The sequence below is a fragment of the Mercurialis annua genome, linkage group LG2 (genome assembly GCF_937616625.2).
Source record: "Mercurialis annua linkage group LG2, ddMerAnnu1.2, whole genome shotgun sequence".
In the NCBI taxonomy this organism is placed as follows: domain Eukaryota; kingdom Viridiplantae; phylum Streptophyta; class Magnoliopsida; order Malpighiales; family Euphorbiaceae; genus Mercurialis; species Mercurialis annua.
This window is the reverse complement of record NC_065571.1, coordinates 41613898-41685986: the sequence shown is the minus strand read 5'-3', so window position 1 is coordinate 41685986 and position 72089 is coordinate 41613898. Positions and strand designations below refer to the sequence as shown.

Genomic DNA, 72089 nt, shown 5'->3' with positions numbered 1-72089 from the left:
ACTAAACTATAAGAAATACCTATTCTATTAAACAAGTGATCCTAGTTTTTTCATACTATAAGCACTAGGATTGAAAAATCCAGATATTTTATGGTTTTCACCATTAATATTATAATTTTTTAGCTGATTGACATGAAAAAATAGTTATAATTACTCATATAATATTCAGTTTTTTTGTCATTTTCTCTCATTGTCAAAGTATGAACAAAGAAAAAGAAAGAAATATTAATTGTTTTTGAATTTTGTTTTCATTCTTCATTTGTATAGAAAGCATGAAATTTTTTTAATATAAATTTTTAATTTTAGTGATGGTTTAGATGTATTTTGAGCAATATTTGAAAAGGAAATTCTTTTTTCCTGCCAGTTGATTATATAGGTTTTTGAGTTATATAGAGGAATGGTAACCATCAAGCAGTTAGTTATGGTACTAGAAAAACAGTTGATCCGATCACTAATCTTACTTACGGTTTTCAATCAATGATATACTGTGTGTTTTTGTAATCTTTTGATTTTCGTATTTGTTTAACAATGGTATGCATTTAAATAACTCCAGGATGTTTTGCGATTCCAATAAAGTCTGTTTTATTATATATTCCGAAGTAGGTCAATTTATATAATAAAAATATTTTTTTCTAAGTTAATGTAGGAAACCATTATATTATGTTGTGCTGTGCTGTGCATAATGTGGAACAGAAGATCAAATTCATGCACGATAGGTATAACTTACTATTTGTATAACTTTTGTAGCCATGAGATTTGTGTTTCCATTTTTTTAAATTATATTTTATTTTAGTGAGTGTTATAATCTCCACGCATCATTTTTTTAAATTATATATATATATATATATATATATATATATATATATATATATATATATATATATATATATATTAACTTCTAATCTCTACAAATTATTTATTCCAATAGAATATTAATTTTTTAAAATAAAGTTAATTTAAAATTTTAAAAAGTTCATATTTTATATAAAATATTTATATAATTTTTAATATTTTAATTCTATAATTTATTTGATATTTACCTAATATATAATTTACTATTAAAAAAATATTAGTATCAAAGACAATTAATAATTTTTAAACCACTTATTTAAATTATATTTATTTTAATAAGTGTTGTAATATATATTAACTTTTAATCTCTAGATATTATAGTGTTTAATTTATGTTGACGTCATCTAATCTCTACACATCATAGTATTCTAATATTTAACTTCTAATTTCTATAAATTATTTATTTAATTGTATATTTTTTTAAAAAATAAAATTAATCTAAAATTTTGACAAACTCATATTTTATTTAAATTTTTATTTAATATTCATTATTTTAATAATACAGTTTATTTGATTTTTATATTATATAAAGATTATCAATCTTAGAGATAGTCAATACTATCAAATTATTACTAACATTAAAATATTTTTTTAATTGTTTTAATTTACATATAATGTTTTTTACATTTTTTATATTTTTTAATAAAGTTATCATATTAATAAAGGTAAATTTAAATTTGATTCCGCGTAAATACGCGGACTTCCGACTAGTTATTTATAATTTAAAACAAAATTAAAAATAATATCAATCAATATGAGATTAATTAGGGCCAAACACATATAGAGATCTCTGTATTTTATACTTTTTTTTCTGTAGGTTCTTATACTTTATTTTTGTATTATCTGGTCCCTCTACTTACCTATTTTTGATTTTCAGGTCCTTTGTGATTTTTTTTCAGTCCCTCTACTTACAATTTTTGTTTCCTCCAGTCCCTTTGCTTAGAATTTTTTTTTCCTCCAGCCACACAAAAGGACCGGAAAAAACTCATAAAAAACTTGAAAATTAAAAATAGGTAAATAGAGATCAAATAATACGAAAATTAAGTATAAGAACCTACGGAAAAAAATGTATAAAATACAGGGACCTCTATATGAGTTAAGCATAAAAGTAATAAACTTTGGTATATCCATGAAGATGGGATCAATAGTTGAGCATAGGTTCATGGAATGTCCAAGTGGCAATTTGTGATTTGAGAAACATGTTTTGTTCCACTTAGCATTGTCGCTGATCTTCAACAGTGTGATGACATGAAAAAAAGAAAATGTTATCTGATCAAACATCAAGTGATCCACGTATTGCATAAAACAATTTTGCTTTTTGTGGAAAGCAATCATGTCTTTGGGGTTATGGACGGTGCAGCCGCTATCTATGGAAACTTCCAAACGTAGGCGACTGCTCCTTCTTCGATATTTATGCTTGTAATGTAGATAGTACAAACCACAAACATTACATTCCGTTGATATGTCCTGTTTTAAAATGTGTTCGAAATTTGACATTGCGGATTAGGGGTGAGTAAAAACCGAGTCTAACTAAAAATCGAGTTAAACCGAACCGAAATAGACAACGGACTGGTTAAAATAGAATAAATAGAGTGGTTTTTTTTTTAGATATAAAAAAATCACGGCTTGTGGCGTTGGTTTGGTTTTTGCCTTTGGTGACCGAACCGAAAAATCGAAGAGTAAAACGACGTCGTTTTACATATTTTTTAACCTATACAGTATAAACAAGGGTTAATGTCATAAAAATTCACCAACTTTATACATTTTTTCATTTTAATCACGTAGTTTAAATTTTCTCATTTTCATGCACAAACTACCATTTTTTCTCAAATTCATGCACGGTACTGAGGTGTCAGTTTCACGGCTTCATTGGTATAATTCGATGAGGTGTATGTCATTTTACACCAATACATGAGTGCTACCTCAGCACCGTGCATGAATTTCACAAAAAGTGGTAGTTCGTGCATGAAAATGAGAAAATTTAAACTGCGTGATTAAAATGAGAAAACATGTAAATTTCGTGATTTTTTTTTAACATTAACCCTAAAAAAAAATTGATAACCCTTTTAACCATAATTTCAGTCTTCCCTCACTTCATTTCCAGCACCTCTACCACTACTAGAGCATAGCGCATTACTGACAGAAAAATTATGATTTAGGACGGATTTCAACCTTTTACCGACAGAAAACTGATTTAGCGACGAATTTCAGCCTTTTAGCGACGGAAAAATCTATTGCTAAAAGGCTATTTTTTAGTAGTGTACCCTCTCTCTAAAAACCCTATCTGAAACACTCTAACCTCTCCCTACAAACCCTAAAACTCCAGTCCATTCTTATACTTCTCCACTCGTTTTTTATGAAATATAAACTCTCCTTCATGGTTGTCTGGCATCAATTCTTAGTTTAACCTCCTCCGTTACTCTGTTCTAGTGAAGTAAAGCCTTATTCTCTTTTGCATGCTAAGTTTTTGGCACGCAAAGCACGAATTAATGATAGATCATGGGTTTCGTGAAGAAAAGCATGAATATCAAGGTAACAGGATTTTATAAATTGTTTTTCTTTGTTTTTTATTTTCAGAAATCTAACTCTTATCTTTTAATTTTGTGTCTATTCTTGCAAATTTAGTTTCTTTTATATCAAAAGATTGGATTTTAAGGTAAAACCCATCTTTGTTACTGTAAGCTCTTCAATTTTAAAAATTATGGTGTTTTAAACCCTAATTTTCTGGCTTTGTGTTAGTTTGTTTCATGAAATATTTAAGGGCTAAAGACTTTCGTGGAAGCTTTGTGACTGTTTCTGTGATAGGTAAAATCCATCTATGTTACTATTATATGACTTTATCTCTTTGATTTTAAAATGTATTGTGCTTTCAAACCCTAATTTGTGTCCTCTAGCTTTTTGTTTGTTTGTTTCATGTGATTTGATGAAATATATCGGGCTAAAGGCTTTGGTGGAAGCTTTGAAACTTTAATAGAAAGGTAATGCTTCCATTTACATTTGAAATTTTATTCTATTTAGTTGATTTAATTTGTGTTATTAAGTAAGCTAACCCTTTCTTTCTTTTTCTGTTTGTTTGTTGATGTAGATGGACCCTGACCCTGACCCTAGCCCTGTAAATGGACAAGAAGCCATTGCTTGCCAACTTCCTGTGGAAGCAAATACTAACACAGACCCAAATCATGCTGGCAACATTGGTGGACAAAATAATCCAGTGGAAGCAAATACCAAAAAGAGAAAGGAAGTCCACCAGAGATCAGTGGTATGAGACCATTTCAATGCTATTAAAGATGTTGATAGGGTAATCATACAAGCTAAGTGTTCCTACTGTGCCCGTATTTGTAACTGTCATGATAAGAAAAATGGCACATTCACTTTAATAGGTCACTTGCTTATACGCACTAAACACCCACATACTTTAGAAATTAGGCAAGCCCTGTTATCCTTGCAGCCTATTGTGAATGTGGGTCTAGTCCTAAATAGTGGTCCTGCTATGTGTAATGTTGCTAATTAGAAATTTGATTAGGAAGCTATTAGGAAAGTTGTGTCTTATATGATTGTTGTTGATAAATTGCATCCGAAATTTGTTGAGAAACAAGGCTTTAAAAAAGATGAGTATAGCTTGTCCTAAGTTTAAAATGTCATCTAGATGAACTGTAAATAGAGATTGTTATGCCATGTTTGTGAAAGAGAAGCTAAAAATGAAACAATTTATGAAAACAAATACTCAAAAAGTGAGTCAAACTAGTGATGCATGGACTTTTAATCAAAGAATTAATTACATGTGTGTCACTGCCCATTCATTGACAATGACTGGAAGCTCCATAAAAAAGATAATTTCTTTTGTCCCTTGTTCAATACATAAGGGTGAATACTTGTCAAAAACTTTAGAGTCATGTTTGAATGAGTGGGGTCTTAAGAATATCTTTATTGTGACTCTTGATAATGTTGAAAACAATACTGCTGCCATGGGTTTTTTTTATGAAAAAAATGTTGAGTTGGGTACCTACTCCTGCTAGATGTAAATATGCCCATATGAGATGCATTGCTCATATCCTTAACCTTGTTGTGTCTGATGGTTCAAAAGAGTCTAGGGCTTCTTTTGAAAAGGTTAGAGGGGTTGTTAGATACATAAAAAAACTCACCTCTAAGGGTAAGTAAGTTTAATATATGTAAGAAGTCAATTGAGATTGATTGTAAACGTTCTTTGTGCTTAAATGTCCCTACTAGATGGAATTCAACTTTTCTCATGTTGAATATCGCTTGTATGTATCAAAAAGTTTTTTAGGAGTATAAGGAAATAGAGTTTAGCTTTAAGAATGATTTGGGTGATAGTGTTCCTGGTTCTAATGATTGGGAAAGTGTTAGGGAGTTATGTGGTATGTTAGAATGTTTTTATAAAATGACATTGAGAATATATGGCTCTCTATTTATGACTTCTAACAATCATTTGAATGAAATTTCTGATTGTGTACAATCTTGCAAGACTGGATGGGGTCTAGTGATGTATCATTGAGGTTTATGGGCATTAAAATGAAACAAAAATTTGATAAATACTGGGGTGATCCAACAGTAATGAACAAGTTAATATTCTTTTACAATATCTTAGATCCTAGGGATAGAATTCTGTATTTGGAATATACCTTGACTCACATGTATGGTGCTCATGAAGGAAAATTTATGTATTCTTTTCTGATTGATGATTTTCTTGAATTATTAAATGATTATGAATTGCAATATAAGAAAAAAACGTCTGGTGGTGGCCAGACTAGAGTGTCAGCTGAATCTGTTTGTCACTTATCCCAAGCCAATTATGTGTTTGAAAAAGAGGTACCTACAGCAAATGATGAAGATTGGTGGACTGGTAGGAACAAAGAAAATTGAATTGGATATCTACCTAAGTGAGGGAGTAGTTGGAAATGAAGAGAACTTTGACATTCTCGGATCGTGGAAGATAAACTTAGAGAGGTTTCATGTCCTCTCTAGAATGGCTAGTAATGTTCTTGCAATACCAGTCTGCATAGTTGCTTCTGAGTTAGCATTTATCACTATTAGAAGAGTGCTTGATGACTTTAGGAGTAGTTTGACTCCTGCACTTGTGAAAGCCTAATCTGCATTTAGGATTGGCTAAAAGATCTAGCACAACTAGTTTCTGTTGAAGAGACTTTCGATGAGTTGGAACAGTTTGAAGATGGTAATTTTTTGTCCTGTTTTTGTTTTGTTTTATTACTTTATATTTTGATTACTTACTTTGTACTAACCCTTTACTTTCATTTCTGTGCAGGTTTACAAGAACCTGCCAATACTAACACTAATGAAGCTAATTCTATAGTTTGTCTTTGCTTGATTTACTTTATCTTTGTTTGCTTTTATGACTTACTGGAAGCTAGTTTGCTTATTTGATGGTCTTATTTGAGCTAGTTGCCTTTCTGTCCCATATAAAATATATGATAATGATAACTTAGCATAGACATTTAAGAGATATGGTTCACATGTTCAATATGCTGCTGGCTTTGCATTGATTTCTGTCTTTATGCTTAATAATGGCCATGATGATGCTACCACCATCCAAGTGCGGATACAAATGACTGTAAATGATGAGGCACTTAACTTGTGCCACCATTTTATGGTCTTTGTGTTTGTGCTTGACGTTTATATAATATGAGCCTTTAAAGCATTTAACATTGCAGATGCCCGATGGAATCTGTTTTTGCATTTCTAATTCTGATGTCTCTCTTATATCATGTACTGATTTATCATTCAACATTAGGGCTATAATGAAAGCTTCCACTTAAAGTCTGAAATTAGTTTGACCATTAACTATGTGACATACATTTTTACCGTTTAAGATAGTTGAGCTATTTTGACTTAAAATATTTGAAGTCTGGGTCTTTCTTGTTATTTTGTATACTAATGTATATGTAATTACAATTGCATATTGAGTGTCTAAATGTCTTGTTTAATTTGTTTTGCAGGTTTGACTTGTAAAGACATTTTTGAAGCAGTTTTGTGTATAGATAGATTTTTGAAGCAGCTGTATAGAGGCTTTTTTTAAGCAAATTTGTGCAAAGGGTTTATATCTTACTAATTTTTTGGGTTAATTTTTTTGTTAATCCTTACCAAATGTATTACCTATTAAGCTTAGTTGTAATTTTTATAAAGTTAAACATATTGCGAATTGCTTGGCTTGCCTTTTAAATGCAGGCTATAATTTTATGGGTCCCAGAGTTAAAATTTGTAACTTCGGCTTAATTTTGTAAACAAAGTTTTATTTAGGGTTAATTTCATAAAAATTCACCAACTTTAAACGTTTTTTCAATTTAATCACGTCCTCTAAAACTTCTCATAAAAATACACCAACTTTCATTTTGTTTCCAAATTCATACACGGTGTTAACGTGTCACTCATTCATTGGTTAAAAATGACTTACATCTCAGCAAATTGCACCAGTGAATGAGTGTCACATCAGCACCGTGTATGAATTTGGAAAAAAATGAAAGTTATTGTATTTTTATGAGAAGTTTTAAAGAACTTGATTAAATTGAGAAAACGTGTAAAGTTGGTGAATTTTTATGACATTGCCCCTTTTATTTATAGAATGTTTTGTAAGTTAACTTTTAAAATTTTAAATTTGTTAAAAAATTTGGTTTAATGACCGGATCGGACGGTTAAAACCAAAATATCAGTGTACGAACCGATAAAACCACTCGTTTGCTTTTCATTAATTAGGGATGGTTTAGTTCGGTTTTGGCAAGTTCAACTCCACATTGAACCGAACTGAACCGTGCACACCCCTATTGCGATATTTTATATTTTATATAAAAAATCTAAAAATAATAATGTTTTACTGTAGCCGTTGTCAAATATCTGAATAAAAATGAAATAAAATTATTAATTTGAGTTGTATTAAATTAATTTTTTTTTATTTTAATTAAATTTATTAAAAAATATTGATAAGATATGAACAAGGCTGTCTTAAGTGTAGGCCAATAAAACCTGCATGTATGACATCAAATTTTAACAGGTTATATTTACATGCGGTTATATATATTAATTTAAAAAAAACATTTATATGTATTAAGCATTTTAAGCAGTGATAGTGTTGTAATTTTTATTTTAAAAATTCATTAGATATTAGAGCCCTAAATTTTAAAGAATACATTTATATGAAGTTCTTTAATATATACTAGTTTCGCATTACGTGCTATGCACGTGGCTCGTAATGTAACTCCTCAATGAACATATTAGTAAATTTATTATAATTATATCAATTTTTTATTTATAATTAATATTAAATTAGTTAAGAATTTTTGTAAAAGTAAATATAATAAATTCGGTTATTAAATTTTCTTCTTTTGGTTTTATAATAATCATAATTAAATAATTAATTTAATTTTATTAATAATATTTTTAAAAATAAATAAAATGGAAATTTAAATAATAATATATTGACCAAATACAGTATTTTAATTTTGTAGTTCAATCAAACTAAAAGATAGGTATTCCTACTAATTTTGAGACAATTTAGCTATTTTTTACATACTAAAAATTAAATTGGAGATAATTTAGCTACCTATTCTAATTAGGACTTTAATTACTATAGTGATTAATTAAATAACTAATTAGTTAATGACTATAAAACCTTTATTTAGTAGTAAACTGAAAAGGATTATTCAGTAAATTTGTCTGTCTCCCCCCCCCATCCGTGCTTTTATATATACGTATATATATATATATATATATATATATATATATATATATATATATATATGTATACAACATATATATATATACATATATGTATACATACATACATATATGTATACATGTATACATACATATAGTATACATACATACATATAGTATACATACATATAGTATACATACATACATATGTATACATACATACATATAGTATACACATATACATATGTATATATATATATATATATATATATATATATATATATATATATATATATATATATATATATTCAGTCTTTTAGAAATAAGTGTTGTAATTTATATTTTAGAGATTTAAATTAACCCATTAATAATATATATGTAGTTTATTTCTAATACCAACAAAAATAAGATATAATTTATATGTTTTTAGTAGTTTATCCTCCAACTCGCTCACTATTTATCTATTTAATTAGAATAAGTAAAATACACAATGTGAGCGGAGCGGGTTTTGGGGACTTTCGCCTAAATTTATGGCTGAGCTCGAATCTGATTATTTTTAAAAAAAATTGAAATTGCCAGCTAACTTAGTTAGGAAATACCTTTTATACCGAGTAGATTGACTTCACACGCCTATGAATGAGAAATCATGCATTGGACCAAAGATCGGGTTCGTGGACACCCCTTTACTCTTGACTTGCGTTTTATTGATTAAATCGATTTAAAAGACATATTCTGAATATTTTATTTTAATAAGCATGGCAGTCCAAAAGATATATTACTGGAAAGTAAACAATGTAAAAAATATAAAAGCTGAAAAATAGAAGACTGAAAATAGGCATGCATGACGCGCATATAACTCGGCTTGGACTGACATGTAGCAAATACTCCTAAAAGAACATCTAATCATGACGTTTCTAACATGTAATAGACAGAGATGGATTTTATTCAGTTTTTCTGTACAACCATAAATTATATTTTCAAGGCAGTTCTAAAATTTCTATGTGATTTGATTGATTTAAAGATAATTAAGGTGAATATCTGATTAAGCCTGTTAATATGGATCTGAAAATATATTCAAAGCGTTTAAACATTATTTACATCCCCATGTACAATTTATATACATACAAGGTAACCTTAACTTTAGAGTGTTTGGAAGTTATCTCTCGTCTATTTGTCTGTACATTCAAATTCGGGATTCGGGCAGAACAAGGAAGATATTTCTCTAGTCGATATAAATTTGCAGGAACAAACTGGAGTTGATTCCGAGTTTAAATAAATTAGGAATCTGGTCTAGAAGTTTGGTCTGACGGGCTTGGGTTTCAAAACCCATGATGACATGACAGTCTACTAGTTTTGATCAGACTAAGATGGGTCTGAGAAATTATAGAAATTATAGAAATTATAGAAATTTAAGCCTGTTAATATGGATCAGACTAAGATGGGTCTGAGAAATTATAGAAATTTAACCTATAACTAATTACAAATTTGTGGGTTCAAACAGGGGCTAATTTTGAGCTCAAACGAGCCTATAAACACAAAAACACTAAACGAAACTAGAATCAAAGATCTTAAGAGGTCTGGAGACAAAGAACAACAGCGCCCGCCAAAAGGAATGATGTTGGCGTTAAACGAAGCGAGAGTGGAACCACCTGAACTGGCGGCGGCTCCACAAAGAAGTGGTGATGGCGCCACTAAACTCAGGGACCGGAACTGTTTAGGATTTGTCCGAAAAACATTGCAAAAAACAGTCGAAACACGCAAATTAAAGTCTAAAATGAAAATTATGACAATATGGCAGTTTGAACAGTTTATTGCAATTTCATGACAAAATAGTGAAAATAGCTAACCATACATTATAATCTTTTATTTTAATAAGATGAGGGATAAAAAAAGGTAAAAAGGATCCCTAATTTGTATTTAAAATTGATTTGATTTTCAAAATTTTAAATATAAGAGTTAAACGTGATATTTAAAAAATCATTAAATGTTAATTTGAAAAATGAAATAAATATTAGGAGTTATTTTATACTTTTTAACATTTAAAACTGGATAGTGTGTTCACTTTCAGAGGTGAGAGTAGAGGAGAGGAACTTGATACTCTTTGACTAAATTAAGGGTAAAAGTGATCCACTTTTGCGAATTTGGACCTTTTTTTATATTTGACGCCATATTAAAAGGTTCAAAGATCCTTTATTCATTTTTCAATACAGCTTAAAAAGTTGAAATAAGTCAATGTGTCAAGAATAAGTGACATCTATCAACTCTCTAGCCGGGAAAGATAGGGTCGAGTCTGATGTATCAACCGTCTACTCAATATCCTTGTACGAGGATTTTTTTTTAAAATTATTAAGGAGTGAAATAGACTTTTATCCCAAAAAAAACCAATTCTAACACTTTTGTAATTTTTTTGCTTTCTTTAATGAAATAAACACTCAGTGTTCTATTATTGGACAAAAATGCTTTCTAACTCTCTAATACTCGAATATCAAATTATAAATTGTTAGAAAAGACACTAACATATTCCTTACAATTCTTCATCAGTCTAATAATTTCTACTTCTAAATATTAGTAAGATTATCAAATAGAAAAAACACCTAAAAGTCACTAATAACTGACCTAAATGTCTATAAATAGGGGTGGCTATATCAGTTGACATGAAATAAGAGAAAACAATCAACCATCGTGAGTGGTGAGTGTGTAAGTGGTGTCTTGTAAATGCAAGAGTGTGTGTTATATAAGTTTCTTTTAATATTTAATAAAAATAGTTTATTTCAATTTAGTCCTCCTAATTTTCTATAAATAGGGGTGGCTATATCAGTTGACATGAAATAAGAGAAAACAATCAACCATCGTGAGTGGTGAGTGTGTAAGTGGTGTCTTGTAAATGCAAGAGTGTGTGTTATATAAGTTTCTTTTAATATTTAATAAAAATAGTTTATTTCAATTTAGTCCTCCTAATTTTCTAACAAATGGTATCAACCGTCTACTCAATATCCTTGTACGAGGATTTTTTTAAAAAATTATTAAGGAGTGAAATAGACTTTTATCCCAAAAAAACCAATTCTAACACTTTTGTAATTTTTTTGCTTTCTTTAATGAAATAAACACTCAGTGTTCTATTATTGGACAAAAATGCTTTCTAACTCTCTAATACTCGAATATCAAATTATAAATTGTTAGAAAAGACACTAACATATTCCTTACAATTCTTCATCAGTCTAATAATTTCTACTTCTAAATATTAGTAAGATTATCAAATAGAAAAAACACCTAAAAGTCACTAATAACTGACCTAAATGTCTATAAATAGGGGTGGCTATATTAGTTGACATGAAATAAGAGAAAACAATCAACCATCGTGAGTGGTGAGTGTGTAAGTGGTGTCTTGTAAATACAAGAGTGTGTGTTATATAAGTTTCTTTTAATATTTAATAAAAATAGTTTATTTCAATTTAGTCCTCCTAATTTTCTAACAAATGGTATCAGAGCGGGACAGTTAAGGACTCGTTCAAGTAAAGGTTGAGCAAGCGAGCTGGGATCGTGTTACGTTAAAACGCTGCTAGCATACGACAGGGATTGTACGTAGTATTGGTCCGGGACCAAATCCTTTTGGTTATGATGGTTTCGGCGATGTTGGATCCGGTCTTTTTGACCTTCTTGGTTCGACTTGCAAAATAGAATAAGTCAGAATAATTCGGATCGGTAGTGGTCCGAACACACTCTGATGCCTAAGTCAGATTTGGGTATAGAATAATGATGATTTTAGATGAAAATAATGAATTAGGTTTATACCTAACTAAGTCTCCTATTTATATAGGTATTTTAGTGTTGTCGTTGTATTCGATCACTTGGGGTGAGTATTTATATTCGTACTCTACATCCTTGTGTAGATATGATCCTTATCTTATCTTTATCCCTACATTCATGGGATTTGATATGATCTGATACGTCTGGTACACTACACTGTGTCTGTGCACTGCATCGAGTATACTGAGTTTGGTACATCAAGTCTGGTACAGTACACTGCGTATGGTACAATACACTATGTCTGTTTGAGTAAGAATCTGTTTGGTCTCGGGTGCTTCTCGTACGGTTGAGCCACTCATATATTTATACGATTTGGTCTGGTTTTTGTTACTTCTGGTAACATTGACCCATATCATCAGGTTAATTGAAGAAATAACCAGATAAATGACGGATATTTTAACTTCGGTGAGTACCCTTGAAAAACTCAATGCTAGTAATTAGAGCACGTAGAGTACTTATATGCACTTATATTTTCTCAGTCAAGATTTATGGGAGATCTTCGGAGGGAGCAAAATAACACCTCTGACAAGTCAAGATGACCTTAAAACTGGAATGTCAGAGCCGGCAAAGCTATGTATGCTTTATCGATATCAGTGAATGACGATCTTCAGCAATACATCAAAGACGGCTAGACGCCCAAAGTGGCGTGGGACACTCTTGTTAGAGTATATGATTGGAAGAATGATGTCAAGCTCCAACAACTCGAGAACAAGTTATTATCGATATCACAACAAGATTTAGTAGTGATTCGATACTTCTCTGAAGTTAAATCTTTATGCCAAGAGATTTCTAAGTTGGACACTGAAAATAAAATTACGGAAACACTAATAAGGAGAATTATCACTTACGGGCTACTTTCAGAGTTGAATGTTTTTGTGATTGCAACTCGTGGATGGTCAAAGGAACCAACTTTGAATGACTAAGAAAATATCTTGACAAATCAAGAGGAATTAGACAAGAAAATGTATAAAACCTCAATCAAAGAAGAGGAGAGAGCCCTCTTTAGTAGTAATAATGTTAGGGGTCCATAAGGTGGGAGATCGAAAAGAGGAGGAAAACCGATGCAAGAAGATTGTCATAGACGACGACAAGGACATAGCTGCTAACAAGGGGGAGCTTCATTATTAACCAACAATGATCAAGGCAAGGATAAGACGAGTCGACGTAAAAGTAATCAATGCTTTTATTGTAAAAATCAGGGTCACTATGCTCGCGATTGTTGGTACCACTGGCTGAAACCGAAGAAGAGTGGGATTTTCAAGCATCTTGCGCCATCGAGAAACCATGCCCACAGCGGAAGGAGAGAGGGCCTATGAATGAACAAGAATTTGCAATACTGATGATAATCTAAATAATTATGGTGAAGATATTCAGAAAGGGATTCCAGTGGAACATTAGCACCAACTTAGAAGAAGTGAAAGACAAAATAAACAGAATCTTAAATATGCTAATGCAACACTTGTCAAGAATAAGAATACAAGGAAGCCTACGTCTTTTGAAGAAGCGGTCTCTGGTGAAGAATGGAGACAGGCTATGAAAGAGCTAATAGAAGCCTTGAACTAAAATGAGACTTGGGATTTGGCGCTAAAATCTAAAGATGCGAGGCCAATTTCCTGCAAATGGGTTTACAAAATAAAGAGGCATCTCGATGGATCAATTGAGAGGCACAAAGCTCGGTTGGTTGCTCAAGGATTCTCACAGAAGTATGGTTTGGACTATGACGAGACATTTAGTCATGTAGCAAATATTACAAAAGTACGTGTGTTGCTAGCCTTAGCTGCTTGTAAGGATTGGAAGTTCTAACAGCTGGATGTGAAAAATGCCTTCTTGCATGGTGAGCTCGATCGAGAGATATACATGAAGCAGCCCTAAGGGTTTAAGAGCGAATCTTATTTAGGCTCTGTGTGCAAGTTAAATAAGGCACTATATGGATTGAAGCAAGTGCCCAGAGCTTGGCATGGAAAAATAGCAAAGTTTCTCATAAAAAAATGATTATATAATGGCACCAGCGAACTCTAGCTTGTTCGTGAGATTTCAAGATAAAAAGATAGCAATAGTATTGGTCTATGTGGATGATCCCATCATTACGAGAGATGATGTGCTCTAGTAGATCAGGTGAAAGCCAACTTAACGATACGTTTCCATATGAAATTCTTAGGAAAGTTAAATCATTTTTTGGTCTTGAAGTCGAGTTCACAAAGAATGGACTTTTCTTATGCCAGCATAAATACACAAAGGATCTACTTAAGAAATATGGAATGCTCAAGCGCAAGCTTATTACAACACCAGTTGATGTGCATCTAAAGTCGTGCTCTTTTGAAGGGAAGAACTTGGAGGACGCTATGTAGAAACAATTAGTTGGGAGTTTAATCTATTTCACTCTCACGGACCTGATATATCATATGCAATAGGCATGGTGAGTCAATTTATGCAGAATCCTAAAAAGCCTCATTTGGAAGTCGTTCGAAGAATTTTACGATACCTTTAAGGTACAATGAATTATGGTATATTATACAAAAAAGAAGGAAAGGTTGAGATCAAATTGTGATGCTGATTATACTGGAGATCACGATACGAGGCGCTCAACTACAGGTTATATGTTTAATATTGAAGAACAGACCATATTGGCCTATTCTTCGAGGAAGAACGGATTCGGATTTAGGTCCGTTCTTTTCGAAGAATAGATTCATGTATCGTTTTTTTAAGCGAATCGTTTTTAATTATTTTCGTAAATCGACTTTGTTTTGTTTTGCGTAAATGACATTTGTTAATGGTTTTGATTATAAAGTTATTGATAATTAATAAAACTAAATAAAAAATTATTATTTGTTGACTTTAGTAAGAAAAAAGGTTTTTTTATATTATTTATAACATTAGGGTCTATTTAAAATATAGGTAAAAATGAAAGATTATTTTAAAAAAAAATTAAGTGAAAATAGGTTAATTAATATTTTAGAGTATAATTAAAATATAAAATCTCAAATTAGGATATAATTGGAGAATTTTTGCGCTAAGAGCATCTCCAATGTAATGCTAAATGGAGTGCTAATACTATAATTTAGCATTAAGTCTTAAAATGCAACTCCAATGCAGTGCTATAATTTGTGCTAAATTTAGCATATGCTATATCACGTGCTAAATTTAGCACAAACTATAGCATATGCAAAACTATAACAACCAATAGCATTTATTTATTAATTACAATTTACACGATTAATTTTTTTGTATTTATTATTTTAATATTTTTTTATCTTTTTACTTTCTTCATTTTAAATTTTGTGCTTCAATTTAATTTTACGGTCTCGATTTGATTTTTTAATAGTAGACCATATATCAATATAATAAAAAAAATATAAAGTATTTTTATATAGTTCATCGATTCTTTTAATTATTTCTTTTGAAAAAGCTCATTTTTATATCAAAAAGAAAATTACATTAATTTTTGTTTAAAAATTTATAAAATAATTAGAAACTAATAAAATTCAGAGATAATTATCTTAATAAATAATTATAACATTTATTTGTAACTTTGTGCATTGGAGAAAAAATTAGAATGCTATGCTATTTATAGCATAGCACTTTTTCATGCTAAATTTAGCACAAAAGATAGCACTCCATTGGAGATGCTCTAAGGTGTAATTGCAAAAAGGACTCTAAAGTGAGAGTTACGGATAATTAAGTTTTTTTTTTAATAATTATAGGACCGTACGCCATCATGAGTGAAATGCAGTGAACATACTCATGTTTTACTAAATCAATTCCAACAATTGGACTTTGTTTGGGTTCAATAATTGGGAAGAATTTAGTTTCCAATCAAAGAGATTGGAATGTCGAAATACGATTGGAGGAACTAGAGAAGGTTGACAGTTTCAACGGTTGAAACCTGCCGCCAAATTGCCTCTTGACTCATTAACATTAGGACACGTACCTGGGGAGCTTAGTCCTATTCAATTTGTAAAATTAAACAGGCAATGGCATAACTATTTTCTCTTTTCCTATATGTTTAAATTTTGAGTATTAGTATTAAAATAATTATTAATTTGAAAAGAATTTTAAAACAACCGTCTAAAAACAAATTATAAAAATATTGATACATAAATTATTTTAAAAAAAAATTATTAAAATTAAATATAAAAGTAGTGAATATAAAAGAAAACTCCTAGAAACCTCCATAAAATCGATCAAAATACATCACGTACGTTGGCCGCTGGTATATTATTGGTGGACTTTTTATACTGTTGAAATTATATCGTAATTCAAATTTAATATGAACCCGATAGATTTTGATTTTCTGGTGGACTTGCAATTTATTCATAATTATATTGTAGTTTTGAAATTTCATATCACCACCGATAGATCGAACTTTCAATCGGTGATAATTTAAAAAAAAATATAAAAATAAAAATTGATATTATAATTATAAGAATAAAAATTTATATTATAATTATAAAACAGACTATAATTCATAATTGTATATTCATTTAAGCCAAAATTATAATTTAATTTTTTTAAAGATTCTTAGACCATAATCAATAAAAAAAATGGCTTAATTACTTAAAAACCACCCACCTTGTAACTATTTTTCATTTATATCATGATCTAGAAAAATTTTCAATTGTACCCTATTTTTGATTTTTATGTTTCATCTCTACCCTAATGAGTTGAATTGACCTATTTTTTTAAAAAAAAAGTTTAAATTTGTCCTTCATTTTTAACCTATATTCTAATAAAACGTTAATGTTAATCATTTATGTATCTTGTTTTTAATATTTTCATCTTTAAATTAATTAAATTATCAAAAAAATTATTCTTGGGGTACAAACGAAACATAAAAATCAAAAATAGGGTACAATTGAAAATTTTCCTAGGTCGTGGTATAAATGAAAAAAAGTTACAATGTGAGTGGTTTTTAACTAATTAGGCCAAAAACAATTAGTAATATAGATGAAATTATTGTTAGGGGTAAGCAAAAACCGAGTCAAATCGAAAAACTGAGTCGAACCGCACCGAATTGAGCCGAACCGAATGAAAATAGTTAATAGGAGTGCTTTAGCTTTGGATTTTTAAAAATTACGGTTTTTGGTTTCGGTTTGATTTTAGGACTCGGGCACGAAACTGAACTAAAAAAAACCAAACTTCCACCTTTATACATACATATATATATGTATACATACATGTATACATACATGTATACATACATATATATATATAATTAAAATAATAAATTTGTTAATCTTTATGATTTTTATTAAAAATAATGTTAACCATCACTAATAATCATTATAATTATTATTCAATAAAAATATTATTTACAAACATAATTTTAATGATGGTTTATTGAAAATTGGTGTTTCTTGTTTTATTTTTTTATTTTTAATAACCGAAAAAACCGACGGGTGTAAAATGAACCGAACCGAATTTTCAGTGAACCAAACAGAAAAAATTATAAACCGAACTATAAAGTTTGGTTTTTATTTTTATAGGGGTGATTTGATTCGGTTTTAGCATTTTGCACTCTAAATCGAACCGAACCGAACCGTACATAACTCTAATCATAGTATTCATTGTTAAAAAAACTTATTAAGTAATATCTCAGTATCAATTTTGTAGTATACATTTATCTGTTTTTATTTATTCTTTTATATTAGGTTTAATGTCAAAAAAATCACGAACTTTGCATGTTTTTTCATTTTAATCACGCAGTTTAAATTTTATCATTTTTATGCACGAACTACCATTTCTTTAAAATTTATACACGGCGCTGAGATGGCATTCATTTATTGGTTTAAAATGACTTCCACCTCAGCGAATTACACCAATGGAGCCGCAACATCACATCACCGTCTATGAATTTGAAAAACAGTGGTAGTTCATGCATGGAAAAGACAAAATTTAAACTGCGCGATTAAAATGAAAAGACATGTAAAGTTTGTGATTTTTTTGAAATTAACCCTTTATATTATTTTTGAATTATAAGATATTAGTAAAATATGAGAAATAAAAAATCTAATATAATAAAAGAATATAAAATCTATTAGATTATTTTAAATATAAAATATAAAATCTTATTAATAGAATTTGAGGTTAAATTTTTTGATAAAAAATCAATTTATTATAAAATATAGGCTTTTTTTTAATAAAAATATATAATAGATCGCAACGGCTGAAACATGCCGCCAAATAGACTCTTGGATTTTTTTTATATTTTTTTTTTTTTGAAATCATAGACTCTTGGATTTTCAATGACTTCAATAGTAATTTATTTTTTTAATTTTGACAAAAAAATACTAGGAGTAAATTGTTATTTAAATTGGATTTTAATGTTAAGACACGTATCCGACAAAAGTTCCGCACCTGAAACGAAAACGTGTCATTTAATCTTTTTAAGCGAAGCCATATAGCTATTGACGCGTGTGCACGACCGCGTTTTGACCACGTTTGATTCCTAAAGACTGAAAGAAAAGGTCTTGACAAGGCTAACCAACAGCACTAATCCTTCATTAATTTGTTAACTTTCTGATATTTTGCCACACAAACATTATGTTTTGAGCTGCTGAAAGTGATTGGTTTGTTTTGTTTTGTCAACGCTCTACTAAATTTATAGGTTTACATCAAAAAATTAGAAATAGTTTTTTTAATCAAATATAAAACCTATTCTAATTGTTAGTGGAAATTAACGGAATTAGTTAGTATTGTTAGCCATTTTTTAAACAGGCTACACAGCTTGAGGCTCTAAGATAGTTGGGGGGTTGAACCCCCAACCTCATACACAATCCTTAGAATTTGACCACTAAGTCAGGTCTTCATGTATAAATAATATTTCTATTTAATCCATTCTTTTTATTCTTTTAACTATATATTTTTTAAAAAAATATTGAATAAAAAGTAAAAATATTGGGCTATAAAATATTTTTTAACTAAAAATATATTATTTTAAAAAAATTATCTCAAATTATATATATAATTATTATATTATATGCCTTAGTAAAATATATTTTAAAAAATAAAAATAGCTTGAGGGTAGCATTATATTTATAATTTAAAATATTCTATTTTAAAAATCTATTTATAACTTTAGACTAATCTTTTAAAATTTATTTTTTTACTCTTCTTCTAGTCATTTTAAAACAAAACTTATTAAAAAAACTCAACTATCATTAATAAAGGTAAAACCCGAAAGAGTTATAATAATAAACACTTTTTTAATTTTTCTGTAGAATAAAATTAGACTTCTAAAATATAAAGAGAGAGTAATTAAATAACAGTAAATACGGTACTTCATTCCAAAATAACGGTCCACTTTATCATTTTCCCACAGTTTAAAATACAATTAAAAAAAATATTTAGCCTATGACAAAAAAAAATACAATTAATAGTCTAAAAATTTATAAATGGATCTTTATTTTTTTTATTATAACTCTCATTAAATACTAGGCCTAATACTTTAAAAAAACCCGACCTTTTACCCCCTACTCAATTCTACCCTGACGTTGAAAACTTGTCAACTTTATCCTATTTCGCATTTTCTCGTTTCAATTTTATCCTAATTTTTTAATTTTTCACAATTTTTTTTATTTAAATGATGAAATTATTTAATTAACTAAATTTTAAAATAAAATAAAATTGAACAAAGGATCACTTTACCTCCTGAACTTGGCACAAAGTATCAAAAACGTCCAAATTAGCAAAACGGGATCACTTTTACCCTGAACTTGTCAAATTTAGTACAAAAAACCCCCTCCCCACTCTCACCCTAGAGAGTGTACCTCACTCTCCGGTTTTAATAGGGGTTTTGGTTTTCTAAGGTGGTTTTTGATTGAAAAAAGTTTAAAATAGTCCTAATTTTTTTAAACATTTTAAATTAATACCTAATAATTTAAAAAAATAACAATTTCATCCTTTTAATTTCAAACGTAAAATTACAAATTAATCCTCCAACTTTTACTTATATACCAAATTAATCACTAAAATTTATATTTTTTAATAAAAAAAATTAAAATTTTTTAGAAATTAAATCAGACCCATGGGTCAAAAAATTGACCCATGGGTCATGAAGAACAGACCCAGGTCTGTTCTTGAAGAACAGACCGGCGTGTCTGTTCTCTCAAGAACAGACCTCGCCGGTCTGTTCTTCTTGAGAGAACAGACCTCGCCGGTCTGTTCTCTCAAGAACAGACTTCCGGCGAGGAGGAAGTCCTCCTCGCCAGAAAGTAAAAAAAATTAAATTTTTTTGGATAAAAAGTTCAAAAAGGTCCCTAGATTTATTAGAGTTTAATTGTTATTAATTAGTGTTTGAGTGTGATTAATTAGAGTAAATTAGGTTTAATTAGAAACTCACTCTCCAATTAAGTGCCACGTCAGTATAAGGGGTGTTTTTGTACCGGTTTTAACAAGTTCAGGGCAAAAGTGATCCGGTTTTCTCAATTTGGACGTTTTTGATACTTTGTGCCAAGATGAGGGGATAAAGTGATCCTTTGTTAAAATAAAATTTATTTCCATTCAAAAAAGTACAAATAAGTCTTTTATTTTTAAAAACTAACTAAAAACCATAATCAAATTAATACTAATTTCATTTCATAATTAATTTAACTAAATCTAAATAAATTATCAACATATGCAATTAATATATGCTAGACATGGAGAATGTTTTTTAATTTTGGGTTAATGTCATAAAAATTCACCGATCTTTACATGTTTTCTCATTTTAATCACGCAATTTAAATTTTCTCATTTTCATGCACGAACTACCACTTTTTTCAAATTCATACACGGTGCTAAGGTGTCAAGGCTCCATTGGTGTAATTCGCTGAGGTGGAGGTCATTTTACACCAATGAATGAGTGCCACCTCAGCACCGTGCATGAATTGTAGAAAAAGCGGTACTTCGTGCATGAAAATGAGAAACTTTAAACTGCGTGATTAAAATGAGAAAACGTGTAAAGTTCATGATTTTTTTTACATTAACCCTTTATTATTTCAAAATGAAAAAGACGTCAATTTAATATTTTAGGGTATAACTGAAACACAAAAATACAAAATAGGATAAAATTAATCAGTTTTCAACGTTAGGGTAGGATTTAAAAGGGGTTAAAAGGTCGGGGGTTTTAAAACATTAGGCCTAAATACGATAACTAACTCACTTTCTTGAGATAATGACAATAAACATGGGCCTTTAATTAAAGGCAATATATGAAGATTATTTTTAAAACTTACGAAGATTATTTTTAAAACTTACGACTTATTAAAGACGGGCATGTATTTAGACGGGCATGTATTTGGGACCAGAAAAAGGTTAACAATTATATTGATACGGAGTGAGTATTTTTATTATAAATTAACTCATTTTATATAGATAAATCAGATTCTTTAATACCAGTGTTTGTTTTAAATTGTATAAGTGAGACGACAATCCTAAGCAAAGTGATATACAAATAAATCAATCAAAATAAATAATCAGATCGAATATATAAATTCGGGCTAATTTATTTTGAAATTATAGAAAAAATTAATTATTTAGTTCGATTAGATCACAAAATATCAGTTTAGTTTAGTGTAGATCGAACTAAAAAAATCAACTAAGGGTTTGTTTAAAATTTTATTTAAAACATAATTTTTTATAAATTTGGTTCTATTCAATTTTAAAAAAATCAATTAGGTTTGAGGTGAGTACATGCGTCTATTAAGTATATACATAAAATAATATAGATGTCAATAATTAAATTATAAAATACAAATTATTAACTTTAAAATATAATTATAAATTTCAAAACAAATCTTAATATATAATGTTAGATTTCTTTCATACTCTTCGTACTTTAAGGTATAATAGCCTAGACATCTCACCTCAAGGATGCCTCGTCCTAGCATATCGCTACTCGAACACATATCGCTATCTGAACACACAAAACTTAAAATCACGTTCTCGTATATTTTCATTGTCTCTTCATGAATCGCTTTAGCTTGATCTCAAAGATCTTACTTTCATTGCCGAATTCTGGTATATCGTTACCCAATCATCTTAACCAAACCGTAATACGTCACGTACTCGTCTATCATATCTTAACGCAAAAGCGGAACATATAGGCATACACATTTCATCATATAATCAAAATCAAACACATAAACAATTCATATCTTAACGCAACATAAAACATGTATCCTCGTACACATTTAATTACCCATCAAAAACTATACATACAAGAACTCACATCTTAAAGAGGGGAGCTGATACTTTCGAAAACTAACAAAAACATACCGAGTACATGACTCGAATCATATGCGCTGCAGTAGTTCCTAGCTAAGTGGTATCCAGGACCAACTGCTCTGATACCAACTTTGTCACGACCCAAAATAGAGGGACGCAACCGGCGCTAGGGAAAGGGAGTGCTTTCTCCGAAACCTGTAGGAAGCCTAAAAACAATTAAAACTTTCCGCAAAACTGATCACTTAATCATACATAAAACGTTTTCAGAAAACTTCTTTAATCAATAACTTGAAAACGTTGAAACCACTTTCTGAAAATCATAGTACAAAAACTTAAAAAGCAGGGTCTTACAAAGCGATACTACATAGCCAACACTGCCCTGTTTCAACTCAAACAAACTATCACATAGACTAGTTCAAATCACATTGAACGACCAAACAAACAACGGTTATAAGGCAAAAATAAACCTTTATTTAAATAAAGCATTTATCAGAGTATACAAACATATACCCGTTTACTACAAACTAGGTCTACTACTTACGACTACTGCAACTCTAGCGAGGAACAAAGCTTTTTATGAATGCTTTGCATTGAGACTTCCGGAATATAAAATAGAAGCTCGACTATGAAATACCAAATCAAACCTCAAAATGGAAACACTATGGGGAGGTCAGTCGACACTGAGTGAATTCGTATTTAAATATGGTATTATAAATACAAATTGCATAAACAGAAACAAACTAATCATCCAATCTGAAACATCAAAATAAACGAACTATCTAATTCGATCGAAACCCGAATCTTAAACTTATAGCATTTTCTATCTGTATCATATTCGTATCATATCTATCTCATATCATTTAACCTCACCCATCTAACATCGATAGCAAAGCCAACCAATGTAACTTTTCCACTTGATATCAATAGTGAAGCCATCTGATGACATCGATAGCAAATCCAACTGATGTATCCTATACGTCTAACATCGATAGCGAAGCGGACCGATGTATACTTTTCATATCACAACTATTTACAATATATCAAATCGAATCAATCCAAGTGGTACGGTCCCGAGATAATTCCACCGAGTTAACCGCTACCATCGCTTAATTCCAATTTGTGAGTTCCGAGACAATTATACCGAGTTAATCTCATATATATCATGCATAATCCTCCTTTGTATTTCACAGCCAAAATCAAACATATAATGAGCTCATATCAAACATTTCTAAATACAAACACCTAGACTCTTAACAACATTGGTGATCACACAATCCTATTGACGCCCAATAGGTAGCTCGTTTCTACGGACCTCCAAGCCATACATCACATTTTATAAACAATTACTCCCTCCGTCCACAATTGATAGGCTGATTTGAGTTTCACACATATTAAGAAATTTAGTTAATTTAGTTAAAATTTTAATAATTACCTATAATATCCTTATTTAATGATTAATTTATGTTCAATAATTTTTTACGGTATTCACACATTCAGTTATTGAAATAAGTAAGTATAATTGTTTTAATTAATGCAACGTCCTTTGCATTTCCTTCAAGGCATTTCTGGCCAATACTGATACTATACTTGCAAAATCTATTTAATGATGAGTTATATATGTATGATAAGTATAATCTCGGTAGAAGTAAAGGCATCGAGATTATCAGCCATTATCAATTATACTATCAAAAGTATAAGCAAAATTAATTCAGTTGACTATTATAAATCTAACCGAGGGTATTTTGGACAATTACCTAATAAACTAACTTCTAAATAAGGAAATCAGCCTATAATTTGGGACGACTAAAATGGAAATCAGCCTATCAATTGCGGACGGAGGGAGTATTATATAACAAACATCGTAGCAAAACCAAATCGTATACAATGCTTCCAAGTCAATCATACTAGAAACACACTGAATCAATTTATAAGTACAATACGCAAAGTAAATAGCAAGCCCACGACTTGCTATCCAAAACCAAACACGTAAAGCAACTCTGTAATGCTCCTTGAACTCCCACGGTAGTTGTCTCGTCAAATCAAGATCAATAACGATAATAAAACACATTTAAAACGACTTCTACTCTAGCGACATTCTAGCCACAAACACATAACGAATAAATTAAATTATATTGCATCGTACTCGCCTCGATATTAAATCGATAACCTTTAATTATATAATTTTCGTCTGTTAAATAATATTATTCCGAATGTTATTTAGTAAGCTATCCAAATTAGCTAAAATAAATTAATTATCGGGCTAAAACTACAATTAATTTATTAAATTACTTTTCCTATAATTATAATTAATCTCAACTCAAAACTTTATCTGAATAACCGATGAATTATCGAGCTAGTAAAATTCCTAGTTAAACTCAACTTTTCCAAAAATGGTTTTCTAGCCAACTTCGGGCTATCAAAACGCTCACTTAAAACAATCCAATTACTAAATTAATTCAACATTGTTGTAGTCCGCAACACCTTCTACTATTTTTGTTTAGGTTCTAACTTCATCTGATACGCATAGGGGGTCGAAAAACACACCCAAACTGCCCTCGCTGAGCAGTTTTTGGGCTGCAAAAGCAGTCCCAAAACAGCCCCTGCTCGCCGATCAGCAAGTAGGTTTCTGCTCATTGTACAGAGCAGAACCGAGCTGGTCCGGATTTAGTCCGACAAGCACACACGCCAAACGCTCAATTTTCCGCAATAAAAACGCTCAAAACGACTACCAAAACAACCCTCAAACTCACCTCCTAACCACATGCCAAAACAGTTTATACATCACATCAAAAATCAACAAAACCATTCAAAAACTCAACCAAAATCAGGTTTAAAAATTATACCTTGAGCGTTTATGGATTAGCTCTCCAACCGAACTTGAATCCGTGAAATTGGTTGTCGGAATCCGGAGAAACGCTCCCCGCCACGATTGATGCTTCAAGAAAACCATTAGATGATGAAGGTGATGGTGAGATTGGTGGTGATGGAACTGAAAATGGGTTAGGGATTTCAATTTTTTATCTCAAACAAAATGAAGATGACGATGATGAGTGGGTTATTTATAATGTTGATATAGTGGGCAAAGATTCCCATTTGATTCCTCAATTCTCATAACAATATCAATTATTCAATTCTTTCACTTGTCGTCTGAACCAATTTTAAACGATCTCGTAACTTTACGAAACTCTGACGATAATTACTTAAAAATAAATAATGAACTTTGGTATAATTATAATTAGCCCTAAACCTTTATTTTATTTTATTTCAATTTTTTTCTTAATTTTAATATTCTTAATTTTTCCTAGTCCGTTCACCTCCGTTTTAAACCAAGTTAAATTTCCAATTTAACTTACTAATTCACGATAATTAAAATAAACCTTCCTTAGTCTAAATTCAAAGTATTTTAATTTATTCTCGACATGCTTGACTTAAACTATCGCAAATTAGAACACGTGGCACCACTTAATAACCGTAAAAATACGGGATATTACATCCACCAACCAGCGTCGCACAACCGTTCATTACCTTCTTCTAACCGTTCGTCGTAGTTCCAGCTAAAGTGCAATGATGAACGATTGGAAGAAGACGACGAACCATCCCTTACAACAATCGTTCTTCCAGCAACCAACATTGCTTCATCGCCATCATTCGTCCTACTGTTGTTCGTTTTGTAGGTTGTTGTTGTTGATCCTTTTTTGTTAGGTTTTTTCCTTTGAGTTTGTTTGGTCTACTGCGGGTTGTTACTTAAGTTTTTTTTATTAAAGATAACAATATATAAATTAATAGAGGAATGACCATCTCATTAAAAAAAATGATTCATTCCTTAAACAATTAAAATATGTGGACTTTGTGGCTATTATATAAGACTTCCAATTACATATTTAACAAATTAAAATAATCAAAGTTTGAATAATTTACTAAATAAACGGTGGCACAAACAACAAATGGAAATATTAAATATGAAGAAGACACTTACCTTTAGTAGCAATTGGTGGTGAAGATTGAAAGTAATGGACGGACGTCGCCGGTGGTTTAATTATTTCACGGCGTGATTTTTGGAGAAGGGAGTGATTTGGGTTAAATGAAAAAAAGTGCAAATAGACCTCTAATTGTTTTTAGAAATATTGATATGTTATTTAAATTTTAAAAATTATAAGGACATAATTGAAGTTTGAAAATTATTAAATTATCAATTTAAAAAAATGAGTAAAGCATTAAGGGTCTTTTAATATCTTTTCCATTTTGCAATAAGAGTGTAACACACTCAAGGAGGTGCGACCAAAAAAGTGCTTGAGGGAGGTCTTTTCGATGCGAAAATGCCAACTTTTAAGTCGAAATGGTCCACTGCTTATTTGATCTTTTGTGCTAAGTTTAGAGGTTGAATTGATCATTTATCCAAATAAAAATATGAAAATACATTGGTAAACTATAGCAATTTTTAATAATCCAATAAAAACATAGTTTTTTTGGGTATTTTTTATATTTTCAATTATATTTGAATGGAAATAAGTTAAACAACTAAACTTATTTAATTTATATTAATTAAATCTATTTTATTAAAAAAAATATAATTTATTATAAACATTAATTTTTTTTGCTAAAAGTATTTATACTACAGACCCTCAGTGATATAAAAATTCCACAAGACTCTTTATGTCAAAAATTGAAGGGTTAATTTCATAAAAAAATCATGACCTTTACACGAAATTTCATTTTAATCACGAGTTTTAAAAGTTACCGTATAAAACCATGAATTTTTATTTTTTTCAAATCTATCACCAAATCAATTTTGGTGTATTCTTACTGACGTGTCCACCGGAATCCAGCGGATTTGAAAAAAAAAAAGTAAAAATACATCGGAAACTAATCGGTGATAGATTTGAAAAAAAAATGAAAGTTCATGGTTTTATATGACAACTTTTAACAGTCGTGATTAAAATGAAACTTCGTGTAAATTTCATAATTTTTTATGGAATTAACCCCAAATTGAAACCTTAAAATAATTTAAAAAATCCCCCATGCAATGCTAAAATATAATACTTTTTCTTTTTCTTACTTTAGTGAACTTTGCATACATTTTTTTGTTTCATTTCCCACCCAAAGAGTCTTAATTTCGATTCCTTAATATATATAGATCCTGCAAAATCTGATTATGAAAATTGCCTTTAACTAACAGCCCTAACAAATCAGCATATTGATGCATTGCAAATGTAACAACAGTATTGAACTTGACTAAATAATTGTAAATATCGTATGGATGCTAGAGTTATGCAACTAAGTCCTCAACCATTTAAGAATGCACTATGCAAAGTTGAAACATAAGATTGCCAAAACAAAGGTAAAAACCAAAGTAATAGTAAACGCAAAAAAACATTTTTTTTCAAGGCAACAATAGCACTTTCAGCCTGTTCACAACACCACATCAATATGCATTACACATTTGGATCATATTTCTAATGCAACATCGTCAAAATCCATTCTAAGGTGCAAATTGCCATCATCATCAATGCCAAACAAACATTCATTTCCCTAGGCATGATAATTTAAGTTCCAAAATCAAACCGATTGGTTCAATTCAGTTATTCCGTTCCATTCGGTCTTTGCACACCCCTAGTAACAGTCGCACCACATTGTTGCTTGATTTTCTGAATTGTTGTTTGATTTCCCTCAACACTTTAAATGACACAACCAACCTCATTAATTCCATGGGTGGTTAGGTTTGATCAATACTCTTAAACTACTCAAGTACCATCTCTTTTCTAAATATCTATAACGCTTGGCATTAAATTACACCTTCCAATAGATCTCATTCCCCAAATGGAATTTTACTTTTTCTTATGACTCTGTCTAACAAAAATGACTTCTCAATTGTGTTATAAACCAACACATCAGTTTGGACATTGATTGAACAGAACATAAAAGTTGAACATGATGGTTTTATAGTTATAATAAATAGTTACTTGTAGGGTAGGTTAATGATATTGAACTCATTAACCCCACCTACAACTAATATATATTATAGAGATTGATTACCTCCAACAACACTACACCAACATAGTTTCCCAAAAGCTTGGCAAATCCAAATAAAATGCACCCAAAAGCTACAAGCTTCACATAGCTAGTCAAGAACACCTATAAATTTCTATATCACAGAAACCACTACCTTACACCTTCAAACTTTAAAATAATGACTCCATTGCTCAGACTAAGCATCAGAAGATCCGGACATGCAATACTTCAACCATGAAGGATTTTATAAAAATTCAGAAAGAAAGAAAAAAAGAGAGCATAGTGTAGCCACATTGAAGTTGAAAAGGATCTAGCATATAACCTTAAAGCATTAACCGATATCTCAACAAACCCAAGCAATGCAAAAAATTAAAAGCAGCAAATGTAAACCCATATTTTACTGCCATTAATTAATTCACAAAGGATCAAAAAGATGTATCCACTCAATCCAATACTTCACGGACAGTAGAAGAAAAATGTGACCAAAAGTAGAATTTTGCAAGAGAACATACCAAGCCAACAATATCAATAAAACTAATTAAAATCCTCATCTTTTAGATAATTTAGAGTCGGTACCTGTTCAAAATAGTCTAAAATCCTCGACTTCTAAAAATTTCAGAGTCAATTTCAGAAATACCTCAGCTATTAAAAAGAAACCTGAATTATCGCTAAATAATGACGGATAGAATAACTCTCTTAACTTCCTCTCCTTTATCATAAATACCTATAGCGGCAGAGAAGACTACATTCTTCATCATGTTACTCATAGTCACTGTTGCGTCCAGCAGTAGCTGGGGGGGGGGGAGGGGGGGAATTGAGACTTAAAGACTTTTGCTTAAATATGTAAAGCTAATGGAATAGCTTCGCTCTGATGAATGTAAAGTCTTCACAAGCTAATCAAATATGGATCAGTTTGAGAGCTGCGTGATATAGACTTATGAAAACCTTTTTAACAGAGTATAAAAACAGAGATAATGGAAAGTTATTTTTAGTTTTAAAGAAAAACTTTCTTTCAAAAACAGTTTTAGATGAATCTAAAATAAAACAGAAACTAAAGCATAAAACTGAACACCAGATTTTTATAGTGGTTCGGCAACCCTGCCTACATCCACTCCTTAAGGATCCCCATCCTTAAGTATTCCACTCTTAGATCTCTATTACGGGCTAGAGATAAAGCCAATAAGAATACAACCCTAGTTCTACCCAGAAGCTAGTCTGTAACTTACAAGCTGATTTGATAGTTTCAGCAAACTAATACCCTTTGAAGAATAAATCTGATTCTACCCAGAACCTATTCTATTCCTCACAAGATGATTACAGAAAGATGGTATGAACTCTCACTCAAACTATTCCTATTTTTCTTTGAGATAAATCACCAAGGATTGAAAGCTCTTGAGAATGTGGAAACTTGATCTTTTTCACTTGATTTCCCACACCTTTGCAAATGGAGAAGAATCACTTTTATAGACTCCAAGAATCTTCTAGAGAGTAGGGCTGAGTCACATCAGGATATTCCTTCAATTCTTATCCTCTATGCAAGGTGTACATGGTCACAAGAGGAGGACTATTCTAGGCTGATCTGGCCAACCAGGTTGAGCTCAGGTTTGTTTGGTAGTGCTGGCAGCCTGATTGCAGTACAAGGTACACTGACAACCTGATAGTGCTGGGCTGGTATTTTTCAAGCTGATTCCGAAAATACCCTCCATCATTGTTGCTAGAGGAAAGATCAAGATGCTTCTAGAAATTGGGCCTTGCAATAATCCAATTAACACATTAGTGGGCTTCAGTTATCATCAAAACAAGGGATAAAAAATAAGGGCCTATAGCCAACAATCTCCCCCTTTTTGATGATGACAAAATCTTTCCAATTGCAAGATATGAATATTTCTAGAAGAGTAGTATGAGTTATTTAGCATGCTCCCCGTGAATGTATGGCATATATGAAGAAGCTAAATAAATCAGTTTTATAAAAGACATGCCATGAAATATGATCATAAATGCACAAGGCAATAAAAGCTTTAACAAGCTAACAAAAAACCATGAAAAGAGGGGCTACTACTCCCCCTTTTTGTCAGTCATCCAAAAAGGCAAAATAAACCAAGTTCAGAAATAAAAAAGACAAGATAAAAAAAACATAAGTAAATTAGGTTCAGAAAACAGGCTAATTCATTTAGCTTCACAGTTCTTCAGGCTTGTCCTTTGACCCAGGCTGACCCTTCGGTATTGGAACAGTCTTGAAAGAGCAGCTTGATCGAGTTGACCGTCTGATAGGCAGCTTGGGAGGTCTGGAGGCTGGTTCAGTTTTGGTTGACAGTCTTTTAGAGTCAGATGCTTTCTTCTTGGGGAGGCTGATGACCGGAGCTGGAACAGGATTAGCTTCAGATTGAGCTAATTTGACTAGCTTGGAGAATTCTGCTTTCATAGCTAGCATGCTCTGGTCAAAGGTACTCCTGCAAAAATTCTCAAAGACAACAAATTTACTCATTAGCTCAGAGGGCAAAGTAGCCTGAGGAATAGGTTCACTAGGAGCTTCTTCTTTGGGATCTGTAGAGATAGCTTCTGGATCAGCAATCTTGACTGTGTTATCAGAATGAGGTTCAGTCTGATTTGCTTTCTCAGCACTTTGTTCTCCAACTGATTCTTCAGATTCCTTGTCCCGTGAGGTCTTCAGTAGGCCACCTATGATCCTATCAGCTTCAGTCTTGGCAGGGGCCTTTAGCTTCTGTTTGTTTTTCCCAGAAGCTAATCTCTGGATGGCAGCTTTCCTCATTAGCAGAGGCTCATTGTCTGATGAGCTGATATCTTTCTCACTGGATTCCTTATCTGAACCATTCTTCACACTGTCAAGAGAATTGGTTTTGGAGGAGCCAGAATCACCTACCTCCACAGTTTCAGTTTTCTCACTTTCAACTTGTTTCTCCTGTTTGATCTTCTTAACAGCTTGAAAACTCCCAGATTCAATACCTCTCTTCTTAGTACGAGTAGTAAACAGCTTGGACACCACATCAGTATCAGCAATATGTGTACATTTATAGGCAGATAAATTCACTCCTAAATGTTTAAACAGCAGGGTCAAATGCATTCCATAGGGCAGATTTTTGTTCTTTTTCACACCAAGCATAACACTCATTAGTAAATAGCACAGATTGTAGGGTTTTAGCCTGACTAAATGCCACATGAAAAAGAGCTCAATACTGCTAACATAATCGTGACTACCAGACTTGGGGGCAATGAAGCAGGTAAGAAATTTATGAATGACTCTAAGTCTAGGAATGAGAGAAGCAGAGCTAACGTGTTCGGAACCTTTTACCTCGGATTGAGCGGTGGCCAGAGCTTTGAAAGTACCTTCATTGAAGGCAGAGAGTTGACAGACTTCTGCCTTTTTAGCACCTCTAGTTCCTTGGTTAGGGATCTGGAAAGCCTCAGATAAGGTTGATAGTGTGATTAGGTACTTCTTTTTCCTTAGAGTCACTGTGAATTCTGTTTTCCCTTTCGGTTTGAGTGAGTTATAGAACTCATTCACCAATTCTTCATATATCCCAGTTTTGATCTGAATGAAGGTTGTCCATTGTTGAGCTTCAAACCATTCCTTGAAGGAGAATTTTTCTTTGCCGTAGAATGCCCAATCGATTGATTTAGGAGGGATGAGAGTCCTTCTCGGTTGCTCAGATGTTTCTGACTTGGGTGTGCTTTCAGTCGTGCCAAAAAGGAATTCGGCTGTTGTTCTACTCCCTTCGGGTTCCTCAATGATTTTTGCAGGTCTCTTGCCCATGGTGAGAGGTGATGAGTTGGTTTGAGAGAAGAAGATGGTTTGAGGAAGAAGATGAGGTGTGCGGCGGTTTTTGAGGTGAGGTGGAATAGAAAATTAGGTTTTAATGAGTGGGTAGGGTAAGTGGGGTAAGTGGGGTTAATGGGTAAGGGAATGGGCTTTTTAAGAGAGATTTAAAAAATTTGGGCCTCTTAGAGCTTTGCTTCGGTCCAGATGAGAGGTAACCTGATTAGCCTTGACCCTGAGCTGATTTAGTACCTGTTTCTGGGAAAATAAAAAGCTAAAGACAGAAATAGGTAAAATAAAATAAAATAAAATAAAATAAAATAAAATAAAATAAAAAGAGAGAAGTGAGAGATGTGTATTTGCCAAAGTGATTGAGTTAGAACTTGTTTAAGAGCTGATTTTCATTAGTCCAAGTTCTCCTCTTATCTTGCAAAACTGATCTTCAGAGAGAGGCTTGGTGAAGATGTCTGCAAGCTGATTTTCAATAGGCACAAAGATTAGCTTGATGTCGCCAGCTTGAACATGATCTCTAATGAAGTGATGTCTGATCTCAATGTGCTTTGTTCTTGAGTGTAGCACAGGATTTTTTGACAAGTTGATGGCACTTGTGTTGTCACATAGAATGGGGATGAGTTTATAGATTAGCTCATAGTCCTCAAGCTGCTGCTTGATCCATATAATCTGGGCAACACAACTTCCAGCAGCTATGTATTCAGCTTCAGTAGTGGATAAGCTAACAGAAGTTTGCTTTTTGCTTTGCCATGAGACTAATGAGCTTCCTAGGAATTGACATCCTCCTGAAGTGCTTTTTCTATCAATTTGACAGCCTGCAAAATCAGCATCACTATACCCAACCAAATCAAATGAAGCAGCCCTTGAATACCATAAGCCTAATTCATCAGTCCCAAGTAAATATCTAAGAATGCGTTTGACAGCAATAAGATGAGATTCTTTCGGATTAGCTTGAAAGCGAGCACATAAACAAACACTAAAGTGAATATCAGGTCTACTAGATGTAAGATAAAGAAGAGATCCAATCATACCTCGGTAGAGCTTAATGTCTACCTCTTTACCTTTTTCATCTGTAGTTAGCTTGGTGGTTGTGCCCATTGGTGTTCGGCTTTCCTTAGCTTCTGTCATTTTGAACTTTTTGAGGAGTTCTCTTGTATATTTAGTTTGACAGATAAAAATCCCATCTTGGCTTTGCTTAATTTGAAGACCGAGAAAGAAAGTGAGTTCTCCCATCATACTCATTTCAAACTCATTCTTCATTAGCTCTGCAAACTGATTGCACAAGCTGCTTTGAGTAACTCCAAACACAATGTCATCTACATATACTTGGACAATGATGATTTCTTTCTGACTTCTCTTGGTGAAGAGTGTGGTGTCAACTTTGCCTCTTACAAATCCGTTTTCAAGAAGAAATTTGCTCAGCCTATCGTACCAGGCTCTAGGAGCCTGTTTTAGCCCATATAGAGCCTTGGTTAGCTTGTAGTCATAATCAGGTTTAGCAGAGTCTTCAAAACCAGGGGGCTGATTGACATAAACTTCTTCTTCTAGATATCCACTGAGAAAGGCACTTTTGACATCCATTTGGAAGAGCTTGAAGTTCTTGTGGCAAGCAAAGGCACATAACATTCGAATAGCTTCAAGTCTAGCAACCGGGGCAAATGTTTCATCAAAGTCTATTCCTTCAGCCTGATTGTAACCTTTAGCTACCAATCTTGCTTTGTTTCTGACCATATTTCCATCATCATCAAGTTTGTTCCTAAACACCCACTTAGTTCCAATGATAGACTGATTCTTTGGTTTAGGAACTAATTGCCAGACTTTGTTTCTCTCGAATTGATTTAGCTCCTCCTGCATAGCTATTAGCCAGTTTTCATTAGCTTCAGCTTCTTCAATTGTCTTTGGTTCGATCTTGGATACAAAGGCTATGTTTCCTATCATATTTCTCAGTTTGCTCCTTGTAACTAGCCTGTCTGAAGGGCTGGAAAGAAGATTTTCTTTAGAGTGATCTTTGTGGTATCTCCATTCGGTTGGTAGATCAGTATGGATCTGTTGGTCATTATTAGTTTGGAGATCATTAGCTTGCTGATCATCTTCCCATTTCAGAGACTCCTTTTGCCGATCATTACCAGGTTGAGCCTGATTGAACAGTTCTGTAGTTGTATCTCCAGATTGAGCTGTTTCATTAGCTTGAGGTGTCTTTTCTTGGTTTGAACCTGTTTCTTCATCATCAACAGATTCTCTCCTTGATAGAGAGGGATTAGTTTCGCTAAAAACAACATGAATAGATTCTTCAACAACAAGTGATGTTTTGTTGAAGACTCTATAAGCTTTGCTATGATCTGAGTAACCTAAGTAGATACCTTCAGTAGCTTTGGCATCAAATTTAGCAAGCTGATTCTTGTTGTTATTGTGAATAAAACATTTACAACCAAAAACTTTGAAATAGCTTAAGTTTGGAGTTTTACCTTTCCAGAGCTCATAAGGAGTCTTTTTCAGAATAGATCTTACCAAAGCTCTATTTTGAATGTAACAGGCTGTGCTAATAGCTTCGGCTCAGAAGTATTTGGGTAGCTTGGCTTCATTGATCATGGTTCGAGCCATTTCTTGAAGGGTTCTGTTCTTTCTCTCTACCACTCCATTTTGATGGGGAGTTCTAGGTGCTGAGAAGTTGTGAGTGATTCCATTGTCGTTGCAAAACTCCTCAAATAGCTTGTTTTCAAATTCCCTTCCATGGTCACTTTGAACGGTGGAAATCTTTAGCCCTTGTTGGTTTTGAATTCTTTTGCAGAGATTTGAGAATTTCTCAAAGGCTTCATCTCCCAAGCTAGTTGGAGTGATTGGACCGAATAGGTCAAGGTGAAGTAGCTCCAGAGGTCTACTAGAGTTTAGCTGTCCTTTAGATTTGAAGGATGATCTGGTTTGCTTCCCCTTTTGACATGCATCACAAATGGAATCTTTTTCGAATTTTAGGCTGGGCAGACCTTCCACAAGCTGATAGATGGATAATTTGCTGATTAGCTTCATACTTGCATGGCCTAATCGTCTGTGCCATAGCCAACAATTTTCTTCAATGGTAGCGAGACATCGATCAGACTCATTAAGTTTCTCTAGATCAATGAGATATATGTTGTCTACTCTATCTCCTGTGATTAGAGTTTGGTTGCTAGACAAGTCTTGAACTTCGAATTTGTTAGGTTCAAAAATCACTCTTCTGTTTTTGTCACGTAATTGGCTGACACTGAGTAGGTTGAATTGTAACCCACTGACCAGAGATACATCTTCGATAGGATGATTAGTCCCAATAGTTCCTGAACCGATAATTTTAGCTTGACTGTTGTCTCTAAAGCTAACTGATCCTCTTTCATTTAGTTTGAGCTGGGTGAACTTGGATTTGTCACCCGTCATATGCCTAGAGCATGCACTGTCCACGTACCAGTTGTCATGTGCCTTTTTGCTCCTTAGGCAAACCTGAAAAGATCAGTTAGTTTTAGGTACCCAAGCTAAATTGGGTCCTGATGGGTTAGCTTTGACATATAAGTTGTTCCGAGTCTGAGTACCTTGAGTGGATTTCTTTTTGAAATTGCAAAATTTATCTGAGTGGCCTTTTCGGTTACAGTAAAAGCAAGATTCTTTAGTGACAAAAGGTTGGGCTTGATAGTTAGATCGAGATGGGCCAACCATGGCTTTCACAAACTGAGTAGCTTTGGGTTCTTGAATTTTTAAAGGATCATACCCAATGCCAGCTTTGCTTTTAGATAAGTGCATATCAGTAGTTCCAAGGAGCATGTCAAGATTGGATCTACCTTTTGTGAAAGTCTCAAGATCTCGAGTTAAGCCAACGATTTTGATTTTCAAATTTTCATTGAGTCTAGCAAACATTTTCTTAACATTGTTTGAACCTTCAAGTTCAGTTTGGAGAAATCTGATTTGGGATTTAGAGTGTCTAAGCTCTTCAATCAGATCGCTCGAAGGCTGAGTGAGATTAGTTTCAATCTGATCAACATCAGTCTTAAGTTGATTAGTTTGATTAGCGCTAGCATGGTCAGGCTGGCTAGTCAAGTTATCAGCTTCTGCGATCTTGTATTTTCCTTTTAGATTTAGATATTTTAAAGAAACCTTGGTGTATTCTTTGAAAAGAGCATTATATAAATCTTGAAGATCAAGAGAGCTAATGTCAAGAGTTTTTACCTCACGATCAGATTCTGAACTGTCAGCTTCTGAACATTGATTAGGTTGAGATCCTTCAGCATTGTCTTGGGGATCACACTCTTCTCCTATTTTGGCCATTAAGCAAACAATGGCATTTCCTGGTGTTTCTTCTTCTGAGCTGGATGCTTCACTGTCACTCCATGTGGCTTTCATAGCTCTATCAAATCTTTCTTTCCGATATCTTTTCTTTAGCTTTGGGCAGTTAGCTTTGAAATGATCCGGGCTGTTACATTCAAAGCAGTTAGCTTCCAGTGTTTCCTTCTTAGCTTCAGGTCTGGGATTGTATGATTTCTTTAAGTCATTCCTGTATCTTCTTCCACCTTTCTTGTATATCTTCTGAAACTTTCGAGTCATGAGAGCTATTTCTTCTTCTGAGTTATCTGAATCACTCTCTTGATTGACAGTTTTTAGAGCTAGATCAGTTTTCTTCTTTTTATTGAAGACTGACTCTTTCCCTTTCTTAATTAGCTCGTGAGTGAACAGCGAACGCATTAGCTCGTCCAGGGAGTAATCTTTTAGATTTCTTTCTTCAAAGATGGCATCTACCTTGCTGTCCCATTTATCGGTAAGAGATCTTATAACCTTTTTCACAAGTTCTTCTTCTCTTATATTTTCCCCGAGACTCTTCATTCCATTTACAATATTTGAAAGGCGAGTGCTTAGCTCCTGAATAGATTCATTAGGTTGCATCTGGAACAGCTCATACTGTCTCTTTAGCATGTTGATTTTAGATTCTTTAACCTGATCTGTTCCTTCAAACGTGGTTTGAAGTATTTCCCATGCTTCTTTTGCTGTTGAGCATCCTCGAATTCGATTATACTCGGTGGCATCTAGTGCACAATGAATCATGTTGATAGCTTTGGCATTGAGCTGAACAGCTTTCCAATCTTCATCGGTGTACTCTTCTTCAGTCTTTTCTCTTCTAGTTCCATTTAATTCAGTAAGTGATGGAGGTGTGATTCCTTTCAAAATGATTCTCCAGCATTCAATGTCATAGGCCTGCATAAAATTTTTCATTCTATTTTTCCACCAATCATAGTTAGATCCATTAAAGAGTGGAGGTCTCGAAACTGAACTCCCTTCTGGTACCCCAGAAGCACTAGAAACGCCTGTTGAGCTAGTAGCCATTAGGATCACTTTGGCAAGCTGGAATATTAGCTTGAGCGAATATAACCTGCTTTGATACCAATTGTTGGGTCCAGCAGTAGCTCAAGAGGGGGGGGGGGGGGGGTGAATTGAGACTTAAAAACTTTTGCTTAAATATGTAAAGCTAATGGAATAGCTTCGCCCTGATGAATGTAAAGTCTTCACAAGCTAATCAAATATGGATCAGTTTGAGAGCTGCGTGATATAGACTTATGAAAACCTTTTTAACAGAGTATAAAAACAGAGATAATGGAAAGTTATTTTTAGTTTTAAAGAAAAGCTTTCTTTCAAAAACAGTTTTAGATGAAGCTAAAATAAAGCAGAAACTAAAGCATAAAACTGAACACCAGATTTTTATAGTGGTTCGGCAACCCTGCCTACATCCACTCCTTAAGGATCCCCATCCTTAAGTATTCCACTCTTAGATCTCTATTACGGGCTAGAGATAAAGCCAATAAGAATACAACCCTAGTTCTACCCAGAAGCTAGTCTGTAACTTACAAGCTGATTTGATAGCTTCAGCAAACTAATACCCTTTGAAGAATAAATCTGATTCTACCCAGAACCTATTCTATTCCTCACAAGATGATTACAGAAAGATGGTATGAACTCTCACTCAAACTATTCCTAGTTTTCTTTGAGATAAATCACCAAGGATTGAAAGCTCTTGAGAATGTGGAAACTTGATCTTTTTCACTTGATTTCCCACACCTTTGCAAATGGAGAAGAATCACTTTTATAGACTCCAAGAATCTTCTAGAGAGTAGGGCTGAGTCACATCAGGATATTCCTTCAATTCTTATCCTCTATGCAAGGTGTACATGGTGACAAGAGGAGGAGCCTATTCTAGGCTGATCTGGCCAATCAGGTTGAGCTCAGGTTTGTTTGGTAGTGCTGGCAGCCTGATTGCAGTGCAAGGTACACTGACAACCTGATAGTGCTGGGCTGGTATTTTTCAAGCTGATTCCGAAAATACCCTCCATCATTGTTGCTAGAGGAAAGATCAAGATGCTTCTAGAAATTGGGCCTTGCAATAATCCAATTAACACATTAGTGGGCTTTAGTTATCATCAAAACAAGGGATAAAAAATAAGGGCCTATAGCCAACAGTCACAGTTATAATGATGGAAAGTATACATTAAAATCAACATGAACTTGGGTCTTCCAAACTAGAAAACAGTTTCATCAGCATTTGCTCAACAGCAAACGAATTATCTTTCCCCTAATAAATAATCTGCAACATCACTACTCCAAGAACATCATGCTGCATGTTCCATGCATTTAGTTTGCCATCTTAACCTTGGTCCACCAAGACTGGTAACATATAACTACAAATTATACCATTAAAGCGATGTTTTAAGAACCGAACTGGACTGGCTGATTCAACTGGTTCGACCGCAAACTAGAGGCCAGTCCAATTTGGTTCTTCTGATGAAAACTGGACTTTCAGTTCAACCTCTTTGAAATAGAAAACCCCATAAGAACCAAAAATTCATTGACCGGTTGAACCGATAGAACCCTCTGGTTCATCACCAAAAAAACTAAGAAATAATTGAGATTCATCCTTCTGCCATTTTGTCAATTTGATCCCACAGCTCATTTCAAAAAAACTAAGAAATAATTGAAAATTATTTTGATTATTCTTCTATGAAGCAGTGACACGGATATGGGAATGGGTACGAGAACGGACACGGAGAACGGCATTTTCTATATTCAATGAGACACAAGACACGACGAGGACAGAAAATTAATTAAATATTTAAGTATGTATGTATATAAAATTACTAAAACCCAACGAGCACTTTCATGTGACACAAAGTTAAAATACTTTTGTAAGCCTACATATTGTCCACAACTTAGTAAAACGCAATGAAATGCAAGTAAACCATATGAGCTTTCTTTGCACCTTAATGATCAGCAATTACATCAGTGAGAGTTGTCACACAGGACTGATAGTTATCTAAGGTCAAACAGAACCTCTGTTGCGACAAAACTGACAGCAATTTGCGGTTATGGACCAGGACAAAATATGGGGATGTACTTTTTTTATACTATGACTGAAAAAAAATTATTATAAATAAAGTTGATTTATATTTTTACAAATAGAATGGTCCTAAACTCAACTCAACATCCCAAGTTGGTGAAAGTCGGTTATACGGATTTATTCTATTTCAAACAGCACAATTCTGGGTCAAATTTTCTGACTGGTTTAAAATATCTTCAAAACATCTTAAATTAATCTCCTCCAAACTTTCGCCCACCACTTCCTTTTTTCCTACTACTCTAATCAATTTTTCTAACTGGAGTATCTATAGATCTCATCTACTCACATGCCTAAACCATCTTAACCTGCCTTCCTTCAAGATATCCTCAATAGAAGCTATTATCACCTTCTCCCTCATTCACTAGTTATGAATTCTATCTAACCTTATTTGTCTACATATCAATATTAACATTTTCATCTCGCCGCAGTCAATCTTCAAGGAAGATTATTTGTTCTATCATCACACAACGCTCGCTCCCACTACAAGAAAAGTGAGTTTTAGCAACGATCTATTACAACAACCATTAAAATCATTACAATACATATACCTTTTATAACGATTATTTTAATGTCGTTTCTAAATATAATTATTTTACAACGCCTAATAAAATCGTTATTAAAAGTTATACTTTTAGCAACGACTTAATTTATATCGTTTTTAAAAATAATTTTTTTACAACAACTAATCATATCATTGTAAATTATTTGCTTTACCAACGATTTAATATTTGTCGTTTTTAAATATTATCATTTCACAACGACAAATAATTTCGTTGCTAAAAGAAAGAAGGAATAGTGAAAATCCCACATTGAAAATAAGTGAAATGAGAATGATGCATTCTCACTATAAAACAAACCCATCCTTCATTGTAATATATCAATCAAAAAGTAAAAAATATTAAATTTTAATAATAATTGAATTCTAAATTATAAAAATAAAAAAATTCTAAAATTATATAACATATTTAAATAATAATTAATATTATAATGTTTTGACAACGACTTTTTATAGTTACTAATAACTTTTAACAACCAATCTTATAGATTTTGTAAAACTTATAGCAACGACCATTATTTAAAAAAGTCGTTATAAAAAACATTACATTACGCCAACACGCACAACCACATTTGTCGTTATTAAAAACTTTTAACAACCATATTTTGGGTTTTCACAACGACAACTCATGTTTCCAAAAATCAAGTTTCTTGTAGTGTCCATATATCATTAATGGTCATAAAGCAGCATGGCAAACTTTGCTCTTTAACTTACTTGGGATCTTTACAATACTATAGAACTCTCGAGGTACTATTCCACTTCATCCACATGGGTTTAATCCTATAACTAACATCCTCTTTACATCCACCATATTTTGAAGGATCAAGTCACTAATACCTAAATTGGGTATTTTGTGGTACATCCACGTACACTTTCTAAAAGAGAAAATGACAAAACTGTACAAAAAAAGAAAGAAAATAACAACATTACGTATTTTGCTAGAATATTACATCACCACCTATAAAACATGACGAATTACAACCAATACATACTCATTCTTAGACTGCCACGTCGCATGAGAGATGAAGGCACACTTGCGCTTACATCATCAGTTGGAGAAGGTGCTACAACAACACGTGATTATATTTTTTAACAAAATAAACCAACTAATAAGCGCCACATAAACACTAATACCAACAATAATTTTTATAATGATATGTACAGATCTTCAACCAAACATTATAGGATTTATTTTCTAATTGAAAATAATTAACAAAACTAAAGCATTAATATATACCATATAGCTCAAGTATTAATAAAAATGTAAATATATACATATAAATGAGGAAAAAATTTAAAAGTACTGTTTTTTTTAATTTTACAAAAATATGATAAAATTTTATTAATTTATATTTTCATCTTCTCCAATTAAATTCATGCATCAATAACATCTTGATACTTTACTATTCTCTATAAATTAAAGCATAAAAATAATAATTTTAGATAAAAAAAAACATATGATTTTTTTAGCTCAATTTTTATCAATATTTTTTATATAAAAATAAACACATAAAAGTTGGAAAATAATGTATCAATCAAATACGTTTAAAAATATATACATGTAACATGTATTAAAAATATATAAATTATGTATTACTAACGTATTTAGCATGTTATATATATTAAAAAAATATATATCGCGAATTATATAGTAAAAAGTATTGATTTAAAAATATTTAAAAAATATCTCAAACACACATATAAAACATATTTATAAGAAAAAGTATAAATTATATACAATTTTTTTGTTTTATATATGAAAATCAATTTCAAAAACAACTCTAAATACATATTAGATACATTTAAAAAAAATTAAATACACTATTGAGGCATCAATTATAGAAAAAAAAGATAGAAAAAAATCAGCAAATAATGTGTTAATAGATATCATATAGTACAAAATACACAATTGATACGTTTTCAATACATTATTTATACACAATACATATCAAAATACAAAAATAATATATAATTAAATATAATTTTAATAATACATCTACGATACATAAATAATACACACTAAATATAATTTTAATAATCCATCTATTGTAATATAAAAATTACAATGTAGAAATTATATATTAAAGATGTATCTAGAATGTATCCTAACTTAACAATTATTTTATAAAAAAAAATTATAATTTTTAAACAATTCAGTTTGCAATGTATCGAGGGGATGCTTTAATGATGGTCTCATTTTCTAACACTCGCTCGAGCTAAATAATTAAATCGATTTGTGATCAAAATATGAACTCGCGTTAGCATATAACTATCACTTGTATGGGCTAGTTCACTAGTATAAAATCGATCGATGTATCAACGATGTATCGGTAATGTATTATTAATGTATTTATAATGTATCAGTAATGTATCTATAATTTACAGGTGGTATATCTATGACGTATTAGGTGATATATTTATAATGTATCATAGATGTATCCAATATGTATATACATGATATATAAATAAAAAAGATGAACCAATAATAATATAATGTCGTCATAAACAAGCTGAAGTTAATCTTTGAATTTATATAAAAAAAAGTAAACATTTACAACTTTTTATTTTTCAGTTATTTAACGTTTATTTTTTGTATACTAAACAATACATCAAAAAGACAGTCGGGAGTCTTGTTAATTCTCAAGAGGAACAACTCTTGATATATTACAATTTCAAAGCCTTTCATTTCTAATATATATCACATAATATATAATGTATAAAAAATAATACATCTCTTAAGATATTATAAATACATGATACGTTTCAGATACATTTTTAATACATGACATATTGTTAATCAAAATACATAAAAAAAATTTAGTTTTTTTGTTTGAATTTATAAAAAAAAATAGAATTCACACAATACTAATAATTATCATAGAATTTATACAAGATACACATATAATACACTATTTGTACCCATTGTATCTTAAAATACACACCTAATATATATTAAACTTTATGGTTAAAAATTGAAATGAATTAAATTAAACTCTATTTATATATACATTTCTATCCCAACTCAATCCCAACTCATACCCACCATTTTTTCAAGAAAAACACCAAAATCTGACAACCCAGTTCTCTCATTTAAACAACCTACAACTCATCTCTTCACTAATTTAATCCATCCCATCAACAGCCACCCAAACCATTACCAGTTGCTACATACAATTCACGCAATTAAAAATAAAAAGATTGAATCTGGTAACAGTCTATACACCCATCATGCATGCTCACTTGCTCATCCCTTTGAAGTTTGAACTTCTCCATTCCACTAAACTAGATTATCATAACTTTAGGCGTACATAATTAAATATACAATATGAGTTGAATTTGTTGTAAACAAATTTAAATCATAAATGAATTAGTCTTATAATATGACACATTAAACACTTAAAAGTTAAATAGGAGGCAAAATCAAGAACAAAATAATAGGGAAGTATTATTTGTTAATGAATGCTTTGGTCAATTACTCTTGCATGCTATTAGCAACTCTCAAGACTATAGAATGCAGAGATTTTGAAATTTCTTGATTTTATTCCTTATTTTGCTCCTTCCCCCCAATCGACGGTACCGTCATCCCCAGTAGTTCCATCGTCACCAAAATGCAAGTGATAAATAATGGTGAATGAACAAAAAGCTTGAGCGACGGTGGACGGATCGCAACAACAGTCTTCACCTCTAATGGCAATTTTGGACAAATGACGAAGAAGAGAAGAATTAGATTACAGTTACTGTGCCACTCATAAGGAGAGAGAAAGAAGAAATTAGGGCAAGTGGTGGTTGCGGCAAGTGATGAATAATTGGGCATCCAAAAAGTAAGTGATTTTTTTAATCATGTGCCACATGTAAGGCTGAGATCAATTAGGTATGCATTGTAATATTTAACCGTTATCAGCTCAAAAAAGTAAAGAAAAAGTTAGCATTGATGAAAGAATTTAGAAGCCTTAGCATTTTTGTAAGAAAGGCCCTTATTTAGCCCATTCCTGTAATTTTCTCTTTCTAAAATGACTCTTACCTTTACTCCTATTATTACTAAGCTTATAATCATAGTTACTAAGCTTACATTCCAATTTCACTCTTTTTTATATTCAAATTTCTTCTTTTTGTTTTTTTTTTTTCAATTTTTATTCGTTTTCAATTATGTTGTCACTATTTTTCTGATAAATATTTTTTTGTGGTGTTTATGAGTAATTTTATAATTAATTTTTTTGGGTTTGTCACTAATTTTATTAAGCTTATTTTAATTATTATTGCATTAGGTTTATCTTTACTGTTATTCTATTTCGATAATTGCTGTAACTTTTTTAGCAATAAAATAAACTTTTTTATAATAATACAGCAGTAAGCTTATCTTGATTTATGGTGTTGTGAGTTAGACTTATTTGAGTAACAGGTATTTATGTTATTCATTGGATTATTTAACTAAGCACTTGTTATATTTGTTTCCCTTTCAAATTATGTAGTCTGCCAATCTAAGTAGATAAAAAAGAAAAACCTAAAAACCTCTTTTTTCTCTCTAAAAAAACCCTAGCCGCCAAGAGTTTTCTTCTTATTTCTTCTCCGGCTGCCGTCAATGGTTTGATTTTTGTTGTTGACGGTAGCCATCCCTTTATTTATGTTATTTTAATTTGATAGAATATAATAAATAGCGACTCTTTTTCATTTTTTTGATGGATTAAAACCTATCAACGAAGCGCAATTCATTTACCAAGAAGTGAAGATAGATCGAAGATCTTTCATCAATAAAATGGAATCGTTTATGAGCTATATTAGTTTTATTTGTTTTTCATTGTTTGTTTTTTTTTTTTTTTTTTTTTTTTTTTTTTTCTGAATGTTTTATGTTGTCCTTTCATTATGAAAGGTTTGTTGTCCTTTCTCTGTGAAAGGTTTGTTGTCTCCTTTTTATGTAGGAGTTTGCTGTCTCTTTTTTATGAAGGAGTTATCAAGTGGTGATTGAATGGAATGCTCTGAGTTTGTGGGTGATTGGATAAGTTTTGATCGACGAGTGATCGAAGACTGCACTTATTTAGCGAAACAGTTAATAATTTATTTTTATTTTCGTAAGTAAGATCTGCGAATCAGGCAGCATGTTGTCTGTTCCATGTCAGGTTATCGGATTTAGTTTTCGAATTATTCCGAATTTCTTACAAATGTAACTGTTTCATATTCGATTTAATGAGATTTGATGATTTCAAAAAAAAAAAACTAAGCACTTGTTTAATAATTTATATTATTTTTCAGATGATTTTGTTAAGCTTGATGATGATGGGTAATTCTAAAATTAGGATTTAGCAATATGATGATTGTGCTCTTTAGTTTTAAATTTAGATTTAGAAAACATTTAAACTACTTAAGTTGGGTTTATGCATCTTCTTTTTCTTTTACATTTAAAATACATTTATGCATGATTTTTTATTTATTTTTTATGACTTCTATAAACATTGCCTTAAGCTCTTAGCCATTTGTTTCCCAAAGCGCTTCTCCAAAACTTTTATTAACTCCCTCAGTAATCTATTGGCAGGATGTCACTTGCAAATGACAAATGTCATGTCGAAAGGTCAAAGTTGATCATTGGTTCAATGTGGTTAGAAATATGATGGTCTTGAATAAACAAATAACTTATATTATTCTGAAAAAGAAAAAAAATGATCAAAGTTCAATATACTAATGGTTTTCTTGGTGGATAAAGAAAACACTTTACAGTTACATGGATTATATTATTAGTAAAAGATATAATTAAAAATAGGGTTAATGTCAAAAAAAATCACGAACTTTACACGTTTTCTCATTTTAATCACGCAGTTTAACTTTTTTCATTTTCATACACGAACTACCAATTTTTCTCAAATTCATGCATGGTGCTGAGGTGGCACCCATTCATTGGTGTAAAATGACCTCCACTTCAACAAATTACACCAATAGAGCCGTGACACCTCAGCACAATATATGAATTTGAGAAAAAGTGATAGTTCGTGTATGAAAATGAGAAAATTTAAACTGCGTGATTAAAATGAAAAAACCTGTAAAGTTGGTGAATTTTTATGACATTAACTCTTAAAAATATGAAATATCAAACTTCTTAAAGAAAATAAAAACTACAGGAAAGCAACTGACAGTTCAAAAATTTAAAAATGAAAGAAGATAGAACTATTGTTCTATAGCTAATAACTAAATGTATGTGGGCCCAAGAAGATGTAAGAAACTCATATGGAAGTCTAAATAGTCGTAGCCAATTTCGGCACTGTATCCTTGTGAGCTCGTTATTGTTCCGTTTCATAATGTGAAATGCATTCAAACAATATTTTTCTTCTGTAACAAAATTATTGAACAGTTAGTTATAATCAGGTTTTAAATTATCAACACTTAATTTTAGTCACAAGAATTGATGCCTAGATTCATTCTAATAATTATAAAGGAATGTTGATTCCAGCCACAAAAATGTTTGGACCTTTATTTTAAAACAAATTTAAAATGATATAAAACATGCTATTAGATGGAGTTTAATTGGATTAGAACATATAACTTCAAAAGAAAATTACACCAAGGCAAATATTATTCAAAAACAGAAACACAAAAAAAGCACATACATACACAACAAACTCGACAGGTTACAGTAACAGCAGTGTTATAGTAGGTTTAAAATACAACAGCATAGACAAATACATGCATAAAATTATGTTTGGAGATAGGCATTAGAGCTCATGAATAAGCATATGCAGGCTTTCTAACATCATGCAACTTTCTGAAATTACACTTCAAAAATATAACCATTAACTTACCATAGAAAATTCGACAAAAGCTATGCGAGTTGAATGGACATGATCCCCCAGAAGCCTCAAGCGAGTAACCTGTAAATCAAACATTAATAAAGGGTTCTTACTTTTACAGCCATGTCAGTTTTTAGCAGAAGGGGTGTATCTTGGTTCTGTTCTCACCTCACCACATGTTGACTCAAAGAAAGTTTTTACTTCAGCTGGAGAAACCTGCATTTGCAATGATTACATTAACTAGAAAATCTAGAGGAATAAGCTATACTGCTATAAGACTAGCAAAATAGAAGGGACAAAATAAGAATATAATCCATAAAAAGGAAAAGAATACTCGTACAGTTCTATTTAAGATATGAAATTTCCATCACTTAACTTGTTGGTATTTACCTTCTTATCAATATTTGTACAGTATACTGTCCTAGAACACATCTCCCGTTCATCCTCTGACTGCATTTTGTAAGTTAATCAGAAAACATCTATGGAGCATGCAATCTAAAGCTATAACATCCACAAACATGCAACAAAATATTTATTCGTACCCTAGGGAGAAATGTAGGATTCACTGGAAGAATGGCAGTTTTTGAAGGTAAGACTCGAACTGGATAGTAACCCAGCATTGTCCCACCAAGGGTTAAAGCAACTCTTGCACCGTCTATTAGTAAAGACTCGATTAGGTGTGGAAAATAGCAAAATACAAAATCACCATATACTCTTAAGGAACATAATTTGAACTTACGCTCATCAGCAAATTTCACAAAAGCAAAACGAAGAACCGAATGTGGATCTCCACAGACTCGGCAATCCACAACCTTCAGTTCCAGTTAAAAATGTAAGTGCATCGTCCAAACCAGGTTCATGCAAAAGTACTCGTGGTTTAAAGGCAATGGTGATGCATCTAGGGACAAAGAATTTCATGATCTTATTATCCAATATGAGAGTGCTAAGCCTAGAAGGACAAGAACTCTTCATCTCTATGGACAGCCTAAATTCAGTCAATAAGGATATAATATCTTTATAATAATAGAGATGAGATGAGAATTTGGTTTGATTTGAAATAATAGTAGTTCACCAATAGAACATGTAACAATTATCCTCAAAATAAATATATCCAGTGTTGTTTGTAAGTCATGATGCAGTTTATGAACATGTTAAACTCTTGAGTTCTGCTCTGCATGCTTTATTACATTTACTTCTAGGTTTTTGTCTTGTTATTTTAGTGTCCTAAAAAGCTTTGATAATAATTTACTTTACAAATTCATCCGGATATACTAAATTACAAATAGTTATTAATTGTTTAGTATAGAAAAGGAAACATATATAAACCAATAAAGATCGTTGATGCATGCAGTGAATTTAATCGAACAGAGTTCGAGAAATAGAGGATGCAACACAGCTTTCCTCGACAGCATATAGGCGCATAAAACATACCCTTACCTTACATATTAATTACTCCCTCACTCCATTTATACACATTTAGATTCACCACCAAAACAAAGGAAGTGATAGAATTTATAAAACACAAAATGATGTTGATATTCAATAAAAAATTAACTTAAACATATCAGACTATTTCTAAAGAGTGCCTAAGCTGAACAAAGGGAGGCACGAACTCTAACAGTGTCAATATGGCTAAATCCTTTCCAGCTTCTCAAGTAGAAAGATATCAATATGGTAACGAAACAGAAAATTCATTTCAGTCAAACAAAAAAGTTGAACTTTAAAGAAAGTTTGAAAAATGAAAGATCAAATAAACACTACGATATTTGGCTCTCGTCTTTTAGGATGAATATATAAATAAATAAAGGAACAAAAGAGCCGCATGGTTGGGAAGGGGGTCAGTTGACCACCTTTCCAAAAAATTAAACTAATAAATTAAATTATTTCGGCTAAATAGCACATATTAAATTTCTTCTTAATATTTATTAACCACCTTATTTTTTGTTTTATATAAAAAATAAAATCCACCCCCCTTTTAAACAATTCCGGCTTTGCCCCTGTTTTTAAGGAAGTCAATTTCCATGCATATAAAGATATTGCTGCATGGCACTAGCATAGAATTAAGTTCTTAATTTGGAATATTAAAGTACTGTCATTGCAAAGATAGAAGGAGAGTTCAAGACAAATATACAAAGTCAGGCAAGTATTGCAAACTTACTTGTCCACAATTACTAAATAACCCAGCAAGCCTCTCTTCAGTTACCTAAATTGAAAAGGAAGAGCTTAATATCACAGCTTTCCATCCAAATTCAGAAATAATTGAACATTACTATAACCGCTAGACATCATGATGACATAACAATACCAACATAAATAATAAGAACTCACTTGCTGGTCGATATCAGAAACATATACAGTTCGTCTAATACTATCATCTTGTTCGCTCTATAACCTCTCCCATTCAACCTCCTCTTCCCCTGGTTATAATTATTTCTTCTCTGAAAAATATAAAAGGAAACAATAACCAATCACATCCAAAAAAAGGATAGCACAAGGTACAAAATTCCTTCAAAAATCTACACCCGTCGCAACATCACATAAACCTACTCACATTTTAAAAAAATGCAAACACTACGCGATACGAGTCACTAGCTGCTACATTAAAGTTATAAAATTGAAAATTCAAACTATATTATGAGAAACTAGAGTGTAATAGATCAAACCAATTGACAAAAAAGTAACAAAAATGATGATAAAATACACCAATTAAGAAACTTAATTGACAAAAACAACCACAATTCTACATTAAAATAAATACAATTGCGGATAAAAAGTTACAGTAACTAAAAATGAGTACAAAAATGGAGAGAGTAACTGAATTTTACCCTTCGACTGATGTTGTCATTATTAGGAAAGGATTGCTTATTATGATTATGAACAGCAAAATTGTTGAGATTGAAAAGGTTTTGGGTTTTATTAAAAGAAGAAGGGAAAAATTCCTTAGCTAAGGGATTCAATTTCGTAAACATCTCCACAAGTCTCTGCACATTAAATTCCGATTCCGATTCCGATTTCGAATCGGAATTATGATGATCACTATTTGCAACACCGGAATCGACCACAATCTCAGCTACCGCAACCATGAAGCAATTAAATGAGAGTAGATATTTATTTTATTTTTGAAATGTATTTGAAACAGAAAAAAATGAAAATGAAAAATTCTATGCTGATAATTAATCAAAAAAAAATAAATTGTACAGAGAGAAATGTGGGGAAAAATAAATAAAATGGGGATAGAATTGTATCACTCAAGAAAGAAGGAGTGATTTATTATTCATTTATTCAAAGAAATGGAAACTGAATTGAGAGACGATTTTTTATTAGGGTTTTTGGAGTAATGTGAAAGAGAGAAACAAGACTGAGAAAGAAGAAGAAGAAGAAGAACAGTGGGGTTTTGGTTTTTGTTTTTATTTTTTGTTTATTTAATTAATTAATTTATTATTTATTTATTTTGACTGTTTTTTTTTTCAGAATTTGGCTGCTTTTCTTTGTACTAGTACGTGCTATGCAAGTGGCTCGTAACGTAATTCGTTAATAAACATATTAGTAAATTTATTTGGTTATTAAATATTTTTTCATGCTGAATTTATTCTTCTTTTGGTTTTATAATAACCATAATTAAATAATTAACTTAATTTTATTAATAATATTTTTAAAAATAATAAGATATAAATTTAAATAATAATATATTGACTAAATACAGTATTTTAATTTTGTAGTTAAATCAAACTAAAAGATAGGTATTTTTAATAATTTGGAGACAATTTAGTTATTTATTAGTATATACTAAAACTGAATTGGAGATAATTTAGCTACCTATTCTAATTAGTACTTTAATTACAATAGTAATTAATTAAATAGCTAATTAGTTAATGACTATAAAACCTTTATTAATAATAAACTGAAAAGGATTATTCGGTAAATTTGTCTGTCCCCCCCCCCCCTCCCGTCCGTGCTTTTATATATAACTAGTCTCGCTCTACGCACGTGGCTTGTAATGTGACTCGTCAAATAACAATAGCGGCATTTATAACGAATTAGGATGGTTATATTTATAGCTAGTTAATTAATTATTTTTATAATTATAAATTATATTGAATTATAAAATCTCGTATCATAATTCAATCGGTAGTTAATGGGCAATAGTTAATCTTATTTATACATAATATAAATAAATAAAATCAAATAGTAATTATAATATTAATTTATTAGAAGTAGTTTATCTTAGTTATACTTTCAAATAAATAAATAATTATTTAAATATTTAAAATGGTCTATTTTAATTAGTACTTTAGACAATTGTTTAGATATAGTATTATAAATAGTTTACTATAATTAGTATTCTAATTCTGATAATTATCTTAATAGTTTATTTTATAAATATATCTAATAATACAATTTTTTGAAAAATTTATATGTTTCCGACGTTTAAAGTTTTTAGGCTTAAATGCATAAAATATCATAAACTTTCGAGTGTTTTTGGTATTTAACATAATTTTTTAATTTTGGTATATTTAACATGAAATTTCAATTTTTTTGCAATCAAGGCCATGAGTGTGTTTCCTTTAAAGAAATAGTGTCATTTTACATCCACTACGGTGCCGTTTTAATCTAAAATGGTGCCGGTTTATATGCAAAACGTGCTGGTGTCTTCAATTGCAAAATTTTGCCATTTCGTATACTTTTTTGTCAAAATTAAAAGATTATGTTAAATACCAAAAACACGTGAAAGTTGGTGATTTTTTTTTGCAATGAAGCCAAATTTTTATAGAGAAAATTACATAGAATCCCTCAAAATTCCAATTATTTATGTTAGTGACCCATGTTTTTATTTTTTGCAGAAATCTCTCAATTTTTAAAAATGTTTTTCATGTCTACCTTTTTATATTCTCCATTCCTATTTTATCCCTATGGTATATTTTTCTATTGTGTTTCAACTACACACAATAATTTCCCCCACTTCACCCTTCTTCTTCATAACCTTATTTTCCATTACTTTCATTACACTTTGATCTGCTGCATCTGCAAAAATATTAACCAAACGTTAAAAACATCAACCATAAGTTCGGAACTATTAAATTAATGGAAAATAATTACTATTGAAGACATAAAATGAGAGAAATAAAAAAAAAAGAGAAATGAAGAAATTGTGTTACAATTACAGTTACAGAAAAAAAAATTGAAAATTGGTTTGTTTTATGAAGAATTGGGTTATTGATTTTCATAGAAGTGAAGGAGTGGGAGATTGCAATTGGGTAGTGGGTGGAATCTTTGATATAACATTGATGGTGATTACAGTTATAAAAAAAATTGAGAGTTGGTTTGCTTTATGAAGAGTTGGGCTGTTGATTTTCATATACGTGAAAGAGTGGAAGATTACAATTGGATAGTGGGTGAAGCCTTGAATATGACATTGATGCAAATTACAGTTAAATTTTTTAATTGGCTGAACCAGAAAATGAATCATGGTCGTCTGTTAATCGGCAACTAATCAAAAAGTTTGAATATGTGTATAATCTTAAAAATTGTGTGGATGACTAGAGATTAGTCGAGCTATCTTTAGGTGAAATTATTTTGAGAGGACAAACTACTAATAGTCAGAAAATTGTAGGATTGGGATTCCCTCAAGTTCATTTTCAACTTGAGGGGGTTATGTTCAGATCTACACCGTTCATTATAAAATGAACGGCGTAGATTAATTTAATTAAAATTGTATCTTTTTGATCTATGCCGTTCATTTTATAATGAACGGTGTAGATCTGAACATGACCCCCTCAAGTTGAAAATGAACTTGAGGGAATCCCAATCCAAAATTGTAAGGTTAAATGTGCCACGGGGTAAGAATTATGGAGAAGAAAATAAAAATGAGACAGTTGAGGTTTGTTTGACTATTATTTTCTTCTTTTGTCTTTTGATAATGTAAAAATTAAGGACAACAATCTATCAAATTGTAACAAATTGTAGGGTCTAATGTACAGAGAAGTTTCTTATCAAATTAGTTTGTTTTAAGTTTATATTAAGTTCACACCCACTATTGTAAAAACATTTTAAAAAGTTTACTTTTAATATAAAATTAGTCTATTTTTTACTTTTTAAAATTACTTTTATAATGTAAATCTTTAATAAATTAATTTGATTATAATGAATTAATTTTAATTTATAATTAATTTATTATTAATTTAATTTAGAATGAGTTGATATTAGTCTATAAAACCACAAATCAGCCTTATGTGAACCTGATATGAACCTATATCAACTGAACTATCTTAATTCATTTTTTATAAAATTTGTCTTACTACTCTTTACAATCTTATCTAATATTTTATATAGAAATTTTTCTGAGATATAGTCTATTATAAGAATTGAATAACTATTTTTGAATGAAATGTAATTAACGATTTACAAAATTGAAAACAAACCCGATGTGAACCGTATGTGAACTTATATCAATTAGACTAGTTTAATTTAATTTTTAATAAAATTTGTTCTACTACTGTTTACAATCTTAAATGATATTTTATATAGAGAGAATTTTGAAATTTAGTGTAATATATAAATTGAATATCTCTTTTAAGTGTGTTGTATTTGACAGTATATAAAACTGAAAATCAACCTGATGTTAACCTGATGTGAACCTATATCAACTGAACTATCTCAATTCATTTTTTTCATAAAATTTATCTTACTGCTATTTACAATCTTAACTGACATTTTATATAGATAAATTTTGAGATTTTGTGTAATTTATAAATTGAATATTTCTTTTAAGCGAAATGTATTTGATAGTTTATAACACCAAAAATCAACCTGATATGAACCTATATCAACTGAACTACCTTAATTTAATTTTTTATAAAAAATTTCTTGGTGCTCTTTATAATGTTATAAAATTTACACTTCGTAGATAAATTTATATAGTGATAAATAAACTTATAATAATATTTAAAATTTTATACGATGATCGGTATTAATCCAATATGAACTCAATGTGAACTTAATATAAACTTAAAATTAAAAAATTAAAAAATATTAATAAAATAATTATAAAATTAAAATTAATTCATAAAATAAACTCCAAATCAACTTTAAACTTTATAATTCGTACTTATAAATCTGAAATAATATGTACATATCAAGTAATATCCTTTTTAAAAAACATAATTTTCCTATATAAATAAAATTTATACTGCATCTAGTGGATTAGAGTGTGACATTTCCTATATATATAAAATAAATTTAAATATAATTATATCTAAAAAAACTGACTATGAGCCTATGATATGTATAGTATGTCCACATAAATAATGCTCTTTACAACAATTAATATGTATGCCCACATGCTTCTCCTTTCTTTCTTATCATGCACACGCAGTACACTGCATTACTTCTTTTTTTTGCTCTTCCCCAAGCAACCTCATCAATGACGCCGTTTTATATCCTCTCCTCTCACTCATAGTTACAATTCCTTCTCTTATTCGTCTCTTCGCTGCCAACATTGTTGCTAGAATCACGCCAGTGTCGTGGATCTCCTAATGCCATTGTTAATTCCGATTTGGAAAACTCTCGTCCATCCTCATATCACCGCCATCGACATCGCCTCGCCGGCATCCTCCCATCACCACCACCGGCATCGCCTCTTGGGCATCCTCCCATCACCGCCACCGTAATCGCCTCTCTGACATTCTCCCACCATCAATGATAGTGAATTAGAGGCATAAAAAAGAATAAGCAAAATTTAAATAATTGTTGGAGTTTTAATGGCGGAATTATGCTGGAGGTTGAAGATAAAGTAATTTGTGGTTCTTTGTCTGAAAAAAAAAACTCTTTCCTGTTTATTGTCACGGTTTTGTATAAGGTCATAATTGTCTTATTTTTTTATGTTTTAGTTTATTTTGGGTTATGAGGGAATTGTGAAAACTTTTCAATTTTATTGAGAGATTACTACAAAAATAAAAAAGCTGTGGTAAAAACATTAGATAGTACCTTTTTTGAGGGATTTGTGTAGATTACCCATTTTTATAATTGTATATAAAATCAGTTTTTGTTTAGATTTAATATGTTAGTTTTTTTTATTAATCCTATACACCACTTCTTAATCTTGATAGCATTTATTACAAGGATAATTCACTGGTAGAAATTTAAACGATTTCCTAAACTAACATTAAATATGATACTTTTAATTATCAACCTAACAAAACAAATTGTTAGGCACAAATATACTAATAAGTAGATTCCAAAATTTTCTTTTTGCCGTATGTACAGTACAGCCTTGTTTGTTTGGATGATTAGTTAATTAAATTATGTTCTTCTATTCACTATATAACTAACTATTTTTATTATACTTAGGACTCTAATACTTTTATTTCAGTTATGTTTTTCGTTTAGGCTAATTTCTTCAATCCTTAATCAAATCAAATTCTGATTAAAAATCTGTAAAAATAATAGTTTTAATATAATAGAGTAACAATTACCTTATTTTGTAGTACTTTTTTACGGCAGTTTACCTTATTTTGTATCCTAATTAAATTATAACTCTAATACTAATTAAGTATCTAATTTAATTATAGTAAATTACTAAATTACTAAAACATCTAATTAACTAATAAATTAGAAAGGGCTATTAGGTAAAAGTTCTTGCCCCCCTCCCCCATCCGTACTTTTATATATAGTATAGATATAGATATAGATTATATTGGCCAAAACCAATTTGAATGTCGCTATACTTTTTTTGTCAAAAGATGGTAATTTCATTAAGAAATAAACGACTACAAGAGTCTCGATTCTAGCCGCATCATTTGTGCTAGATAGTTACACCGGAACAAATCGTCTCTAAGAGACTTCTTGGCTAAAGAATGAGCCAACCAATTTCCATCACGCCTAATAAAAGTAAATGAGACTAAGGGAAGCGTCTGACACATAATGCGGCAGTCATGCAAAATAACGTCGCATGTCGTGTCTGTTTTTGCTCCGTCTTTCATGGCTTCTATTATTCCTTTGGCGTCCCCTTCAAAAATGACCTCAGAGGGCCTTATGCTGCTGGCCAGCCGGACAGCTTCTCGTAATGCCATCGCCTCGACCATTGCCGGAGACGAAACGTGACTATACTTCTGCGCTGCTGAGGCAATTGGCTTCCCTACATGATTCCTTGCTACACACGCACCCACTCCAGCCCCTAGATTTTTGTGGAAAGCGCCATCAAAATTAATTTTCAGCACATTTTCCGGAGGGGCTATCCACTGGATTGGATCAGGCGGTTCTTTCAGTCTTGGTAGATCAGGCTTTAAAGCTGTCAAGCAATCATTAAGTAGCTTATCTGCTACAACCAGCGTGTTCTTAGGATCCGTGTCTTCTCCTCTAAAAATCAATGCATTTCTGCCAATCCAAATAGCCCACAAGATCCAAGCAAACTATATAAGATTATTGTCTCTCAAAGCTGTGTTATTCTCAGTTAGCTGAATATGACTTCATAGCTCCTTAAGGGTGTGCTGCCAAGGTCTGTTATGAGATTTTTGAAGGGACTGCCCAACCAAACCGCTTCCGCAAATGGGCAACGTACAAGGACATGAAGGACGGATTCATTCTCGCAGCATCTCGGACACGTTCCAGCAATAGAGACAACCCGCTTGTGAATATTCCCATTGACTACAAGGCCATTGTTCAGGGCCTTCCAAAGGAAGCATTTGAGATTTGGTGGAATTCGCAGTTTCCACAAGGTCTCCCAACTAAAATTATCCTGTGCTATGATATGCTGGCTTGGTCGACGATGGTCCCTTGCATTTGAGAAGGCTGAATGATAAGCTGTCTTGACCAAAAAAATACCGAAATTTGTGAAGTTCCAAACCAGTTTATCTCTGACGCCAGTGATGCTGATGGGCATTGCTAAAATTGCATTGGCGTCGTCAGCGTTGAAGATAGATTTTATTAGTTGCTCATCCCACGAATTAGAGTTGTTCACCATTAGGTCCGAAGATGTCACCAGATGCGTTGGAACTACTGTATTTACATCGATATTGTAAGGGAAAGATTTCGGAATCCACACATCAGTCCTTATTAAAATCTGCTTTCCGGACCTTAATTGCCATCGCATACCTTTTTCCAACGTTGCTCTTCCCCGGATGATGCTATGTCACGCCCATGAACCGCTCGGATGGGGCTTAGCTTCTAAAAAGGACTCATTCGGGAAGTATTTTCCTTTTAACACCCGAGAAATAAGAGCGTCGAGTTGATTGATGAGGCGCCAACCTTGCTTAGCTAAGAGGGCAATAAATTTTCAAGATCGCGGAAACATAAGCCTCCTTCTTCTTTTGGCGTGCACATCTTTGCCCACGAGATCCAATGGATTTTCCGTTCCTCCTTTTTGCGACCCCACCAATAGTTAGAAATTATGGAATTAATTTCCTTATGGAGTTGTTTCGGAAGCATAAAGCTCGACATTGTGAAGACCGGAATTGCCGTAGCAATGCTTTTGATTAAAACTTCTCGACCACCATTAGACAAGAGGCTGCCCTGCCACCCTTGAACTTTGGCTTTAATTTTCCTATTGATCTCTCTGAAGGTAGCAACCTTCGATTTACTCACAAGCGCTGGTAAACCCAGGTATCGATCTTGTCCGCCCGAATTTTGCACCTCTAGCACTGTCGCAAGATGCTGCTAATGCTCCGGAGTATTGCTATTGAAAAAGATGGTTGATTTCTCTCGATTTACCTGCTGTCCTGAGGCTTCGCAGTAAAGCGATAAAATCTCTGAAATTGTAGTGGCTTGGCTGCCAGTAGCTTGAAAGAACAGTAATGAGTCATCCGCAAACAAAAGGTGTGAAATTGGTGGGCTACGACGAGAGATGTGAACTCCATTAATTTGGTAGCTTGATTCTGTCCGTGTCAAGATAGATGAGAAGCACTCAGCGTAAAGGAGGAAGAGAAAGGGTGAGAGAGGGTCACCTTGTCGGAGCCCTCTCGATGGTTTGATGAAGCCGTGGGAGGATCCATTTAGAATGATGGAGTATGACACCGAAGTGATGCAACTCATTATCCATTTAATCCATTTTTTGGAAAGTCTTTATACTCAATTTTGTATTATTGGTCTCTCTATTTATCTATTTCTTAATTTTCATGTTCTTTTTTAATTTTTTCCAGTCCCTCTACTTACAATTTTTTCCCCTTTAGTCACACAAAAGGACATAAAAATTGAAAATAAATAAGTAAAGGGACCAAGTAATATAAAATTGAAGTATAAGGATTTCCGAAAAAAAAGTTTAAAATACTGGGATCTCTATATGGATTTGGCCTATTATATTTTAACCATATACTCATGGATACCGATGTCACGATCCTAATGTCATGGGCCGAGACCGGCGCTAAGGAATGGGAGTGATAGCTCTGAAACCCGTAGTAAGCCTAAAAACGTAAAATAATTTTTCGCAAACATCAATGTCATGCATGACATACTCATACAAGTGTCATGCTAAGAATATACCAGGCCAACGTTATCCTCTGGCAACAACACACGGTAAAACGCAACATACATTACATTATACATATAAGCATAAGTTTAAAACCATCAAAGTAATGTACACAGAAAACCGTTTGATACAAAATAGACACAAACACCTATCTATTGCAGCTCTAGAAGTAAAGTACTGTTTCTTTACATACTTTCAAAAATATCAGACTTCTGGATCAAGGATAGAAGTCCGCTGCTTCAAAACTTCTTTCACCTGAGAGGGAAAGCTGTGAGGGATCAGTATACGGGAATATACTGAGTGAGTTCATATATTTACTAATAAGTATCTGTATAAAACACAAAACAATGCAATAGAGTTTAAATCACATGTAGCCAAGTACAAGATCCGATTGAAACCCTAATCCTCGAACATGCCAAACGTATATAATCATATCAGACTAATCCAAATGGTCTGACCCGGGAGTAACAGTAACTCAACTACGTCAGCCACGACCAGTCTCTTAATCCCAAATGGTGGGTCCAACCCACTAGATACGGGGCTTAGGTTACTTTAACCGAGTTCTCGCTCGTATCACATTCATATATCCAACTTCAAAATTCGTATTCATAATCAAGTTTACAGCTGTATCAGATCAGAACTGGTGATCACACAGTCCTATTGCCGCCCAATAGGTAGCACGTTCCATCGGATCAATACTGGTTTCAAACCAAACATATACGTATTTCATGTAAAAACCTTGCAGTGAAAACATTCAATTTAAATGTAAAGCATTATAAGATATTTGCTTGTGTAAATACTTTAAAAGTAAATTTATATAAACTCATAGAAAGCGCTATCCAAAAATACTTCGGAGCTTAGAAACGTCAAGTTTCCCGAGCTCCTGGCCCAGATGTCTCTTGCCTCTATAGATCTAAAATGATTTCAACACATCAGAATCCTATTCTAAGATTAACTCTAGACTCGAGACACGACACACTACTCTTATTAACCGTCGTGCTTTTCACGCGTATATTCCGATAAACTGAATCTAACTCGTTTTCGGTTCGCAAATCTCTCATTCATCAATTCTCGATTAACCTCGTTAGGTTAAATAACTCGAACTAATCGATGACTGGTCAATTCTGAAAACCCTATGCGAAAACGGGTCGAGATCTGAAAACGAAACGGTCGGGAAATGTAATACCCCAAAATGTTTAATTATCTAATTGGACCACGTGTCCAGTTTTGAGTCGCAGTAGTGACGGTATCGGAAAGTTTTCCGATAAATAGGTTTCAAGTAGGTCGGTTTTGGGAAATTAATTATGAGAAAATTAAGGTTATATTTCAATTCTAAAATTAGAATTGGAATTAAAAGGAAAAATGTCAAGAAAAGTCTAAAATAAGGTATAAGGACCAAAGTGGTAATTTAGCCACTTTGTGCCGAAAATAGAAATATTGGATTTTGACGGAAAAGTGTTACTATCGGGCTTTGTATTATTTATAGGATATAAATAATACGTATAAGTCGTAATAAGAGTTTATCGATTTAGCTATGGACTAAATCGTAGAAAAGAAAAGTTTAAAAGATAAATGATAACAAACAAAAAGAACAAGGACCTAAGTGGCATTTTTGCCAAATTATATATAAAGAGAAATATGAATTAGGAGAAGGAAAGGAAGCGTCCAGAGAGATTGAGAGATTACCGATCGATACCGTCGTTTCGCCGCCGTTTCTCCGTTCGACGTCCGATTAAGCGATTCAAGCTGCGATTTCTTCAGAATCGAAAGCTCTATCATCTCCGGCCATTAAATTAAGGTAAGAGGTCGGGGTTTGGCATGAAAATGATGAGTTTGTTGGCTGTTTTGGTTAGGATTTAGTTTAGGTTAAAATTTGACGTTTTTGAAGTTATTATGGCGTTTTTATAGAAACCGAGATATGGGTATTGAGTGTGGGTGTGTGAAGCACGTCGGAATGGTGATAAAACCCCGGAAATCGCATTTTCGGGGCTGTGCACGTGGTGCACGACCGTACACCACGGGTGCACGAACGTGTACTGGAAGTACACGAACGTGGACCTAGCAAGGTACACGATCGTGTACCTGAAGTACACGAACGTGCACCAGTGAGGTGCACGAACGTGCACTTGGTTGCACGATCGTGTACCCACCGAAGGGCACGCCCGTGCACTCCGACTCACCCCCACGTGTATACAAACTATATTTGACGTTTTGAGTATTTGACTCTAAAGGATGAGTTTCAAACTTAGAAAATCATTAATCTCGAGATTAGCTCGACGTTTTGGATAATTAATAATAATAGAAACGTCAAGGACGTTAAGCGATTCTCAATTATGAGAAATAGTATTCCGTAAGTCGTTTATACGACTAAAGTTATTGAATACGTAAATAAGTATTAAATGAAACTAAATCCTAAAACTTAAAAGTATTACACGTATTAAAGTATAAGGTGCACGTCTAATCATTAAACAATTTGTCAGACGTGTCAGCGAATAGTGGGGTCAGTAGACGCGGACTAGCGAGAGTGTACTATCAGATCGACCAAATCATTACTTGGATAGCGGTCACTGTGAGTTGTACTTTTACTTTCATGTATTATATATTAAAATTATTTTACATAACTATATATATACTGTTTACACGCATCGCATTATATAATTGATTGAAATGTTATATGTTTATTTAATTTCTATATACGAGAACTAGTATGCGATCCGAAGAAACTAGCTACCTATTGGGTGTCAATAGGCTGTGTGATCACCAGTATCGAGTCAGTCTAGTATGTTTGCATTTGAGAAATGACTTGACACAGCTGGGAGCTGTTGATGATTATGAAATTTACGATTGGGTATATGATTTGATACGAGTGAGTACTCGGCTACGGTGTAGTCCGGAGTTCCCGTATCTAGTGGCTGGGCCACCAGCGAGTTGGACTCGAGATTGATATTTACGATTGGGTTGAATGATAATGATTATTCGAGAAATGTGTCGCATGCTAGGATATTAGTTTTGTACGGATCAAATACATGTTTATATGTTTCATATTATTGTTTTCTTGAGATGCGATGCTATGTTACTATATTAATACTGTTAGTAAATGTCAACTCACTCAGTATTTTCCCAAATACTGACCCCTCACCTTTGATGTCTTTCAGGTGCTTAGTTTGTGGACTTAGCTAGAGGCCAATTTTGAAGTCCAGAAGTCAGCCGTATATGTTAGTTTCTGACTTCTGTGAATGCTGCAGTAGTGGTCCTGTGTCAACAGAATAGTAGCCTAGACAGCAATTCATTTTGGTTGTATATATTACGTGCTGTCTTGTTTATATTTTTGATAGGCTACGTATTTTATATGTGATCCACGGCCCCAGATGCCGGTGAGATGTTTTGAAACATTAACTGATGTATATAGTACCGCGAGGCTAGTTCGTACAGGGTACGGGAACTAGAGCCCGCGAGGTTTAAACAGTTAATGTAAATATTTTGTTATATGAGATATATATGAAATTGCTTCCGTTGTTTGATATTATTTTTTTATATTATTTGCGAAAAATTAATAGTGGTTTGAGACTTGCTACGGGTTCCGGAGCTACCACTCCCGTTCCCTAGCGCCGGTTGCGGCTCAATATTTTGGGTCGTGACAATGTTGGTATCAGAGCAGTTTGGTCCAGTTACCACTGCTAGATTTGTCTGATTGTCTGTTTGACTGGAAGTATTTGTCAGTAAGTATACCTAGGAACTACTGCAGCAATGAGTCGGACCCTAGTTGTCTGCATTTGATTGATATGTGCATTGTTAATAAGCTTTATAACGCGCGCGAACCCAGATAGTTAAGCGAATAAAGTGATTAATGTTTGCAATTACTGATGACTAAGGCAATTAGGTATTTGTTGCTTACGCTAGAATATATGGAATTGTTATATGTTGCAAATTACGGGCGGCTGAGATAACTAAGTGCTTATTACTTGTGCTGGGATTGTTAAATGGTTATTCGCTTGCGAACTACGTGTGGCTGGATTAAGTGCTAAATGTTTACAACATTTTATAAGTTGATACTGGAATTGCGTGTGGAAAGGAACTCAGATGGTCGCTTATGTTTGAAATTGTTTCTTTTCAGCATGTCTGGGCAAAACGGAGCTCAGTTGCATGCTGAGGAAGAACGGGAGGAAGCGCCTCCTATATTTCAAAACGGGTTTAATAATAAAGTAGGAGAACCATCTGGGGTCCATCAGAATGGATTCCACGCAAATACTAGAGCGTCGCCAGAGATATATCAAAATGGTTTTATGTCTGTGTCGGAGATAGGTAGTTCTTCTGGGAACAGAGTTAGAGTGCATTCACCAGAGATAGAATACAGCGAGGAAGAAGAAGAGGAACCAGAGGAAGACCCGGAAGAGGATCCTGAGGAGGATCCAGAAGAAGAATTAGAAGAGGAGGCAGAGGAGGAAAATCCTCAGGAGGAAGAGTATGAAGAAGAAGAACAGTTAAATGAGTTAGACGTCGAAGAATACAGAGGTGACTATTTCTGGTCTAGTGTGCGGAGATACCGCAATTTGAGGGAAGATGCAGACATAGCCAATGGTCAGGCGCAGATAGCCCTAAACCAGGTTAGGAGGCAGATGCGTTCTTTTTCTAGAGGGATGTTAAATGTAGGAGCGTACTCTACTGATTTTCTGCGGATGGCTGAAGGGGTCCCTGATCTGAACGAAGACAATAGAACCATTAATCGTAGATATGTCAGGGGTCTAGGACCTCAGTTTGATGAGCTATATGAGCATGTAGACGAATATTTTAGCACACTTACTACAATGGCCCGTAGGATTGAAACAGAGCATGAATGGGCGGGCGATCCGGTACGACCCTATTACTTTAGACGTGAGTACCACCCAGACTACGTCAGTACGTCCTCCAGAATTACAACCAACCCCTATTTTGTACAAAGAGGTGGAAGAAACTCCGGTAGAACAGTTAGGGGCCGACACACAGGCGTAGTTATTAGGGAACCTAGCGTTCCGCATCAGGCACCTCCAGGTATTAGTGATTTACATGCTTTACGTAATTGTGATTATACGTTGCATTATTGTGTTTACATATTTGCCGCATTGCATGATAGAATAAGATATGCCTATAGGATAAAGCCTCGGAAAGCGAGAACCTATAGGAAGTGTTGTAGTTAAACACGCGCCTAACAAAAGAACATATAAACATAACTTACAAAAACAATAATATACTAATATACACTACATAACATATTTATAGTGAACGTAATTCCTATATTACGTTCTAGAAGCTGTTAAGGAAAAGATATATTACGAGAAAAATGGAAATCAATGTGGAACATCGGCACTTGCGTTTGTATCTGACGTGGTACAGAGTGTCGAAGAAATGGATATGGTGATTACAGTAATAGAGAATTTTGAATTTAACTGAGATGTTAGAGATATGAAGGGAGAAGGGATGTAACAGAAGAACAGTCTGTAAATGACAGAAAGTGGCAGTAGTACAAAAATTTGAAATATATCCAATAAATATAAAGAAAGCCGTTAATAGTCGCAGAGCGTATAATCTAGAGTAAGACTTACGATTTTATGAAATTTTTTGAAAGTTTTTATGATTTTTAAGGTACAATTGTGCTCAGACATCGCATATGATACTGCATAATCACGGTAGGAATGCATAAGAAAATGATTTTCAGAATGTAGATCATGCATCATATCTTTATAATGACAAAGAAAATGCGATTTCGAGCAACTCCTTGGTGATGAGAGATGTCATCACTCTGAGCTACAATTGTACTAACGATTTCAAGCGATTGATGAAAAGTGGTTTAGAAAGAGCTGCGCAGCCAAAAGAAGTTTTAAAATCGTGTTGTTCAGTAAGTAAACTCGGATGTAAAGCCCTGCGACGAATAGTAAAAGATTCTTAACAAATAAGAATAAAATTGTGAAAGAAACTCCAATAAAAGAATAAAGCCATGTTAATAATTATTGCAATTAGGCTAATGAAGCCAAAGGAGAATATGAATAAGGAATTATCGTCGGAGAACATACGCAGCTGAGATGCGATGCGCTGACAATATTTAAGGATACGATATTTATCCTTATGATAAAACGAAGGATGAAATGACCGAGAGTCGTGTTAAAAGAAGAAAGTATAACGAATACATAAGAGTGATAAATATATGATTATTCTTATGTAGAAATAGATGAAGTAGCAATCTAAGGTCATAATTGGAGGAAAGAGATTAAAAGTATAAAGGATGAGGAGATGGTAATATGAATGATGAACATCAAGTGATATTTAAAGGAAATATAGCGTTATCGATATCAGTGTTTAAAGATACGGAAGTAGAAAGAAGAAGGGATACAAGTGATAAAGAAGATAACTAGAGACATGAAAAGTTTTAGAGATGTGTCGGAAGGGTTATCAGAAAAGAGCAACAATCCCAAAACTGTTACTACAAAAGGAAAATGTAATGAATACAACAAGAAAAGATAAGATGATACCTTGTAGAGTGAGGATAAAGTTATGAAGCTATTCGAAAGTAAGAGGAAGAAGTTTAAGACGAGAAAGGAAGTTGATTATATAGTAAGAAAGAATAACGGTTAAGGAAATAAATAAGTTATTAAGGACTTACTAAATCTATTAAGGATAAAAGTTAAAGATGAAGTTAGTTAAAAGTTAAAGATAAGAAAGAGTTAAACGAAGGTTAATTATCGAGAAGGATTCTCGAAATAGTTAGATGTTAAAGAAACATATGAGATTCTTATGGGGTTATCATAAATAAGGAATTGTGACGTAAAAGAAAGACAGATTTGACTGAAAAGTCAATAAGAGACTTGAGATGAACCTCAAAGTAAGTAAAAGAAAAGAAAGTAAGCATACGAACAGTATCGGTCAAAGAAGAAGGCTGTACAAGTTACACAATTAAGGTAACGTAAAGTGGAACGTTTAGGGTAACGGAAAAAGGAATGAAGGATCGTAGTCAACAAATGACGTGAAATACACGATAGTTCAGAAAAGTAAAGGAAGGAGAAATAGAAGATAGTAAAGAATGTATCAGGCTTAGCTATGTTAAGAGACAGTGGATGTATTAGACGTGAAGCAAGTTGAAGAAGATTGGTTGAAAAGAGAAGAAGTGTCAGACAATGATAGAAAGAAGTGAGAAATGGCAAAAAAACCAGCTAAGAAAGGAAGGTGATAATTACAGACGATAGTAAAGATCATAACTGCAGGTTATGATTACGTCAGTACGGATAAAATTGGCACGTCGTGATCCTTCACGTATAAAGGAAACAAGTATCAACCTATGGCTACTAAGAATGAAATGATGAGATGAGAAAACATTAGGTTATAATTAGTTATAACCAAGTAGAAATGACGCAAAGATTATAATGTTAAGAATGCATCTACAACTACATTGTTCTGGAAAGACGACAGATGAAACAAGGATGACAATGAGAAGATTCTCAACTACACAACGACAAGAAGCTACGGTGAGCAAAATAGATAATCGATTAGTAAAGTCACAGCCATATGTGTAAAGCTAGGAGTTTAAGTAAAAGGAAAAGCTGCAATCAAAACGTATTAATGGACGTCAAGGAAATTGTAAGGATAAGTTAAGATCCCAAGAAGATATATGAAAAGTCGAGGACGAATTTTTATAAGGGGGAAGAATGTAATACCCCAAAATGTTTAATTATCTAATTGGACCACGTGTCCAGTTTTGAGTCGCAGTAGTGACGGTATTGGAAAGTTTTCCGATAAATAGGTTTCAAGTAGGTCGGTTTTGGGAAATTAATTATGAGAATATTAAGGTTATATTTCAATTCTAAAATTAGAATTGGAATTAAAAGGAAAAATGTCAAGAAAAGTCTAAAATAAGGTATAAGGACCAAAGTGGTAATTTAGCCACTTTGTGCCGAAAATAGAAATATTGGATTTTGACGGAAAAGTGTTACTATCGGGCTTTGTATTATTTATAGGATATAAATAATACGTATAAGTCGTAATAAAAGAGTTTATCGATTTAGCTATGGACTAAATCGTAGAAAAGAAAAGTTTAAAAGATAAATGATAACAAACAAAAAGAACAAGGACCTAAGTGGTATTTTTGCCAAATTATATATAAAGAGAAATATGAATTAGGAGAAGGAAAGGAAGCGTCCAGAGAGATTGAGAGATTACCGATCGATACCGTCGTTTCGCCGCCGTTTCTCCGTTCGACGTCCGATTTAAGCGATTCAAGCGGCGATTTCTTCAGAATCGAAAGCTCTATCATCTCCGGCCATTAAATTAAGGTAAGAGGTTGGGTTTTGGCATGAAAATGATGAGTTTGTTGGCTGTTTTGGTTAGGATTAAGTTTAGGTTGAAATTTGACGTTTTTGAAGTTATAATGGCGTTTTTGAAGAAACCGAGATATGGGTATTGAGTGTGGGTGTGTGAAGCACGTCGGAATGGTGATAAAACCCCGGAAATCGCATTTCCGGGGCTGTGCACGTGGTGCACGACCGTGCACCACGGGTGCACGAACGTGTACTGGAAGTACACGAACGTGCACCTAGCAAGGTACACGATCGTGTACCTGAAGTACACGAACGTGCACTTTTCATGGTGCACGAACGTTACTGAAAGTACACGAACGTGCACCAGTGAGGTGCACGAACGTGCACTTGGTTGCACGATCGTGTACCCACCGAAGGGCACGCCCGTGCACTCCGACTCACCCCCACGTGTATACAAACTATATTTGACGTTTTGAGTATTTGACTCTAAAGGATGAGTTTCAAACTTGGAAAATCATTAATCTCGAGATTAGCTCGACGTTTTGGATAATTAATAATAATAGAAACGTCAAGGACGTTAAGCGATTCTCAATTATGAGAAATAGTATTCGCTAAGTCGTTTATACGACTAAAGTTATTGAATACGTAAATAAGTATTAAATGAACTAAATCCTAAAACTTAAAAGTATTACACGTATTAAAGTATAAGGTGCACGTCTAATCATTAAACAATTTGTCAGACGTGTCAGCGAATAGTGGGGTCAGTAGACGCGGACTAGCGAGAGTGTACTATCAGATCGACCACATCATTACTTGGATAGCGGTCACTGTGAGTTGTACTTTTACTTTCATGTATTATATATTAAAATTATTTTACATAACTATATATATACTGTTTACACGCATCGCATTATATAATTGATTGAAATGTTATATGTTTATTTAATTTCTATATGCGAGAACTAGTATGCGATCCGAAGAAACTAGCTACCTATTGGGTGTCAATAGGCTGTGTGATCACCAGTATCGAGTCAGTCTAGTATGTTTGCATTTGAGAAATGACTTGACACAGCTGGGAGTTGTTGATGATTATGAAATTTACGATTGGGTATATGATTTGATACGAGTGAGTACTCGGCTACGGTGTAGTCCGGAGTTCCCGTATCTAGTGGCTGGGCCACCAGCGAGTTGGACTCGCGATTGATATTTATGATTGGGTTGAATGATAATGATTATTCGAGAAATGTGTCGCATGCTAGGATATTAGTTTTGTACGGATCAAATACATGTTTATATGTTTCATATTATTGTTTTCTTGAGATGCGATGCTATGTTACTATATTAATACTGTTAGTAAATGTCAACTCACTCAGTATTTTCCCAGATACTGACCCCTCACCTTTGATGTCTTTCAGGTGCTTAGTTTGTGGACTTAGCTAGAGGCCAATTTTGAAGTCCAGAAGTCAGCCGTATATGTTAGTTTCTGACTTCTGTGAATGCTGCAGTAGTGGTCCTGTGTCAACAGAATAGTAGCCTAGACATCAATTCATTTTGGTTGTATATATTACGTGCTGTCTTGTTTATATTTTTGATAGGCTACGTATTTTATATGTGATCCACGGCCCCAGATGCCGGTGAGATGTTTTGAAACATTAACTGATGTATATAGTACCGCGAGGCTAGTTCGTACAGGGTACGGGAACTAGAGCCCGCGAGGTTTAAACAGTTAATGTAAATATTTTGTTATATGAGATATATATGAAATTGCTTCCGTTGTTTGATATTATTTGTTTATATTATTTGCGAAAAATTAATAGTGGTTTGAGGCTTGCTACGGGTTCCGGAGCTACCACTCCCGTTCCCTAGCGCCGGTTGCGGCTCAATATTTTGGGTCGTGACAATGTTGGTATCAGAGCAGTTTGGTCCAGTTACCACTGCTAGATTTGTCTGATTGTCTGTTTGACTGGAAGTATTTGTCAGTAAGTATACCTAGGAACTACTGCAGCAATGAGTCGGACCCTAGTTGTCTGCATTTGATTGATATGTGCATTGTTAATAAGCTTTATAACGCGCGCGAACCCAGATAGTTAAGCGAATAAAGTGATTAATGTTTGCAATTACTGATGACTAAGGCAATTAGGTATTTGTTGTTACGCTAGAATATATGGAATTGTTATATGTTGCAAATTACGGGCGGCTGAGATAACTAAGTGCTTATTACTTGTGCTGGGATTGTTAAATGGTTATCCGCTTGCGAACTACGTGTGGCTGGATTAAGTGCTAAATGTTTACAACATTTTATAAGTTGATACTGGAATTGCGTGTGGAAAGGAACTCAGATGGTCGCTTATGTTTGAAATTGTTTCTTTTCAGCATGTCTGGGAAAAACGGAGCTCAGTTGCATGCTGAGGAAGAACGGGAGGAAGCGCCTCCTATATTTCAAAACGGGTTTCATAATGAAGTAGGCGAACCATCTGGGGTCAATCAGAATGGATTCCACGCAAATACTAGAGCGTCGCCAGAGATATATCAAAATGGTTTTATGTCTGTGTCGGAGATAGGTAGTTCTTCTGGGAACAGAGTTAGAGTGCATTCACCAGAGATAGAATACAGCGAGGAAGAAGAAGAGGAACCGGAGGAAGACCCGGAAGAGGATCCTGAGGAGGATCCAGCATGCTAACGAAGCCAAAAGATCAAACGATAACCATGACAAAACTATGAAAATACTACGGGGAAATTTTAGCTTGTCCCCTGCTCGACAAAGACACATAACAGAGAACACAAGAAACCCAAATCACCAAGAACCTGCCAGAGGAGGGAACAAAAAAAGGAACGAAGGAGAGGAAACCCCAGAAAACCGACACCGTAGAAATGACGAATCAGAGGAAAAAACTCAATGGAACACAACTGATAACCTTCTAGTTTACGTAGTTTTTATATCATTTTTTTAGTACTTTTATTTTAAAATATAAGGGTTTTCATTTCTTTTACATTTGTTGTAATTTTTAATAAAAATTATAAAATACTTAACAATTTTGTATATAATCATGAATAAATTGCAGATACAACTAAAAATAATTTGAATCAAGTTTAAAGTTAACCGACCAAGTTCCGAACCAAACCGGTCGAACCAAAGCCAAATCGAAGAAAATAACCCAAGCAGAGCCTAGGCCGGCTCTAGGCCGGCCCTCGATACTGGGCCGAATCTAGGCCGGCTCAACCTAAACGAACAAGAGTTCTTAAAGTCTTAGCCGGTGCTCAGCCGACCTTCGACACCAAACTAGCCTGGAGCCGGCCAAACTCTGTCCCGATGATATTTGGCCCGTTTTGGGGAGTCTGAAAGCCTTGATGAACACTTACATACCTTCCATATCAGTATATCCTTGCACCACACTTAAGAGAGATTTTTCTTAACCAACACACAAGAAAAGATCTCAAACTCAAGCTCATTATGGAAGGAAGGCTAAACTTGGACATTACTCAAGCCATATATGAAAACAAAAGGTCTCAAACTTTATCCTTACTCCACCTCTTTAAGAGACAAAGTAAATGCATGCCTTGGGGAACACTCCTAACTACACTATAAATATTCTTCATTTTAAGAAGAAGAGGGAAACTTTTGAGATAGATATTTTCACACTTCTTTGTATTCACAAATTCTCTTAACCATTTTCTCTTTTCTCTTCTTGTATTTTATGTTCTTGAGGTATAACAATTCTATTGTTATATTCAATATTACAGTGGATTGCTAAGCCTCAAAGAAGAATTAGGGATGTAGCCTAGTTTGGAGAAAATTCTTGATTATTTTGTACTACATCTCATTAATGTTTTAAATAAGGGTTTTCTTTAAATCTCTTGTTATGTTCTTGAATGTTAAGTTTAGCTATCTTAATGTTTTTATTCTAAAATTCTTGTGAAGTACTTAGCGGTGAAACATGAATTTGGATCTAGAGATTTAAACACAATTTACTTAAGAATAGAGATATGTCTAAGGAATTGTGATGACGTTAATTATTTTACTTAATGGGTTTACTTGATTAATATGGTAATTGAGAAATATCTAGAGTCATTTAAACACAAGTTTGTGTCTTGAGAGGGAACAAATATATTTTAGAAACAATTGTCATGAAAAACTTTTGAGATGTAATATTAGATACGATGGAATTTCCCCTCAAATAATGGTGAAATCCGAAACCCGAGGAGTGCAGCGCAATACTGCAGAAGAAGCTACCCCCAAAGCTTAAAGATTTAGGGAGTTTTTCTATTTCCTGCACTATTGGAAATGTTAACATTGCTAGCTGCTTATGTGATTTAGGTGCTAGCATCAATCTAATGCCACTATCTGGTAAGGAAGCTGGGGATAACTAAAATGAAACCTACCATAATTTCATTACAGTTTGCGGACAGATCAGTGAAGAAACCACTTGGCATATTGGAGGACTTAATGATGAAAGGTGGTAAAATCTTTTACCTGCTGATTTTCTTATCCTTTATGTGAATGATGATGTGGATTTCTATACAATTCTATGTAAACCTTTCTTAGCCACAAGACGAGTGTTAATTGATGTACAGAGTGAAATTAACATTTAGGGTAGGCAACGACATAGAAGAATTCAACATCATTAAATCCCTATAGAACTCTGAATTTGTCGACTCGTGTAACAGTGTTGAAATAATTGATGAAATTATGGAAGAAACATTTGCGAAAGAGTCATATAATGAACCACTAGAAGCATGTCTAGCTATGAGCCTAGATGAAAAAGATGATAATGTGGAAGTCATTGAGTATGCACTCAGTCTGGAAGGCAACAGATTTTAAAAATTTAAAGGTTTTGTCAAGTTTGAGGAATTTGGAGAAGGTAAGAAAAAACCCAAACCTTCTGAACAGGTGCCACCAAAGGTAGAATTAAAAACCCTACCAGCTCATTTGAAATATACATTTATAGGAGCTGATGATACTTACCCTGTGATCATTTCTGCTAAGCTAAGTTCTGCAGAAGAAGAAAAGTTGTTGAGGATTTTAAGAAATCGAATGAGTCCGATATCATGGACCATATTACATAAAAGGAATCAGTCCATCTATATGCATGCATAAGATCTTGATGGAGGACGAGTTCAGACCAAGCGTCCAAGGCGAGAGGCGGTTAAATCCCGACATGAAGGAAGTTCTACGAGCGAAAGTAATCAAGTTACTTGATGCAAGTATTATTTATCCAATTTCTGACAGCTCATGGATAAATCCTGTACAGCTAGTTCCAAAGAAAGGAGGCACAACTGTGG

The 72089-nt window shown here is 32.7% G+C and overlaps 2 protein-coding genes across 2 annotated transcripts; both read right to left on the bottom strand.

Moving 5' to 3' along the window:
- Window positions 1-35818: 35818 nt before the first annotated feature.
- On the bottom strand, window positions 35819-37678 carry LOC130015117 (uncharacterized). The gene has a single exon (XM_056104668.1). It carries the CDS (start codon window positions 37676-37678, stop codon window positions 35819-35821), a length of 1860 nt encoding a protein of 619 aa, XP_055960643.1.
- A 2072-nt stretch (window positions 37679-39750) lies between these two features.
- LOC126669235 (polyadenylate-binding protein-interacting protein 9-like) lies at window positions 39751-50424 on the bottom strand. The gene is given in 10 exon segments (XM_050362649.2): window positions 39751-40220; window positions 47082-47150; window positions 47238-47285; window positions 47460-47519; window positions 47612-47724; window positions 47809-47881; window positions 49228-49272; window positions 49398-49450; window positions 49453-49507; window positions 49895-50424. Coding segments are annotated over 10 exon segments (819 nt in total). The 5' UTR covers window positions 50153-50424; the 3' UTR covers window positions 39751-40175.
- Between the last annotated feature and the right edge of the window lie 21665 nt (window positions 50425-72089).

Excerpts from the sequence above, each read along its gene's own strand:
- LOC130015117 (XM_056104668.1), bottom strand. The coding sequence starts at position 37,678 with ATGGCTACTAGCTCAACAGGCGTTTCTAGTGCTTCTGGGGTACCAGAA.